Raw genomic sequence first — 70,377 nt, 5'->3', positions numbered from 1 at the left:
GAAGACTATTGAAAAACAGAAAGGAAGACAACTGGAAAGACAAGTCAAGCTCTACAGATCAGTTCTTCCTAAGTTAATTTATAAAGTTAACTTGATGTGAATAAAAAAACAAACAGGAGCAGCCGGATGGCTCAGTTGGTTAGAGCTCGAGTTCTCAACAACAGGGTTGCCGGTTCAATTCCCTCCTGGGATGGTGGGCTGAGCCCCCTGCAACTAAGACTGAAAACGACAACTGGACTTGGAGCTGAGCTGCGCCCTCTACAACTAGCCTGAAGGACAACAACTTGGAGCTGACACTGTTCCCCAATATTCCCCAACAACAACAAAAAATACAGACGGCCTTTTTTCCTTTGACTAGACAAGGCAATGCTAAAATTCATATGGAATAATAAATAAGATAGCCAGGGAAATCCCAAAAAAGAAGAGGAACAAAGACAGGGATTATCCTGAAGGATATTAAAACATATTATAAAGCATCAATCATTAACAGTGTGGGGCCAGAAATAGACAAAGACACAGTAGAGAAGGTCCAGATAGACTCAGAACACATACGTGCGTTTAGTGTAGGAAGGAGAAGACTTGTCAATCAATGGAGAGAAAATGGCCAACAAGTGGGGCAGGAGACAAGTGGGCAGCTCGTTGCATATGCCAGGATGAACTCAAACTGAATCACAGATTCAAATCAGAAAAGAAAAAAAAGTCATAAAAGTGATAGAAGAAAACATGGAAGGATTCTTTTATAACCATTCAATAGGGAAGGCCTTTTCGTTGTGGCTGAAAATATAAAGGGAGCAAAAAAAATAAAATTTCAACTGTATAAAAATTTTTAAAAACTCTAAGAAAAATCAAAAGGCAAGACTAATTGGGGGGGGGTTAAAAGTTTTACAAGTTACAACTTATGAAGTCTTGGATGTGGTTACCTAACTTTCTAGAAATGGTATGGATTTTGGCAGTGGAGAATTAAAAGTGTGTTAGGAAGAGAGAAGAGAAAATGAGGGGTCGGTATGCATGCAAACATCTCATGAAGTAATGACTGGAAAGACGCCGCCATGTTTGCTTTGCACATTCAGACCTCATCTCTTCTTCTGATAGAGGAGGGTAAGGTTCACCTAGAGTTATCTACCCCCCACCTCCTGATACAATCAAATTAGAATTTAATTCCCTTTATGAGATACATTTTTAACTAAAAGATTGTCATTAGATTGTGACAGGCTCTTGGAATTTTAGAACTAGAAGAATCATTAGAGGTCACCTGAGGGGACCTCATCAAATTACACTGATGGGAAGTGTGATGGACTGAACTGTGTCCCCCCCTCAAAAAAATTATTCTATTTTGAGGTCCTGGTCCACAGTGCCTCAGTATGTGATTGTATTTAGAGAAAGGGTCTTTAAAAGAGGTAGCGAGGTAAAAGGAGGTCACTAGGATGGGCCCTTATCCACTGTGACTGGGGTCCTTATAAGAAAAAGAGATCAGGACACAGACAGACACTGAGGGACGACCGTGTAGGGACACGGGGAGGAGATGGCTGTCCACACACCGAGGAGAGAGGCCTCAGAACCAGCCCTGCCGACACCTGGCTCTCGGGCTCCAGCCTCCAGGACTCGGGACAGCGAGTGTCTGTTGTCTAAGCCGCCCAGTCTGTGGGGCTTTGTTATGGCGGACACAGGAAATGAATACAGAGGTATCTTGGTGACCAGGAGTAACTTGCTGCAGGGGAGTATCTTGCTTACTAAACCCAGCAGGCTTTCCCGTAAGTCTCCCCCTGCAGGCCCACAGGAAATTGTTGTGGGCCCTGCCCTGGCCTCTGCCCAGCTCCTGCCCCTTCTCCTTGCCCCTGCGTTCTGGACTCTTCCCTCCCAACTCCGACACCTCCTGCCTTCACAGAACCTTCACACCTGGAAATCGTTTGGGCTCCCTTTTGGCCACTTGACCGGCTGACTTCATCAGCCACTCTTAGCCCCCTTGGTGCCCTAACTTTGATGGCCCAGCACCCTCCCCAACACCCTCTGTCTGCCCTGACATGTCCCCAAGCAGCCTTCCCCCCTCAGCGATCCTGAGTGTCTCTGAGTGAGGAGCCGATGCTGGCTCGCTAAGGAAGAACACAGTGAAGGGGTCGGGGGAGGGCTGCAGAGGCGGGGGGCTTCCTGTGGAGGGGCCAGGACTGGCCCCGAAGACTGATGTGATTCCCATCCGTGAGCAGAAGGAAAGGAAAGAAGCACGCCCCTTTGAGCCACTGTCTTGTTGACCTAAACGCTGGGAACCACCTGATCTCGGGGTGCTTTAACCGGCCACAGTTTCCCGTGAAAATTCCTCCAGTGTTCTTCACAGTCCCTTCCCGTCTTTTACCATTGTAGATGCTCCAGTATTTTGAGAGACATTTAATCCTTACGTTCCAGATTTATTTATACTGGAATCATCAAAATGCTGTCTAAGGGGATGTAGGTGTTCTTTTTATAAACCCATTAAACCATTTTTGCTTTGAATCACTGTTTTGGCAGCTATAAATGAATTCAGACACAATCCCCATGACCTGCCCCTAACTCCAGTTCTTTCATCCGAAGGCTCAAAAGTGAGGAAAGTGCTAGATTTGGCCAAACGATTTCCCTCTTGTCACTTGAGATTGATTGTGTCACACAAGCAGGGGACTTTGGGGGGCCCATGTCCACGTCCACCACTCTCATTCTGGAGGGGCTCAACTGGCCTGATGCTGCTTCTTAATCACACCGTGTGCATGGGGTCCCCTCATCTGGATTATAAACTCCAAAGGCAGGGACCTGAACGTAGGCGGCCCTCGCATCTCCCTGCTGCCGGGGGGCCCTTCTCTCTCAATGCACGCCCCTCTCACACTTTTCAGAAACTATCAGGAGTCCTAGTTTAAGAAACTCTGCCTGAACCCTTGTGTTCAGTGCAGCATTATTTACAATTGCCAAGATATGGAAGCAACCTAAGTGTCCATCAGTAAATAAATGGATAAAGAAGAAGTGGTACATGTATACAATGGAATATTACTCAGCCATAAAAAAGAATGAAATCATGTCATTTGTGACAGCGTGGATGGGCCCACGGGGATTATGTTCAGTGAAATAAATCAGACAGAGAAAGACAAATACCACATGATTTCACTTATATGTGGAATCTAAAACATAAAATGAGCAAACAAAATAGAAGATACAGAGAACCAATTGATGGTCACCAACCAGATGGGAGGGGTGTGGGAGGGCTGGATAAAGAGGGAGACGGGATTAAGAAGCGCACGTTGCCAGTTATGAAAATAGTAAGGGGGGTGTAAACCACAGCATAAGGAATATAGTCAATAATATTGTAAGAACTATGCATGGCATCAGAGGGTACAAGACTATTGGGGAGATCACTTTGTAAGTTATATCTATGTCTAATCACTATGCTGTACACCTGACACTAACATAATGTTACATGTCAACTGTAATTGAAAAAAATAAATTAAAAAAGGTTTTAAATAAAATTACGTATGTCAAAAAGAAGAAAGCACCACCAGAAAAAACTCCCCATGCCGTCTGGCCCAGGGCTGCTCCAACGTGGCGAGGCTGGCCAGCAGGAGAAGCCCTTGATGTACCAGCAGTGAAGGAAGTGTGGTCTTTGTGAAGGCTTATCCTTGCCTATGACAATGCCCGGGTGGAATGAGCAATGGGGGACAGCAGAGGGAGGAAGCTTGGGAACGGGCCGAGGCCGGAATCTCTGCATCTCTGCCTGCAGCATGTCTTCTTGAAAGGAACCCACTCTGGGCAGGGCAGTAGGCTGAGTCATAGGCACCGAGATACCAGGTCCTCCCCTCTGGAACCTCTCAATGTTACCTTCTAAGGAAAACGGGACTCTGCATATGGGATTACATTGAGGATCTTTGTGGGAAGACCCTTCTGGATTATTCAGGTCTTCAATGCACCCACAAGTGTCCTTCTAAGAGGGAGATGAGACACACACGGATGAGCAGGAGGCCAGGTGACCCGAGAAGCAGATTGGACTGATGCAGCCACAAGCCAAGGAATGCCGGCATCTGGAAGAGGCGGGAAGGGGCTCTTAGAGCCTCTGTAAGGAGACCAGCCCCGCCCACACCTTGCCATTGGTAAGGATGCTGGTCTCGCACTTCTGGCCTCCAGAATGGTGAGAGAATGTGTTTCTGTCACGAAGCCGCCCCGTGTGGGGTAATTTTTTATCGCAGTCTTAGGAAGTGCAATGTTAGAGTGGAAACGAGTTGAAGAAGAATCTAGAAGCAGATTCCGGAGGGACTGCCCCAAAGCCCGGGATACAGTGAAAGTGGCCGCTTGTCTATCTGTGTAGGTGAAAAAGGACAAACCGGGACCTGAGGGATATTGGTCCACCGCTTCTCTAACTCAGTTTCTGAGCCTCCGTGTCACTGTGTGTAAAACAGCGTGGACGCAGGTGGCGTCCACACCTGGGGTATGCTGCGAGGACCCAGTGAGCTGGCATCATTCCTTGCCCCGTCTATGTGGGTTGTGAACAGCATGCCGGTGACAGCCCACGAGGCCAGGACATGTGTGACAGAGAGATCTCAGCGTCCCAGGGCTGCCAGCCTCCTGTGTCACCTGTGTGTGAGCACACCTGAGCTGCCCTTCTCACAAGAGGTGAGGAAAGACACTCAGGCGGAGCCCAGGATGCGGAGACGTGGTCTGTGTGCCGACAGCCCTTCCGCACTTTACCTCAAGCGCTAGGGGCACCCGAGCTGGTTCTTACATCACTCCCAGAATGCGTAATGACTCTGCGCTGGACTGGATTGTGTCCCCAAACTCATATGGTGAAGCCCGAACCCCTGGGCGACTGTATTTGGAGATGGGGCCTTTAGGGAAATGGTTAAGGTTACATTGGGTCCTAAGGGCGGGACCTGATCCAACAGGACTGGCCTTATGAGAAGAGAGGTCTCTCTCCCTGTCCCTTGATCTTGCCAGCCTCCAGAAAATACCTTTCTGTTGTTTAAAGGACGCAGTCTTTCGTATTTCATGCTGGCAGCCCTGGAGGCTTAGATGTCCTGTTTTAATAATAATAATAATAATCTTTTACATGTAAACAAGGATTCAGGCGGTCAGAAAGCTTTCCTCTCCTTACCTCGTGGCCCTCACACTCTCTCTGTCTCACCGTATGGACAACTGGGGTGCTGTGGGTCCAGGCCCAGGGCCCAGTCTCAGACCCCTGGCTTAGCGCTATTCCTGATACACCAGTGTAGGGACAGAGTCCCAGAGAGCAGTTTCCGGGTTCTCGGCCTCACGTGGAAAGGTGCTGGCTCGGGTAGTAGATGGCCATCAGCTGTGACTAGTTGGCCATCAGCTGTAGCCATTGAGCCATTAACCACTGATATAACTGCCATAGCTGAGCTAGCAAGTGCGGATTGCAGTTAGCAAGTGGGGTCGGTTGGCAGAGAAGCGGACGGCAGGTTGCGGATTGTGTGTCTCCTGCTTCCTGTGTCTCCAACCCAGCCGCCAGCGAGAATATAGTGGCATGACTCCCCTATTCATGGCTCCGTGGGTGTTCCTTTTTGGCCCCACTATATATCCTGCATTCTGGTGCAGGGAGCGGGAGTTGAGACCCTGCATGACACCCTGCATAACAACCAACGTTATTTTTTTATAGCCATTTGTTACCCACATGCTGGCTTGTTCCACCTAAGAAGGAATCCCATTTCCCAGAGTTGACAACTGAGAACAGGGCAGTTCAATGAATGTCCCAAAGCTGGAGGCAGAGGCCAGGCCTGTTCCAGGTGGAACCCCCAGGTGCTCCTGGCCTCTTAACATAGTGGAAAGGAGCCCGGAGTAAGTGGGAGGCAGAGCTGCCTCTGATCCCTGACACGTCACTCCTTAGGTATACAGAGCTCTGGCTGCCCCTGCCTGGCCTCAGTTTCCCTCAACCGTAGGCTCCGTGACAGAGGAAGCTGGTAAGTCCGAAGCACCCATCCTGCAGCCTGCTCCTCCGAAGCACCCATCCTGCAGCCTGGGTCCGTGCCCCTCTGTGCAGTGTACAGGGGCAGCACATGAACTCAGTGAGATGGAGGAAAGGGGCGGGAGATGCAGAGATTGCAGGCTCCCCTCACCTTGCACAGCCTGCAGTATCTGAGAAACCTCTAGGGTGTTCTTGGGCGGCCGCCATGCCCAGGCTATTAGCGGCCACGGGCCTCTCCCTTGGAGTTCCCAGCCCTCCACATACCTCTGTCCTGTGAAACCAGATCCCACAGGACACTAAGGCTTCGGATGCCTGCAATTCCTCGGCTGATGCTTAGCTTAATTAAGACACCGACTTTAATGGCATTCTCACCGATTACTTTAAGAAATGGCAGGTCTGTAAGACGATATTTCCTGGTGTGCAAGGATATCATGATGAAATCTCCAAGTCATCATTTCAACACAGGAAGTTATCGGCTACCTGGGGCAGCCCTGGCCTTCCTGCACAATTGGCCCGCTGTTCCGAGCGTTATTTAAGAGGCCGCGGCATCCACGTTCCCCAGCAGTCGGTCAGGGGGGAAAAAAGGATCAATTGAGTATGTTAGCTCTGCATATAGACCTTCTCAATGTTTGGTTTGCTTTGATGCAAACGAAAAGTAAGCTCTATACATTTGAACCCGTCGCTTTATCTTTTCCAGACTTCTGTCGTGCCTCAAAGTCAGCTAAAAAAATAGTCAGCTCGAGTTAAATTAGCATTTCTCCATTTCCTCCTTTGTCTGTCCTTACGTCCTTTGGTTTTAAAAATGAGCCTCATATTTTTATAAAATGAAGAGACCGGGATGTTTGCCGTTCAGCCGTCCCTCATGGGACGACGTGGCCACCAAGCACTTGCCCCCACCCCCACCCCAGGTTGCACGTGGAGCTGAGCTCTGCCTTAGATCTACAGACACACTTGCCATCCATCTGGTTGTCAGGGTCATGGGGGAAGGGGGAAAGGAAAAGCTATTTCTATAAGGAATTGAATAAGTAGTTCCTCAAAAGAACTCTTCTCTCTAACATCAGGGCATCTACCCCTGTGTAGGATATTGTCCCTTTTTATACCATGCTTCTCTGTTTTCTAAGGAACTGTCTGATATGAGCAGAACCTGAAAACTTCCCGAAGCTGCCTACTGAGTGGGTGCAAGGGGGCTTTTCCAGGATCTTTCTCCATCATCAAAATAGGGCAGCACCCCCCCACACACACTCTCCATCTTCAAAGCTCTGTGAGGATTCAGTGGGATGATGAGTGGATGCTTCTAGTTTCCTCCCTTCACCAACTCGCCCTCTGGTGCCCTAAAGAGCTGTGCCAGCCAGTGTCCAGGGTGGGAAGGAGTGCTGGGAAGTGGGCTCCTAACCTGCGCATATGTCTCATGAAGCATTAAACAATGTCGACATGGGCACGGGTGTTTCCTAACATGCAGACAGTGCCAAGCTCAGATGTGGAGAGACTCATCCGTGCTTGGGAGATTCGAGTGCATTATCATTTTCCAGCATGGAGTAATGGTAAGGGAACTGGGAAGCCTGCTCTCAAACCAACAATGGCTGGAGCCAACCGTGCGGGTGTAGACAGGACCACCACCTAGGGAAGGAGACAAACCCAACTAACATGTGTCATTCTTTCTCTCCCTGAATACCCAGAACGTCCCTCCCTTGTCTCCCTCAGGAAGCAAGAGCCTGTACCGGCTTTGGCTCAGAGATCACCCTCCTCCCCCAGGCCCAGCCTGTCCTCTCCCCGCCTTGGCTGGTGGGCAGGCTCGCCTGTCTGCAGAGATACATGGATCCGTTTATTTATTCAATCCACTTGATTTATTCATCAGATTTAAATCACCTCTTTTTGATAAAAGCCCAGAGAGTGGGGGTGGAAGCGGCTCTTTGGATACAGAGGCTGGTCCACGGCTGGTCCACACATGCTTCCTGTTAACCCCTCTTATAGGGTCCCTGTCACGTGCCAGGCCTCTGGGCAGGGGCAGCAGGGCAGCGAGGCTGTGGAAGCCAAGCACTGGCACCCCTGGGTTTTGCAGGCCAGCCTGGCCAGGGGAAGCCCTGGAGTGGGGACCGGATGCTTCCTGTTCCCTCCTCGGCTGGTGTGGGCGAACCCATGTGTTCATGGCAAGGGCAGCAGACATAGGACCAGACAACGCAGGTCATTCGGAAACTCCCCTCTTACAGCTCAAGTCGGGATTCCTGGCTTGGCGTTCGAGTTTCTCCAGATCAACCACTTTCCAGAAGATCTGCCTGCCCCCCACTCTGCCATTTCAGGCCCCTGGGGTCAAACCACCAGAACAGCTACCCTCTCACCCCCAAGCTCACTGTGACTCTGGGAAGCTGTGGGGACCCTCTCAATCCCCTTATTGACTTGGCCACTCTAGGCACCCGGATGTAGGCTGCTAGGGACAGGCTCACAGCCATCGCCTTGTCCAGAAAGCTGCACGAGAGTCCCTGGTCGGGAACATCACACTGCAGCCACCCTGCCTTGGAGAGCCACAGCCCATGTCTCACTGACCCCGGGGGTATAAAAGGCCCCCATGCCTCAAGATGGGGCAGCTGTGTGGTCCGATGCGGGGCTCCCTGTGGGATCAGGCTGAGGCCACTGCGTTGGCCTCCGTTCCATCCTGCCTCCTTCTTTTCCATTCTCTTAAGAGCTGTCCCTGAATAAATCACATAGACTCAAACCCTTGCCTCAAGCTCTATATCCAGGAAAGTTGACCCAAGACCCTGCCCTTTTGTATCTCTAGCTTTGCTGCCTTCCTTCCTCAGTGGATAGACCTCCTTCTCCCTTGTTACAAGCTAAACTGTGTCCCCAAATATTCATATGTTGAAGTTCTAACCCCCAGAACCTCAGAATATGACTATTTGGAGATAGGGTCTTTCAAGAGACAATTAAGGTGAGATGAGTCATGAGGGTGGGTCTTAATTCCACATGACTGTGGACTTTATAAAAAGGGAAATTAGGACAGGCACACACAGAGAAGACCACGCAGAGACACAAAGAGAAAACGGCCAAGGGCAGAGACCTCAGAAAGAGCCAGCCCGGTGACACCTGGCTCTCGGACTTCCAGCCTCCAGGCCCTGCAGACAGTGAGTGTCTGTTGTGTAAGCCCCCGGGCTGTGGGACTTTGCTATGGCCGCCAAGCAAACTCGCACGGCCCTCCTCTCATGAACGTCACGTTTATCCTTCAGAATCCAGCTGGAACAGCATCCCAGGGTTTCTGAGACAAAATGAATCATTCATCTGGAACATTCTTGTGCCTCTCTTAATATGTATATATCGCCCTCACTTGCCTTCCATTAGTCACATACATTTCTGTCCCATGCAAAGATTGTGTTTTTAACTTATTCATCCTTTGCATTCCACACAGGACCTAGTCAACGATCAGTCAATGTTTGTCGAGTTAAAAGCGGGCTTGGATTGAATTCCTCGACTCCCCAAGGCAGGCCACCTTCCTCTTCCCCAACAGACCAAGTTCACTGGCAACCCAGATGCTATCACAAACTGGCACGGCGCAGAACAGGGTCCTGGCCAGGTCTCAAACACGGGCTCTATTCAGATGGCCCTAGGGACAGAGGCTGGGAACTTAAATTTCTTTCCATGCGGCTGACGGCTTCCTAGGAAGTCGCTGACTGAACACACCTCGCCGAATACAGACGAAACCGAGCACCGAATCCGTCTGGGTTCCCTGGGGGGTCCTCGCCTACAGGGCTGGCGTGCCCTGAGAACCCCCATCAGGAGCAAGGCTGCTATGGCTTCTCTCACCCAAGGGCAATCTTCCGATAGCGCCAGGCCGGACCTACTATCTGTTCGGTAGACAACATATCTACGTGTCAGAATCAGCAACCATCATCCAAGATGCTGGGTTTTTTTTTTCCTCGTTGAAATGGATCTTTTGAGAGTCGGTCAAGAGGAAAGAATGTGGAAGGATGGAGTGCCGTGGGGTACCTCGGTGAATGAGGCCCTTGATTATACAGGACCATTAAAAACAGGGAATTCACTCTCACCGCACACTTCCTTCGGTTACCTATAAATCTCACTGTCAGAGAAACTAGCCATTTGTTTTCCTGCAGAAGGGGGGAGAAAATATCCAGGGCTCGGCGTATCTACTGCAGCATTCTCCATTGTCAAGAGCGAGTTTTTGAAGTGAATGGATGTAGAGGCGCTCTCCCTGCCCCCACCCTCCATCAGAATACCGAGAGCTGCTTTGCATAAGCTGCCTGTTGGGCAGAAGTGAAGCGAATGCAAATGTCATAGGATGGATTATGATCCCCGGCCCTTGCCGTGTGGACAATAGACTTCTCGCCAGACCCAACATTAGCTACAGCCAGGTTGCATTTTTAAAAGGACTTTTGTGCATTTCCCTCCCTCTTAGGACTTACGAGTCCCTTAAAAGACATCAAACGTGTTTAGTGCGGATATTCAGAATAAACGAGACCTTTTTTTATTTTTTTTCCCCAGTGTGGTTGCCTTTGTAATAACAGTCTTCTTATGTGCTGGATACTTATGTAACTTAAGATGAAAAGACATTTTATAGCCTCCTGGCAGAATGATGGGAAATTAGCAGCATACCTGAGGCTCCTGCACGCCTGGGGGAGTCCGTTTCAGGCCATGGGAAAGGGGCACTTTTGCACGGCTCCTTGGGACCGGCCTCCTGCTTTTCCGTATTTCCATGCAACGACTTTTCCTGCAGGCATGTAAAAAATACCTTGGTTAATTGCTTGTGATGAAAGAACATGATAGGGCACTCGGTCTCAGAGACCCGTAGAGGGTCTGCCCAAGAATTCGTTAAGTCACTGGTTTCTGAGTAGGTTTGTTTAAATTCTCGCATCCCTCTCTGATTTGGAGACATTAAAACAAACCGGGCAAGCTGGAGTTGAAGACAGGGAAGTCAGAATCAAAGGCTCTACGCAAGTCGGCTTGTCTTAACGGGCCTTGCATGACCCGGCTAAGAAATGGGTCCAATTGTACCCACTGCCTCAGACTGTTTTGAAGTTTAATTAATGCTTGTTACGTTTTGAGATCCTCAGATGAAAACAGACCACAAACGCAGAGGGTTATTATAGGGTCCAACCAAATGCCATGGGCATTGTCTGAACTTTGTCCCTTCTAGCAATAGCGATTGCTATCATGTCCACAACACCTGCTTTGGAACCCACCTCCAACCCTTTGATTCTTACAGGCCTCTTAACATGTCCCAAGCCATAATCATTCGATCTGAACACACTCTTAGCACCACGATTTCCAGGAAAAAAAGTGTTATCTTTGCCATCTCCTGTGGATTCTTGTCCTTTTCTCCATCATCAACAGTGTCATTTGGGAATGACTGTGGTACCCACCACACGTGGCTGAGATTGCTCAAACTCGCCATGGTCTTTCCTAATGAGCAGCCAAGGAAAGAAAAGGTCTTGGGTTCATCGTCTTGTGTTTCTTCTTTTGTACCATAATGAAGTAGAGAGACTTCACTGATTTCAACCACATTTGGTTTCTAAGAAAGGGATTTGAGATGCACGTAGCTTTCTTTTACCTTTTGATCTGCCATTTCTGAGACATCGGTTTGTTTGTTGTTTGTTGTTATTTTGCCCAGATCGTGTCTGCTGGGCAAGAAAAATGGATGAAGGATCGTGTGTGATCTGAAGCTCCCAGGCTCACCAGTACGTAAAGTTGTTGTATAATCCTGCTAAGCCACTTTCTCAGGAGTATTATGTGAAGTTGAATAATTTTTATTTCTAAACACTGAATGGGCTGGAATGAAAGTGACACTCACGTCCCTGATGTGGTCTCTGGCTGTTCCCCCTGCCCAGGATGCTTTACCCCTGATGGTCATCTGGTTCCCTCCTGTCTCACTCAGAGCTCCATCCATACAGATGTCCCCCTGTTCCTCTGGCCACTCTCAGTCTCCTGCGTGGCAGCATTTCCTTGCATGATTATTCACTCAGTCATGTCACGATCTGCCTCCCACTCTAGAGTGTAGTGTCCACGGGGGAGGGGTGGGCTTTTCTGTCGGACTCATTGCTTTATGTCCAGCCTTGCAATACTACCTTGCACATAGTGAGAACTTGAGAAATATTGTCAAAGCAAAGGCATTGGCTCCCAGGGGCACGGAGCACATTCCGTGTCTTTTTAGCTCGGGGTCCCCAGGAAGTGGACACTGAAACACAGGCTTATATGTGAGTCTCTTGTGGAGGAGTGTGATCTAGGGGCCGGAAAGGAGAGGGAGCCCACACAGATGTGGTCCTGGGTCTCCTGTTGCTGTGGTCACCAAGCTGCTCCACCCAAGGCGGTCCCGAGTGAAATGCGTTCTAGAACTTCCTCTGGAGAAGGGGAAGCAGCAGGCCCACCTTTGTCTGTCAGCCATCACCCTCCACTGGACAGAGTCAGCCCACAAGATGTTGACTGTCTAGCACTTCCAGATCCAGGTGCACGAGTGCCAAGCACATACCCACGGTGTCCTCAGGAAGCACAGAGGCAGGCAACTGGATGTACAGGTGGGCATGACGATGAGAAGTGTCACCCTACTTCCAGCCTTTGCTCTTGAATCCATGCATTCCAACCTCAGGGGCGTTGGGTACCCTCACCACACAGGGTGACTGGAAGGAAGACAAGTCGCCAATTCCACTGGGGGTCCCCTGAGTTGCCCCCTTGGCTGAGTCTTTACGAGGATGCCCCAGCATTCTCTCAGCTCTGGCTGCTGGGACTACATCATAGGACCAGTAGATCTCAAGGTCACGTGCTCAGTGTGGTATCTCCCCACCTGCCCGGCTATGGTGAGTCCTTGATCCAAGGCACGTGGCAAGATCTTGGTGATGGCTTCTGTAAGCCCTTTGATGGATGCTGGCGGAGCACTCTAAGCAGCGGAGCAAACCCATAGCTAAAGCAGTGTCAATTCCAGCAAAGGACAAACTGCTCTCCCCTCCAGGTTAGAAGGGGTCCAATGCCTTGGTGGTTAGCTGGTACCCCACAAGGAATGGGACCTTGTTAAAGGTTCTTTGTTTATCTCTGCTGCTGGAAGTTTACACATCCAGCATGAGTGTTGGAGTGGCTGGGAAAAAACCAGCTGTCATCCCCAGGGTATCCCACCCACCTGGTCATTCAGAGCCTCCTTTATGGGACAGGACCTCTGGTGGGCATCAAAGGTCCACAGGCTTTGTGCCCACTCTTATAGGTCTATCTGCACACCTTTTCTCCAGACTAACTTGTCCCCGATCTTCCCATTTTGTCCCTTCCAGGCTCTTGTGCAACCAGCCAGCCATCTTCCCATGTCTAGGAGTCTATGTATGTCTTTACTCCAGGCCACTCCGCTCTCCATGCAAAGCAGAAGGCCAGGTGTGCTGCATGAAGATTTCCCCACGCCCCTGTCATTCAGGGCTGCTCCTCAGGGGGGATATGCATAAAAGAAGTCCATTTTCAGGTAGCACCACTGTACTGCGCCAACCCTTCTGTAAGCCATGCTTCAGTACTTTCCTTGTCCATCATTTGATTGCAGAGCACATTCTCTTAAGATCATGCTGTGAGTTGATGGAGAGGGATAGGCAGCAACTTGGGAGTCTAGGTACCTGTTCCTGTCACTTACTCATCCTTCCAGACCTGCTTACCCCCAATCTCCATCACACAGCTGCTGTGCCTATGTGAACCTACGACATGGGGAGCTCTAGCTAGCTAACCCATATGGACAGTTCCAGTGGCGGTCAGTTGGTAGCCCATGACCCGGCACTTGACCTTGACTGGAGCCCATAGCCTTCCATGAGCTATTCAAATTCAAGTTCTTCGAATGGCAGGTAGTTCCTATTGTGCAAAGCAGGCCTGTGGTGCAGAACTCTGCAGGTCCCTGTTGAGGCTCTCCTAGAAAGACTTTCTGTATGCTCCACCCAGGTGCTGGTAGATGCCTGCAGCACCATCGTGTCTGCTGAGTCACGTGTCCCTACTGGCAGGAAGCTTGGACGGCAGCCTCCACCTGCTGCAGAACTCTTCATTCCACAGGGTCCCACTTGAAAGCCACAGCCTTTCAAACCACTCAAAAAAACCAGTTAAAACAGAATTTCCAACTATGGTATACGTTGGCCCCAAATTCACTGACTTTACATGTTGTACTTCTCTCTTCATAGTAGGAGATTCAAGATGAGCAACAAATTGTTCCTTTTTATTTTTTATTTATTAAATTTATCGGGGTGACATTGGTTAGTAAAATTATATAGGCTTCAAGTGGATAATTCCATAATACATCATCTGTATATTGCATTGTCTGTTCACCACCCAGAGTCAGTTCTCCTTCCATCACCATATATTTGACCCAAATTGTTTCTTGTTAAAGGAGTTATCCCAACACACCCCAGACACTGAGTCCCTAATCATTTCATTGGTATGCAGACCCTTACATTTTCATGAGTTTGCCTCCTACTTTCTGGGCATGCATGCATCTTATCAGGACTTCTAGGGTACTTGCCACTCCCTGCTCACCACGTCCAGTGAGCATATGTTATCAATTTAGCAGACCAGCATGTTCTGTCGAATATCAAGATGACTCTGGTTCCTGTGAGGTATCTTGTTTAGAGAACAGGAGAGTTACTGCAGGTCTGGAGCATGGCAGTAAATGTGTACTGCTATCCTTGCCATATAAGGACAAATTGCTTTTGACCCTCACTGGCGGGGATGGAGACGAACACATTCTCTCTGTCAATAGTTGTCTATCATCCAACTTCCATTTCTGCCTCCAAGATGGAGAGGCAACTACCAGAGTAACCTCCCTGACAGAAACAACTATAAAAATGGGGGGAAATATGAAGCAGCTGTATTTGGCATTGGACAACAGGCAGCAAAGACTGAGAGGAAGAAAAACTCATGAGGTAATTCCACTGATTGGCCTGCCTCTCTGCCTGGGGAACACTTCCTCACTGTAGGGCAGGAGGCTGGAGCAGAGCAGAGCATGGCAATCTCACTGAGCTGAAAAGGCTGCCAAAGTAACTCAAATCTATGGGTCAGGGCACCAGAGTGAAGGAATCTGTTCCAAGCAAGGAAGCCCAGACACTTGTGCAGAGGTCCCTGCAAGTCCTTGGTCAAAAGAGGGGCTGTGCATGTGCAGGGAAAGACCACACAAGGATTACCTGAGAACAGCTGCTGTGAGCTTGGGAGGCCCAACTGTGCTGAAACACACTGGAGTTCCAGGCCAGCGAGAAGGGAGTAAGTTAATATATACCCAACTTAAAAGACATTGCAAAAGCCTTAGGAGTAAAGACTATACCCTAGAGTAAGATCTAGTCTACACTCTCTCTAACAGAGCCTTAACCCAAGTTTCAACAAGGGCCTTTCATGTGGCTGGAAGGCAGAATTTGGAGGATGGGCCAAATCAACTTAGAGAGGCACAAGAAACACCAGATCCAAGTCTATGCAAGTTTAAGTGATCAGCCAAGAAAACAATTGCCTACTAGAACAAAAATCAACTCAGAGGCAAAGATCAGAATCCCAAGTCTTTATAATGTGTCATGTACCATGTCATACATCATATGAAGCTCCATATAATAGAAAGAATTCCAGACATGCAAGGCAACAGAAAAATATGACACACATTCAAGAAAAAAGCAGTTGATTGAAACTGACCCTGAGATGGCCCAGACATTGGACTTAGCAGATATAGACTTTAAAGCTATTATTATAAATAAGTCCAAGGACTTAAGGGAAAATATAGCCCTAATTATGGAAAGAATAGGGAATCTCAGCAGAGAAACTAGAACTTGAGCACTAAATGGAAATTCTGGAATGCAAAGGCACAATAACAAAGACCTACAAAATCACATGGACCAGTATACGCGTAATTGCAGTCCTAGAAGGAAAGGAGAGTGAAAATGAGGCAGGAAAAATGTGAAGAAATAAAGTAAAGAATTACCCCAGTTGATGATTTTCATATAATAAAAACAAACAAACAAATTACAGACCCAAGAAACTCAGTGAACTCCAAACAGAATAATTACAAAACAAAAAAAAAAAACGCTCAAACCACACCTAGGCACATCATAGCAAAACTACTGAAAACCTTGAACGCAGCTAGAGGAAAAAGCACATTACATACAAGGGAACAACCCAAAACTGATGGCTAGTGTCTCATCAGAAACAATGGAGATTCAGAAGTTAGTGGAAAGACATAGAGTGTTGAAAGAAAAGAATCTTCAATTTGGAATGCTACCTGCAGCGAAAATGCCCTTCAAAAACAAGAGAATTGAAATAAAGACATTTCCAGATCAACAAAACCAATAAAATTTATGACCAGTAGATCTACACTCCCAGGATATTCTTCAGGCTGGAGGCAAATTATACCAGGTGAAGACAAGAATCTACAGGAGGGGGGCGGCCCGGTGGCGCAGGCGGTTGGAGCTCCGTGCGCCTAACTCCGAAGGCTGCCGGTTGGATTCCCACATGGGCCAGTGGGCTCTCAGCCACAAGGCTGCCGGTTCAATTCCTCGAGTCCCGCAAGGGACGGTGGGCTGTGCCCCCTGCAACTAGGAACGGCAACTGGACCTGGAGCTGAGCTGCGCCCTCCACAACTAAGACTGAAAGGACACAACTTGAAGCTGAACGGCACCCTCCACAACTAAGATTGAAAGGACAACTTGACTTGGACAAAAGTCCTGGAAGTACACACTGTTCCCCAATAAAGTCCTGTGCCCCTTCCCCAATAAAATCTTTAAAAAAATAAAATAAAATAATCTACAGGAGGGAATGAAGAGAGTCTGACCCGGTCAGTAGGTGGGTAGAGAGCCACGGCCAGTGTCAGCTCGGCTGCAGTAAATACGCAGTGGGTTAAGGTTATGACAGGCTCATGCACTGTGCCCACCTGATTTCTGCTGGGCCTCAGAGGGAACTGAGTGGGGATGTGATGAGGCCAGTTCCCCTGCACCTGTAAGCTTTTGTGGGGAACTCACCCCGCTGTTCTTCCAGGTGGCGATGCTCTGACTCGCGATCTCAGTCAGGAGGGGGCAGTTTCACGTTTCCCCTTGGCTCCTCCCACTGAATGGCTCGCTCCTTGGTTCTGCTCTGCACTGGCCCAGAGGGGACGCTGACCACCACAGGACATGAGTGAAGGCAGAGAGAAGCCTTGTTTGGCCGGAGAAGCCCTTGGCTGAAGGGCTCATGCATGGAAAGGAACCCACAGACAGGCTGCTCCTAACAACCTGCCCAGACATGGGGGCTATGGGGGTGTGGGAGCTTCGTGGGAGGGGGCCTGGGGAGCTGCAGGGGGTTTGGGGCACCACTTTTTACTGAGAGGGAAAACAGGGTCTGGGGGACTGCAGGGGTGTGGGGGACCCCAGGAGGTCTGGGGGCACAGGACTTGTTCCCAGATTTGGTTCACGTGCTTGCTCAGAGTCGTATACCAACACTTCACACTCAGATTGAAACCCCAACGTCACCAGCTCAGGGATGGTGAGCAAGGCCCGGGGGGCCAGGCAATGCCCCCCAAGAGGGAGGTGGTGGCAATGCCGCCTGGGAAGTGGAGCACTTTTCACTTTTCCACGCTTGTGGAGCCTCTGTTTCCCATCTTGTTTCCCATCTCAGTGAGCCCCAGAGACCCCCCAGTGACGTGGCTGACAACCGTTGCACGGCTGACAATAGCAATCATTTTCCAAACATTTCACCGAGATGCTCCTGCTCCTTGCCAACCGAGAAGTGGGCACTGGGGCCGCAAGCTGGGCCCCTTCCTCCAGGTTTCCTGTCACCCTCAGGGAGGCTACATGGTTTCAGCAGGGCCAGCAATGAAGTCAGCGGGCCCCATGTAAGAGATGAGGTCCTCTGGCATCACTTCATCACGGGTGTGTGGGCCTGGGCAGTGAGCATGGGTGGCCATGGCCTCCACTGGTCCAGGCAGGCTTCCTGGAGGAGGTGAGGCCCAGCAGAGCTTTAAAGGATATGAAAGATCTGAATAGGTGGGAGTGGGGTGTGGCGTGCAGTGGACAAAGTCCAGAGCTGAGGAAGACCAGGTGAGGCCTGTGCAGTCAGCTGGGAACAGATGGCCTGGGGTGTATTCTTGGAGGCCACGATTTCTCCATGAGGTTTTTAAATTTTGCTTTCATTCCAGTGACTATGCCCTCCACACACCACACCCACATGGAATCCTTTGGAATGCTTCTGGCTTCAGGGCTCAGGTCTGCATTTCTCATTCTTCGGGAGTAAAAAGATAACCGGGTGTGGGGGGTGAGGGCTCTGAGTCTTTGCTGTGAGGTGGACTTTCTAGCAACTATTAAATTCTGTGGCCCCCTTCTCAGAATACTTATAAATACAAAACATAAAATGGTTTGGATTACAAAAGATATAAAATGGTTTGGATTACAAAAGATACAAATTGCACCAAAATCAGTCAACTCAATATTTAAAAAATAATAAATTTGTGATACAGAAACTGCCCGTCTTCATGACACATTAAATAAACTCCCAGCAGTAGGTCTAAAAACTTCCATGATTTTGAAGGGCAGATATTTTAGGATCTCTGCAACAACTGTGATGTGGTTTGAAAATTTCTATTGGTGACAAAGCCACTTGCTCAGCCACTGCCACCGTGGTTTGTTGCCGACCATCAATATGCCCGATTATACTTAACGGCTGGTAAAAATAAAGTTGCAACTTTTTTCCCCTCCAAGTTCCGCGGCCCCCAGGGTCAGAATCCCTGACTTCTTAGGACTGTGCCACTCTTCATGTGTCAGGAAACAGATGTCTGGCTGCCATCAGATTAGCAGATTGTGGTGCCAACATGCTCATCAACCTTCCAGCACACGACTTGGTACTCAGGATAAACTTCTCTACCAGCTGGAAAGATGATGAAAATAGAAAGGTAGGTTCACAGGACAGAGCTTTAATTCAGTTTAGCATCATGAGAATGGCACGGCGTGTTGGAATGTGGGGTCCCTTTAACTGACAGTGGCCAATGGAGGCCAACTTGACCCATAGAGGACGTTAGCTCCTAGGGAAGGACACGAATGAAATGCCGCCTCCTTAAGAAGCTTCTTGGTTTTCTGTTTAAGAGGTGTGATCTTTCCAGGTGAATGAGAGGAGGAGCCCAGCTGTTGTTTTGTCATTTGTATAGGAGTTGAGCCCCCACCTGGCTGGAAGCTCCAGGTGGAACAAGGGAGGCTGGTACCCCACCCAGCCCAGCTCAGGATGCTGGAAGATGCTTAGTAGTTCTCAGGGGAGTGGCTGGCTCGAGTTGCTGGAGAACTGTGGTAGAATGCACAGAAGAGAGAGGAGAGGGACAGGGAGCCTCAGAAGGGCCCCTGAGCAAGGCAGGAGAGGAGAAAAGACACACACCCACTCCTCTGAGGTCTCAGACCCAGAAGTAGGGGGTTCCAAGGATGGACCTGTCATCCTCCGGCAAGCCTCCTTACCTTGAAACCTTCAAAGCTGTAAAATCCATGAGATACAACAAAAAAGAAGCTTGGTGTGTCCATGCTCTCCTCTCCACTGAATACACTCTCAACCAATGAAAAAATAAAGGCTATATTCACCCTCCCAGAGGACAGTGTGATAGTATAAGCAGGCCGGGCCCAGCTGCCAACGGAAACCTTGCAGAGGCGAGAAATGCTGTGGTCTGTTGACCAAAACGAGCCCATTTGCAAATGGCAGGTGGAATTTGCCCTGTGAAGATAAAAGACTTGATCTGGGACTTTGAAAAATTGTTTAGATGTTTTATTGAGTGCAAAAACAAGAGAAGGGAAAAATAATGAACTTAATAAAAATTTTACTGAATTCAGTTAGAAACAATGGTAGTATTGGAAAGCAACGACATCCATTGAGGTTTTTACAACAGACTTTTATGAGCTGTTTTTTCATTCTTTTTTTCCTTTTAAAAGACTGCACAGTGAAGAGCCTTTTCAAATGCTATTAACCACGTTATTTTCAATTCCTCAACCATGATTTCCCCTATGTGGAGAGGCTCCATCTTCCAATTTACAGACGGGCAGGTCAGTTTCCCAAAGGGTGGCTTCTGCAGTTCAACTCTCAGATTCGTTCACGCAAGTCTGCAAAAGCCACTCAATGGTCACCAAAGCCCCAAGGGATCCAGAAGTTCTCTGACGGAAGCCCTAACACTGTTAGCCCTTCTAATTAGTCAGTGGCCATCTCCATGTCTCTCCACCATCCTTCACCCAAACACGTGGAGGTGGGGGGAGAAAAATCCCATTTGCAGCAATGAGACGTTTGAGACTAAAAGGAGTGCAATGGTCTGAATGTTTGTGTGCCCCCCCTCCCAAATACATATGTGATGTTGTGAGGAGGTGGGGCCTTTGGCAGGGGCTTAGGTCATGAGGGTGGGGACCTCAGGAATGGGATTAGACAGACAAGAAAAGTGACAGGAGGTGCCGAGGACGCGACAAGGTCTAGACCAGTTGGCACTTGCTAGCGACTGGACCTGAGGTGTGAGGGGACAACGTGAGTCAAGGATGATTACAAGGTCTGGGGCTTGAACAACTGGAGAAATGGGGCTCCCATCTCCCAGGACGGGGAGCCCACAGGTGAGGAGGTGGGGAGGTCGGGGAGAAGGTCGGGAGTTGAGGACGCCTTTGAGACATTTCAGAAATGTTAAGTCTGGAACATGTGCTAGTGGCTGGACCAGATGTCAAATAGCAGCCCCGCAAATGAATGTGGGGACCAGGGAGGTGTGCTGGCTGCACAGACCAACCTGGGGTGGCCAGCTTCGGGCTGGCACTTACAGCCCTGAGCCTGGGTGGGCATCGACAGAAGAAAGACGCGATTCAAGGACGCTCTGGGGGAGTGTGAGTTAGCATTATCTATGTTGCATGAGAGAGATTTGGGGAGGTTTACACAATTCTGGGATGGGAGAGAGGCCACTGGTCTTTGGTCCATCAGAGTCATCGGCGAGCTGCCCTCGCTGGCCATTTGAAGGTGGAGCTCCGTCCTTCCATACCAGGTATAGCACAGAGCTCCATTGACACGAGTCCCACCCCAAAACTCCTTTCCTCCATCTCCTACCCTGGAGTTCAGGTGCCACCCTGTCAGAGGACCTGCCACTTTTCTGGGTGCTGTGAGGGAACAGAGCATGGGCCTTCCCCACTCTCAGAATGCCCCTACCTTTAAATACAGCCCCAATCTTGCCTACCAGACCCAGCCACCCCCAGACCTGGCCTCATTCAGGCCCCCAATGTAAACCAGATCCTTGAGCCATTTCAACACTTTTCTAAAACCAGAGTGAATTATCTTCACCCCAATGGATCCAGGAAGCCCTGTCTCAAGGATTTGCTTCCTTACCTCTCTTACCTCTGGAAAGAGAGGTAAGGAAGGGAAAGATGGCGCTCATTCCATTAGGTTCTTCTAGAACAGTAAGAATGCAGATTATTTTCTCAATACATTAACCTTCCACATATGTTTGTTCACCTGCGCGAATCAGGGAAAGTGTATCCTTCAAGGAATAATTCTTCCACTTAATAAACTGTGACAAAATATATAGATAGAAGTAGGACGCAAAGAGAATTTGGAATCAAACTGGAAAGAGCAGTGAAAATGAGTAGGTTAGTCTTAATCATAAACACAAATCTGAAATGCAAGCAAAATCAGGTGAAGCCTGGGATTCAGTTAACAGCAGCGTTCCGAGGTCACTCTGTTAGATTTGACAAACCTGCAGTGTTTATGCAAGATATTAAAATCGGGAAACTGCGGGAAGTGTATGGGCACTCTCCGCACTATCCAACATTCGTCCTCAACAAAATGTCTATTTAAAAAAATTTAAATACAAGCAGAGACTCTCAGCACTTAAAAACATGCGTCTATAGCAACCCAATAGGATTTTTCCCAAGAATAAGTTGGTGGCAATAAGCAGGGAAAATGACTATTAGCATGACAATGAGTAAAAGGAGGTTATTTAATTGTCTTAATAGACGTGGAGGAGGCTGAAAAACATTCACTATTTAAAAATTCGTAGGACAGGTTTTATTCGAAACATGATGAAAATTGTGGATTTAAAACCAAAAGCCAATGTTACTTAAGTAATCAGTCATTAGCATTAAAAATCGAAGTCACCTGCCATGTGCCCCGTCCAGTGACCACTCCTATTTTAATTAAAAAAACTAGAAATACTGCTGAAAGCATTTAATAAGAAAAGGAAATAACATGCAAATGTAGGACGAGAAGGCATAAAAATATCAATTTTGTGGTAGTCATGATTATAAATCTAGGAAAGCCACCAAAGGTGCTAACAAATTAATTCTGGAAGATATGGTACATAGAAAAAAAATGTTTATCAGCAGCATCTTAGATGAATATCACGCAACTAGAAAAACCACGAAAAATTAGAAATTTTAATCACAATTTAAAAATCAAACAATTGAGTATCCATTTTCTTGGGGACACAAAACACCTACTCAAAGGCCATGCTAAGACCCTGATAGGAGAAAAAAGGAAGACAAAAAACAGAACAATGATGACCAGCCGGTCATGGCCAGTAGGCAAGAGCCCAGTGTTAAATAGTCAAAAAAATCTGCAATCCATTTGTTAAATCATAAAAAGCCTGCCATCAGCCACGTGGGCGTTTTCACACCATAGAAACCAGGGAAGTCCACACGAGAATCAAGAATGAGGGCTTTTCTTTCCAGAGAACGGGTTTTCCTGCACACCATCATATTTAGTAAAGGCCAAGAGCTTCTGAAGGGTACTTTTAGGAATGCGACCCATTGGGAAAACCCAAAATTCCCGTTGAAGAACGTGTATGGGCTTGTGTGTGTGTGTGTCTGTGCACACGTATGCACGTGTGCACACAGTACAAGGAGGTGCCTACTCTAAAAAGTAAAGTCAAAAACTGTTCAAATAAAAAAAAATTTAATTTAAACATTTTGTAAAAACTTCAAGTGAAAATAAGAGTATATAAACACTGAGAAAAGTCTGAAAAGGTCTACAAAAGACAGTGCCAGCTGAGTGGTGGTATTGCAGGGGCTTGCTTTCCTCATGTTTTTGCTCGTTTTTATTTTCCATAATAAACCCGTATTACTTGCATGATGAGAAAACGCACATTGTGTATTTTTTCAGATTTATTTTAATGAGATAGAAGAAAACAGAATAACATTTTCCCCCATCCGTGTAAAGGCAACAAATTCTAACTAAAGAAATGAAACATCTCATTGGAGACAAGATGGAGGGTGTTGAGTATGTAAAAAGAAAAAATTAAACCTCTTTCATAATCATACACATGATAAAATACAAAAGAGTGACATCATTGGGAAAATGTGTAATAAACGTAAATAAAACGCCAACTCCCCATGTATATGAAGTATTGCTATAAAATATACAAGATCAGTGTCCAGTCCATTTAATAAGTGATCGAGAAGAAGAAAATATAATTGACACACCAGAGAATTCACATAACGAGTCATCGCATGGAAATGCAAAGTTTCTTCACTGGAGATTAAAGAAATAAACTCTAAATAATTCAAAAACATCATATACCACTGGGAATCCAGCTGAGAGAAACAAAATGGGAAGACCCTGTGTGGGAAGAAATGGAGGGGGAAAAGTTCCTTTCACATGGCTGCTGTGACCTGCCATAAGCTGGTTCTGTCTGGCAAGTGTTCTGACAGCTTTTTTTATCTCGTTGAGGGAAAAGTATATATACCTTTTTTGTATCACATGAGGAAAATATGTTCTAACGCAATGTTTCCCAAGTAGTAATATTTCTGGAACCCTGACATAGGATGTCAAGAGGTGACATAAAAAGTGTTCTGGTCACAAACAAGCATGTTTCTAGACTGCAGGACTTGTCAGTGCCTTTGCAAATGTGCCTTGTGAATGTAGTCTTTACTCAGTGAATTTAATCTCAGAATCTCTTTTTGTGATAACATTAGTAATATCTCACAGAGCACTAGGCTACTGGAAATCACATTGAGATTAAGAGAAGTATTTTGTATAAGGATGTTATTTATAAAAGTGAAAAATGGAACAATCTGAGTGTCCCCCAGCCTAGAAAAGGGGGCTGGGGGACATCAGCTGTATTTAGTAAGACTCCTTTGAGGGTAAGTCCTTCTCATCTGCCAGTTAGATAAGCAGGCTTTTTGGACTTCTTATTGAAGTGACTGCATGAAGAGTCGAACAGGAGTGGAGCCCTGTGGCTTGCTGCTCGAGACCCATTTCCTTGGTTGCCATTACTCAGGGGTCCCTGTTTAATTGAGAAAACCAACCGGACTGCTTTATCATGTAGCCCAGAGACGTTATCTGAAGTCACATGCCCTGCTGAAGCCAAGCCGGAAAGCATACTTACCACTCAATGTTCGCGTATCGTTGTTACCCTTTAGAAATGGGAAGGGACGGGAGCCTGGTGCCCCACTGATGGTGTCAGCTCAACTAACTGACCCCTGATTAGATCTCCATTCGAGTTAAGATGGGAAATGTGCCCTGTATAAGCTCATTCATGTCTTATTCCGTCTCATAGTCTGCTGATTGATTGGCCTTCTCGCAAGCATTCCTCTTCGAGAATTTCCAATCTCCCCCCAGCCAAATGGAGGGGAAGAGGGACTCATCCCACTTTGGCCACATTGAGGGCGAAAGTTGAACCAAAGAAACGTAAGTATAAAACCAGAACATCAAACACTATCTAGACACCAATGTGTGGCATCTGTGCACGAGGGCCCGGGGGACCCTGAAGGAAGACAGAGGGTGGGAACCCACGGCTGTGGTATTGTTTCCCCCGCCCCACCCCCACCCCACCCATCACTCCCACCCCTCCCTCATGCCATCCAATCACGTCCACCCCATCTTCCTTATTTCCCACAACATTAAACACACACAATTTGTCTGTCTTCTCCGTTAGCCTGATCTTTGTGTACTAACGTGGTCACTAGCCGAAAAGAACCCATGTGTTCCTGGTGACATTCAAACGAGCCTGCCATCAGGAAGATCTCTTGGGACAGAGAATGGAATGGCCTGTAGGCCATCACTCTTCAAGCCAAAAACACATGTTTTAATCCATTGTTCCATGTATTCCTTGCTCCAACGTATCTGTGCAAAGCCCCTACAGAGTACAAGGCCCCAGGGTAGGGTAAGGATGGCCCCCTCCTGCCTCACAAAGTTCACAGTCTAGGACCTGGACAATTTCAAACACCGATGTCTAACAAAAACAAAACTCGATAGCAGTGTGCATTTAGAACTGGATGGCAAGTAAGACCAATGATTTGTATTTCCAGATTTCCAAAGCCAGCCAAAGGGCTCGTCTCAACAGCCCTGGAGGCTGACTTCTGGCCGGTCCCTGGCCTCAAAAGTCAAGCGTTTGCCACGCCAGCTTGGTGGCTGCCTGTGGGGGCCATCCTCCACGTCTGGTCACAGGGGAGGTTTGTAAGTTTATCACATTAACTGTGCCCGATCCCTTGAATCCAAATTATAGACCAAAGCCACAAAATTGTCTCCCAATCAGAGGCCTCTTGCTGAACGCCCCCACAAACACCAATTCCCCTTAATCAGCATGGAGGGGATGGGCCAACACTCTGCCATGGGGAGCACACTCATTTTTCCGATGTTGCAACGTTCCCCGGCAGTCTCCCTCTAATTGTCCGGTTCATATTCTTTTGAGGAGGTTTTGCGCATTGCGAGTCAGAGTTCTATGGCAAACAGAACAAAAGCGGCAACAACAACAAAGCAATGGGGTCTGTCAGCTGAGACTCCATCTCCCAGGGTCCCCCCGCCCCACATGAGTCTGGTTTTCACACAGCCTTTGTGATTTGGGGAGAGGCACTTTATCAGGAAGATCTTGAAGGCCAGGATTCTCGGAGTTTTCATGGATCGCAAAGAGCTGCCTTTGCAGACAGGTCCCCTTGCCCCCCAACCTTCAGGCATCCCAGCTGTGAGTCAGAACTCTGAGCAAGTTTTCCAAACTCCAAACACTTCCAAAGAGAAGTCTTCCCTGGGATCCCTCCCTTCCGTGATCTTCTGGGAAGGCCGGGATGGTGGTGGGAAAGGGCAAAGTGGTCATTCTATAAGAAACTACTCTTCCATAAAGCAATGTGTGTGGCACCAGTGGAGTGAGAGGACGGTGTGTACAGCTGAGTGCAGAGCAGGATTTGTGAAGGATGGGGACGTCATTTGGGTCTTGCATTGAAGGCCAAGGTATGACGCACTTAAGGGAAGGGAACTCTATTGCAAAGGGTGGCAGAAATAGGGGAGTGGGTGTGGGTGTGAAGGTGTGAGGGGGAATTTTATAGGGAGGAGTGAGAGATAAGGGAGGAGAAGTCAACTTGGGCAAAGAGGGTCTTGGAACATTAGACAAGTGGTTGGTGTTAGAAGGTCTTCGGGGACCCTCGGGAAGCCACTGAGGGTACCTGAGCATGGAGTGGCATCATGAGATAGAATCCTCAAGTGTGGCAGGCGAGGTGGGTGGGAAAGGAGATCAGTTGCAGACAGAGCAGTGTAAGAACCCTAACTTCAAGCCTGGTGATCGTTATGACAACAGATAACACCTTATTCACAATGGTGTCTACTTTATAACGTAGCTTTATAGTAAGTCTTAATGTTAGGTAATGTCCATCTTCCAATTTCGTTCTCCTTCAATATTGTGTTGGCTATTCTGGGTCTTTCGCCTCTCCGTATAACCATAGAATCAGTTTGTCAATATCCTCAAAATAACTTGCTGAGATTTTTATCAGGAATGCATTGAATCAACTTGAGAAGAGCTGACATCTTGACAATATTGACTCTTCCTATCCATGAACATGGAATATCTCTCCATTTATTTAGTTCTTTGATTTCGTTCATCAGAGTTTGTAATTTTCCTCATATGGATCTTATACCTATTTTGTTAGATTTATACCTAAGTATTTTGTATTTTGGGGTGTTAACGTAAATGGTATTGTGTTTTTCATTTCAAATTCCACTTGTTCATTGCTGGTGTATAGAAAAGGGATTGACTACCATATATTAACTTTGATTCCTGTAACTCTGTTCTATGTCCCAGCCATTTAGTGACCCAACCCAGAAGTTTCACTCATCACTTCCACTCACACCGATTGGTTAGTCTCATTGCAAGGGAGGCTGGGAAATGTAGTCTTTAGTTGAGTAGTAAGAGCCCAGTTAAAAATTCTGTATCTGTGGAAAAGGGGGAATGGATATCAGAGGACACAGAGTGATACCTGCCACACAACGTCCTCCCCACGTATCTCTCTCTACGTGGGTCAGTCTATACAATGCCCCTGCTAGGGACGTCTAAGATGGGAGACTTAGGTCTAGCGTCCCTCAAAGTGTCCTTATTTGTCCTGGTAGATAGCACTAACCAGTGGATCAAGCCCACACACCTGTCTCCCAAAGAGCACATGACTTCTCAGAGATAACAAAGTCCATATTAAAGAAAAGACAGCTGCCCTCATTGCTTCTCATTCAGAGCCAGCCCAGCTGGCCACAGAAGGGAGAGCATTTTACCTTTTAGGCCACATCGGTTGGTTCCGCGATGCAGCTCCTACCTATGAATGTGCCTCCTCTGAGCCATGGCCTTAGTCTGGGTCTTTTCTGCTCCTAAGTGGTCGCCATTCAGTGATGCGAAGGCCTGGTTTTGCGTTTACAAGCAGCGTCTACCTGGGGACTGATTAAACTCTACCTAAAATACCAGCCTTTTACTATTTTGTCTGCTGGAAAGGAGGTCGTGTGAGAATTTGGGATGCCCCTGAGCTGGTCACTGGGGTTGGGCCCAGGCTGCTTCTCCATGATGGAGACAATCCCATGTGGGTACCGCCTGATGAATCACAGGGGTCTGGTTCAAGTGTCCCAAGGACAGCCCGGGGGTCTGGGTTGTGGAAAATGTCTGGATATGGTTAGAGTTGCTCCTGATTAGATTCTCTTTTCTGGTTATAAAATAATATTTGTTCATAAGAGAATACAGAATTTGTTCATAAGAAAATAGGGAAAGCACATAATAGACTATAGATGGAAGGAAAAAAGTAATTCCCATCACCCCCAAAGTCGCAGCTTCTTCCATGTTGTCACATGTCCTTCGCATCAGCTGTCTGTCCTGCAGTTGCGCTAATGATGTGCATATACGTTTGGATCTTGCTTTCTTCACTTAATGTTCTCCTATCCTCTGAATGCACCGTAATCCACTATTCCCATTATTAAACATGAGATTCTTTCAAGGGCAACTCCTGTAAGTATATTGGGTGGCGAGGTGGTAATACCTGCTGCCAGTTGCAAACTGCCTGCCTCATCCTGGTTTGGGGTGCAAGAGAAAAACAAAACAAAACAAAAAAACCAGCATCGGTGGACTTCAGCAGCAAAGGAAAACCAGATGGAGACAGGAGGCAGGACCAAAGGAGGTAAGGCAGCACAAAACACAACCAAATCACGCCCCAGATCCTGGCCCACACCGCCACCCAGGCCCTGCAGCATGACTGCTGTGGCTCTGACCCTGTCACTGGACCCTTTGACCTCAGCTGTTGCTGGCCCTGAAAATGGACACCCTGTCAGTGCTACACCAGAAGGAACGTTCTCCCTTCTCTGATTCTGTGCAAGACTGGCTTTCAATTCAAAATCCTGGGTAACGGCGGGAGCGGGGAGACAAAATGTATAAAAGATACTATTTATTATGGCATCAAAAATCAAATAGGAAGAAATCTAATGAAAGATGTGAGACACACACACACATACACACACAATGAAATTAAAGAAGATCTAAATAAACAGAGGGTCGTATCCTGCTCATGGATGGGTAACTTAAATGGTTTGATTTCTAAAGATATGAATTCTCCCCACGTTGATCTTTAGATACAGGGCAATCCGAATTCCAACCCCAGCATCTCGTGTGTGTGTGTGGGGGGGGGGGGGTTGTGTGTGAATTGATTGTGATATGTACCTGGAAATGCAAAGGGCCAAGAATAGCCATGGCCTTCATAAAGAAGAAAAGAAAACTTAGACTACCTGGGCAGGCCTGGTGGCTCAGGTGGTTGGAGCCCCGTGCTCCTAATGCCAAGGTTGCCGGTTCGATTCCCACATGGGCCAGCGAGCTGTGCCCTCCACAACTAGAATCAAGTCAATGAGCTGCCGCTGAGCTCCCGGATGGCTCAGTTGGTTGGAGCGTGGGCTCTCAACCACAAGGTTGCCAGTCCGACTCCCTGTGGGATGGTGGGCTGCACCCCTTGCAACTAATAACGACAACTGGACCTGGAGCTGAGCTGCGCCCTCCACAACTAAGACTGAAAGGACAACTTGACTTGGAAAAAAGGCCTGGAAGTGCACACTGTTCCCCAGTAAAGTCCTGTTCCCCTTCCCCAATAAAAAAAAGAAAGAAAGAAAGAAAATATCAAGAGTCAGTGGAGGGCTACAATCATTAAGACAGTGTGATGTGGGACAAGGACTAAAAAATAGACCCATGGAACCGGGCAGTAAGTCCATACACAAGCCCACACCTGTCCATCTACCTGATTTAGGACTAAGGACCGTTGTCATGTTGTAGAGCCAGGACAGGCCTTTCTGTAAGTGGGTTGACGGGATATCCATGTGGGGGAAAAATAAACCTTACCTTCACCTCAGACCAGACGCAATTCAGTTCCAGGTGGACGGTAAACCTGGAAGTGAACAGAAACAATGGAGCCTGGCTCTGGCTCTGCCCCGCGTCCACCACACTCTCCACTATTGTGCCTGTGTTTCCTCAGCCTGGAAGCCCCACCGGGTTCCATGGTCCTCCGGGACGGCCTCTAGTGACCCCGACCTGCCATATCCATTAACGTCCTGACATGGGTCTAGGATTGGTCTGTGTGACCTATAGCGTGTGGCAGACTGGTGACATGTCACTTTCATGATAAGGTTATGGAAGACCGCGGCCTCTGCCTTGGGCTGGTTCTCTCTCTCTCTCTGCCAGCCGTCATGTGTATGAGTGCCAAGGAGCTGCGGCAGATTCTCCAGCCCTCAGATGGCTGTAGCCCCACTGACAACTTACTGCAACATCATGAGAGACCCAGAGCCAGACCACCTGACCTGCTTTTCCCTCATTCCTGATCTGTAGGAGATAAACGCTGGTTGTTTGATGTTGCCGATTACGGGATTGCTTGTCAAGCAGCAGTTGCTAACTAATACACCTGTAAATACCCTCAGCCGAGTTCCCTGGAGGATTTCCTGGTCCTGCAGGCCAACTTCCGAGGTCTCTTCCTTCCTGATCCTCAGCTTTCAGCCACTGCCGTTACACGACTTAGCGTCCATGTCCACTCGTCCTGCTAGAACGCACGCCCTTCGGGAGCAGGGATGGTGCCAGTTCCGGGCAGAAGCCCATGGAACTGGAGACACAGAGGCAGATGGCACGCTTGCTCTAATCCTCCCTGATCCTAGGAGTGCTGATCTCGTCCAACACTCCCTGACAAAAGAGGAGACTGAGGTGCCGGCTGGGTAAGGGACACTGGAGATGGGGAGGGGATGGGGTTCCTAAACCAATTGAGGTGTAAGAGTTATTTAGCTTTCTGGTGCTGTGCTCTAGCTCTGGGCAGCTCACGGCTGGGGTGGAGGAGACATCAGAGGGCCAGCCGGGCCAGCCCCAGCGCCCCTCCCCGCTCACTTCCCCTCCCTCCGCAGAGGCTGTGCAGTGGTAAGCACCCTGCCCCTGAGTGAATCTGCTGCCCCGGGGGCTCCAGACCCACGAGGGAGACTAGAAGATGGGAAGGCAAGAGTCTAGAGGCATGTCTAAGGTTGTGTTCTTTTTTCAGGTTGAACCTCTTAGGTTACTTCTGGGATGCTGACTGTGCAGGTTTATGCAGTGAACGTCAGAGTGGACCCCAGATGCCTGTACCAGGGCCGCTAGGAATGCCCCACGCTCACCCTGATTTCCACAGGTGACCTACATAGGCTAATTAGGACAATGTGTCCATTTTATTGAGTTTCTTAACGTCACAGCCAAAAAGCATTTCTTATGCATCATTTCTTACTGTTCTAGACGTTACGACCTCCCCGTGGAAGGAATGGGACAAAAGATGAAAGAAAAAGAGAACAGGAGGAGGAGGGGATAAGAAGGGCAGGGCAGGAGGGGCGAAATGGCTGAGAAGTCCTCTTTGAAAGTGTCCAGGTCTGTCCTGGGTCTCCTGGGTCCCAGCCAGCTAACCTCGCCCCCAGCCCCTGGCCAAGATCTTCCCTTAGCTGGAGTATCTGCTAAAGATGAGCCCTGCTGTGCAAGAGAAACAAATGCAGGTGTCCACACAAGAACGCGCGTGGTTCTGCACCAGCGCACGGGAATAAGCCGGATGTGTGGATGGTTAAAATGTGCTCCGTGCCTACAGCGGAATATTACTCGGCCATAAAAAGGAACAAAGTTCTGATACGCACTACAAAACATAGATGAACCTTGAAAACATTCTGCTAAATGAAACGAGCCAGACTCAAAGGACCCATACTGTAGAATTCCACTTCAATGAAGTACCCCAAAACTGGTAAATCCATAGAGACAGGTTTCCTGGGGCTGGGAGGAAAAGGGGGTGATGGCTAATGGGCACCATTTCTTTGGGGGATGATGAAAGTGTTCTAAAATTAGATTGCGGTGATGGCTGCACAACTCTAAGTCTATTGAAAACCACTGACGTGTACACTTTAGATGGATGAACCTTATGCTGTGTAAATCATATCCCAATACAGCTGTTTCTCTAAAGGTGAACCCTGCAATTTCTAGGTGCTTTGTAACTCGCCTTTGCCTCTGGGTTTTAGAGTGAGATACAGCCAGACACATCCCAGCTCTGCCACAGACAAATGACCCCAGGGGCCTCAGTTTTCCCATCTGTGAAGTGGGGAACAGGTGACTGTCCTCGGAGGTTGCTGGGAAGAGGAGTTACATATAATCTGTGGTGATGCTGTGCAGCTGGGAGAGCTCAGTAAGCAGCGATCCCGTTATCGCTGTCATCAGTGTCGGGGCTACTCTTTGCCCAGGAGCAGCCTGGGTGGACGAAGAAAAGCTGCTTCCCACAGTGAGCATCTAACTTTCCTGGCTCCTCCTGCCTCCCTCGCCTGCCCACTCCCCTGGCCTTTTGACTCCCTGATCTCTCACCCTCCACCTCTGCATGGCAATCACACCTTCCTCACTACCATCCTTATCTTTCATCTCTGCTTTCCAAACAGCCTCTGTCTATCGCCCTGAAACTTGCATGGGAATTCGCTGGTGGGTGGATTCTGAACTTGGCCTCATCAGCCAGTAACCAAAGGGTAGAGGGAAGAGGTGGATGAGGGCCGGGAGAGGCCAGGAGGCCTTCCAGGTCTCCCTCTGGGAAAGCCCAGATTCGTCTTCCCAAGAGCTGCTCTGAGCTCCTCCCCATTGCTCCCCACCCGGCTCTCTGCCCTTCATGACCCTCTGTGGCTTCCTTCTTGCAGCTGTAACTCCAACCTGGGAAGCTACCAAGGGGATTCTGAGACTTATTATTGGTCAATAACTCTTGAATCACAGAAGAAACAGTACATTCACCCAGGACAAGGCAATGAAAGGAAAACCTCTGTTGATATCTTTCCCCTTTGGCTGGAAGTATATCAACTCTGCATAACAACCCTGTTTATTTCATGTTGATCTCATTGGCAGTTACATAAGCCTTTGATTAAAAAGAAATGGAGGGATGAGTTGGTTATGACTTAGTGAAATCACAGTTTCAGCATGTGGGATTTATTGTGGGTCTTGGCTAACAATGGCAGGACTCGCTCTTGATGGACTTATCTACGCCACCTTGTTTAAGACCCTGTGAGGTCAACACTATCATTATCTCTATTTTACAGGTGGGGAAACTGAGGCTCAGAGAGGTGAAGCCATACAAATAGGAGGTGGCAGGTCTGGGGCTAGAGCCTGTTGGTTCCAGAGTCCACACTCTTCACCACTGTGTTTTAATGCTGGAGAAAAACTTGGACATTGTTCAGAGACGCTTCGCTTGTTAGTTATGTCCACCACCTAACCACCTTAGTCTTTGCCGGTTCAGTTTCTACCCTTCCTCCTTGTTTGGTGAAACCTGTCTGTTTACCCCTCCTCTGAATTCTGCTGGTAAATGTACTGCTCATTACTTCTGTCTGCCTCTGGAAAGGAGTGAGCAAGACAGGGGCATGGTTGCCTGCAGAAGGCATCTGCCAATTTGGCCAGGAACGCTCATTAAAAAAAAAAAATTCCATGCATTATTTCTCAGCTCTCTAGTGGGAAACCTCTGGAGGACAGAGACCATAACTCAGTCACGTTTGAGCCCTGCCCCTGTGTCCGTAAACATCTAACAGACATGGCCTGACTCAAACCAAGCCCTTAGCGAATAAAAAGATTTAATTGCCTGCCTATGTAAGGTGCTACAAAGCATGTCCCGTCATTCCCCCTCTCCCTACCTCTAGTGGATCGAATGGTGCCCCCCAAAAATCATATATCCATCTCCTAACCACCAGAGCTTGTGAATACAACCTTATTTGGAAATGAGGTCTTTACAGAGGTAACCAAGTTAAGGATCTTGAGATAAAGTCATCTTGGATTGGCCAGGGGGCCCCACCTCCAGTGACAAGTTGCACTCTAACAAACAGAAGAGAAGACACAAAGAGGAAAAGGCCGAGGGAAAATAGAGGCAGACTGGGGGCATGAGGCCACAAGCCCAGGGACGCCTGGAGCCCCTGGAAGCTGGAAGAGGCAGGAAGGAGCCTCCCGGAGAGATTTGACAGGAACCCAGCCCCGCTGACATCCTGATTTTGGATTCCAGCTTCCAGACTGAGAGAATCAATGTCTGTCATTTTAAGCCCCCAGTTTGTGGTCCTTTGTTATGGCCGCCATGGGACCCACCAGAGCCAAAGAAGGGCGGAGGCTCCCTCCATGCTGAAGGACGACCACTCGGCTCACCCCCCACACCCCCCAGAGCTGACAGAATGTTGACCTGCGTGCCCAGGTGCCAACACTAATGTTACATTTTGCTTGAAGGCTTTCGAGCCGGTGCCTCCAGCTTTGTCTTTGGGTCAAAAGATAACTGGACAGTGGGGCAAAGGACAATGGATGCCCAGAGTCCTAGGGGCACAGACGATGCCCTTCCAGGCTGGTGGGTCCAGGAGCCCGCTCTCCCCAAGAGGCTCCAGCTGTACCTAATATTTAAACCAGCTTCCTGTCCCCTCCGCTGCGTGGTGCTGTGTCCAGACCGGCGGTCAGCTGACACTGCCAGCGGCTTGGGCCTCAGCCTCACGGCTTCCTGACAGTTATGTTGCTTCGCTTCCAGCCATGTCATTGATCCACACCTTTGGCCAACTTCACCTGTGGTTGCCTCCCCTCTTCCACTTTGCCATGGAGTGACAGGCACTGGGCCCCATCCACCCAGAGACCTGGGAGGTGCCTTCACCTTTCCGCCCTCTTTCACCAGCAGAAATCGGCCCTCGGACATCGGTTCCTCATGCTTACATTGACACTTAGCCCCTTAATTACTGTGCTTCCTTTTTTAACCGGCTTTTTTACTCCTTTTTAAACTTCTAAAAGATTTATTTATAAGTACATTCAAGGATTTAATTCTCACGTCCAGACAGCTCAGGATGAAGTCAGCAAATAAAAGTGAGTTTATAGACTATGAAGCCATTTTTTAAATTCTTTCTGAATATAAATCAAAATGTTTAATTCCACACCCAGCATGCATCATTCAGAATAAGAGCACGTATGTGAATGAACATACTGAGCAGACTTTGATATATGCCAGGCCCTCTGCTAAGGGCTTCATACCTGTTACCTTAATTACTCTTCTCCACCGCTTTGGGAGGAGCTCCATCATGCCCCATTTTACAGATAAGGACGCCCAAGGTTGCCCAGCCACTGGAGGATGTAGGTCTGTGTGTGACCGTCTTGTGCTGTTTCACAAATATGGTTGTAAACCTCCTGGCATCTTGAAAAAGAAGTGGCTTGCTTTTGCATGCATTCTTGGAAGAGTAGATTATCCTGATCAGCTTGGAAGGCCCCTGGAATTGTTCTGACAGTGCCCGTGACATGGAGGGAGGTGCAGCCATTGAGGGTGTGGGTCTGCCGGTTGCCAACGCGGTGAAGTTGGATAAGGCACACCTCAGTTTCCTCACTAAGTGTGTGTGGGGGGTGAAGATAAAGTGCACCAGAGACAGGCGTTCTGGGGGAAGGAGGCCACCACCTTGCAGAAGTGAGGAGATGAGGATGGGGACATTAATGAAGGCTTTTTCTCCAAACACTACAGGAGACGTAGTTCAGAGCAAGGGGCCATGCTTCCCTCACGCTGGAGGGACTGGCAGGATGGTGGGGCTAGAGGTGCAGCCTTTCCTGCTCTTATCCCCCATCCCTGCCTCCCTGTGACTGCAGGGCATACTCCGTCCAAGCCGCCATTCCTGGCAGTGTCAGGAGGGTCTTCAGAAATCCTCTGACCCAGCCAAGCCTGGGGTTCATAGGGGCGCCATGAGGCAGAGGCAGGGGTCCTGTTGGTTAAGGTCAGCTGCTCAGGATACAGTGATGTGCTCCATTCTTTATCTTGAACTGACCCTCTGAGAAAAGACCCTTCATGACTTTTTAAAAAATAGTTATAGCTAGCTTATAAATGTTTTCCTATGTGCTGGGCACCTCCCAAGCTGCCACTGGGCTGAGCCACCGGCTGATTTTGAACAATAAAGAAAACAGTCGGACAGCTGCAGCTCCTCAGTGCTGGGAAGTCATAATGGTCACCGGTCCGGTTCGGTCACGTTCCTCAGAGGGACGGACAGTCAACCCTATTACGGATAGCAATGGGGCCTGGGCACGCTTCCTACATGTCTACAAAAACTGAATATGCCATTACACCACCAACACAACTCTCCTTATTACATTACAAACAAACAAACAAAAAACCACCTTTCTCTATATCGGGAGTGGACCGGTAAAGCACGTGGCTGGCTGGACCTGGCGTCCGCGTTGAGTACTCGGGGAGGTCCGCACGTGTTCTGGAGAAGCGAGCGCGCGCCTTCTCCAAGCCTTACGGTAAGCGCGGCGCACAGAGCAACCACGTGGCGGCAGAGCCGAGGCCCGGCGGGAATGCGCGGAATGCGCGGCGCGGCCCCGCGCTGCTTGGGAGCCAGGACCCAGGTTCCCGCGGCGCGCGCTCTCGCCTGCCCTCCTCTGCCCGGCCCGGCCGCACCCCAGTCCCGGCCCCCATTGCCTATGGAGCCCCGCACGAACACCCTAGCGAGACTTGAGGACCGAGCACGGCCCATCGACCCCTCGGACCTCACGTGCCAATAACTCCCCAATGGGTCCAAACCCGTGCCCTGCCACCAGCCCCGACGGCTGGAGACCGAGGGACCCCAGGGAAGGGCGCAGAGAGTTAGGCATGCAACCCTTCTCCTCGCACCTGAAAAACATGTCTTTCCCCCGTCCCTCCTGGCAAGTGTCCACAGCCCCCAAACTGGGAGGATCCCCGTAATCAAGACCCCCCCCAGCCGTCCTTCCATCCACCACCAGGGCAATGGCGAATGACAGGCACTCGGGCGTTTCAAGGGCAGAAGGAAACCGACTGAAAGACAGGAGGCTGCGGGGTCCTCCCTGCAGACAGTGTCCGAAAAGGGGAGGGGATGGGGGCAGAGTGACAAGTCCCCGAGGCGAGGGAAGGGGCCTCACGTCCTTCCCGGGAGTGGGGAGCGGTGGGGGCGCCGCGGGAGTCGACGAGGGCCTTCGAGCTGGCCCTTCTCCCGGAAGTTCCCGCTCCCACAAGCCACGCGTTTCCTAGGCCACGCGAGTCTCCGCCGCGGAGCCCTGCGCCCTCGTTCGGGGCAGGCGTCTGCTCAGCCTCGGGTGAGCCGCGGCCCTGCTTGGGCACGGCCGACGCGGGAAGGACACGGCCTCCGAGGGCACCACCCCCACCTCCCGCCCGAGTGCCTTAGTTGAAGGTGGTTATCTTCTCAATCTGCGCACCCACTCCGCGGAACTTGGTCAACGACCGCCCAGAGACCCGAGCCAAGAGGCCAGGAAATTCCTAGTGGACTTGGGGTTTCATGTTACTCAGGACGGCGAGCGCGGCGTTTTGAGGGGCGGACGTCAAGGAGTTGGAATCTTCTGTCACCCCCAAAAGTGCACGTTTCCCAGAGGCGGGAGCCAGCCCCCCCCACACACACCTGTTGGGGTTGGCTTTTTAACTCCCACGCACACCTCGCCCGAGGTCAGAGCTGGGGGAGGGGTGTCGGGACCCCGCAGACTGCCGACCGACGACTGGGGCTCGGGTCGTCTGTGTGTGGCTGGAATGAATTGACCAGAGGCAGACACGCAGCTCCACGAGCTTGGAGCGGTGGGAGGTGCGGCTGCCTCTGCGCCCAGCGGTGCCTGTGCCCGGTGGGCTCCAGGGCCGGAGGCCGCAGCTTTGGGGCGCCAGGGATCCGCACCACGTAGCCAGGGCGGAGCTACCGCAGCACGTGGGCCGCCATGCGCGCCCCCAAAGCGTGTAGTGTGGGGGCAGGGGAGCCCCAGCGCCCCCGGAACCCCGTGGCCCTCATTCGGAAGTGTTTCCCAGGGCGACTTAAGGGCTTAACAGCGGAAAACTCGAGGAGCTGGAGCCAAGTCCTTTCAAGTCGCCGGCAGGTATGCGGCGGCAGGTGACCCCACCTGGGTGCGTCCGCCCGCCCCCCGCCCCTGTCCTCTCTGGGGAAGGCGGGAGGTCGACACCCGTGGAAGAGCCCCATTGGGCCCTGCACCCCCTCCGCAGAGCCCCCCTCCTCCCGCGGGGCGGCGCGCAGCCGCGGCGCGCGGGTTCCTGAATGAACGCGCTCCCTTCCCCCGCCTTGAATGAAGGTTCCCACAGCCAGGGACGGTGGCAAACGCGCCGGCTGCGGAATTTGCCCTCTCGGGGCCGACGAATCTCCCCAGCCTGGGTCACCCTGGTGGAGGGCCAGGGGCCCAGGAAAGCAAGGAGGTGATTTGGTTACTTTTGGATTTCCTTTCCAACCAACGTGGTTTCCCTCCCGATTGAGCTGCCGGCCCTTTGTCTCTAAATGGTCACCAAGAAATAAACTCCGAGCACTTTAAATGAGCCCAGAATTCGGAGTTCCTGCTTCGTGGTGGGTTTTTTAAAAGCAGCGCAAAATTAAAACTGCAACATAAAAGTTTTCAAAAGTTGCTTTTCTCTTTGGAAAAAAATTAATTATCAAAACGCATCCTCTGTTCTCCGAGAAACAGCGGTCCTCAAGGACCTGGGGCTGTGGGCCCTCTCGCGGGCTCCGGGGAACACAGATCTGGGATCCTGGGTGGGGGCTGGGCAGCCAGCGCTCCCCGCGGGGCCCCAAATTCCAGCGCCTCCCCCGCGGGTTCCTGGACGGCTCTTCACGCTCACTGGCCGGGCTTGCACTTTTGCGCCCGTCCCTGAGCGGGGAAATCAACGAAGTTCCTCGTTGAGATCTGCCCGGTCCGCCTAGTAACAACGCCGGGCCCCCATTGGCTCATGCTAATTCCAGTTTCCTCTGCCTTTCTCCCGGGTTGGGGGGGGAGCTCCCTCCAGGACCCGGAGCCCGTTTTGCCGGAGTGGGCGAGTCTCTTTATGCCCCGCTGCCCCTCGCTGTCGCCTGCCCGCCCCAGCCCGGCAGGGGCGCACGCGGGGCTCGGGCCCCGTAGACCCCCGGGACAGGAGCCGCCGGGTGATAGCGCGAAGCCCCATAAATCATCGGGGCGGCCGCCGGGTCGGGATTTTATGAATGAAAAAGCAACCCGGCGGCCCTCGTGCGCAGGCTGATGCTGCGAGGCTCCGCGTGCACGGGGCCAAAGCGAGCATAGTTGCCCGGGGAGGGGGACACGGCGGTGGGTGCTCCCTACTGGGGCCACCCACGGCTTCCGAGACGTAAACCGAGGGTAATTACCCTCCTGGATCTGGAATATTAGAAACCCTAATTCCCAGCCGGGAATAGAGCACGGGAAGCATCAGCCCTGAAAGTGGGGGTGTCTCGCCTTGGTGCGTGCGCCCTTGAGAAAGGGAGGGGTCTTTTTTGTCCGTTTTCTTGGAGCCTTTACTGTGAGGGGATACGGTGATTTGATGACACCAAACTATTCAGAGGGAAGTATATGAACAAATTTCTTAATTTAGGGAAGGTAGTGTAAAAAAAATGTTACGGTAGCGGAAAAATGTCCTTTTGTTTTTTAAGAAAGCACCAAAAAAGACAATCTAATAAAACAATTTATGTGTTCTTTTATATGTCTCTTAACTTTGCAATAATATTGGGGACCCTGCCGTGTAACCACGAACATATATAGATTTTGCTAAAATCATCAGATCAATACACCCATTTCTTTAACTTAGCAGCTGTTCTAATTTTTGTCACCCCTGCCATCCCCATCAGGCTCACGAATTGCAGCCCCAGGGCAGATTCTTAAGGGGAAAAGATGTCCACACCTCCAACAGAACCAATTAGGAAGCTTCCGGTGGTCTTGTCCCTGGCAGAGGGGCGACTAATAACTTTAAGCGATTTAATGTACTTTTTAATGTTAAAATGAGACAGGACAGAGACCGCTGTCTTGCTGCCTTCCATTCAGGGTGTTTTTCTAGTAAGTAAATTACCGGGAGGGGTGGGTTGGGATTTGGGGACCCCCAGAAGGATGGACTGGCCAAGGTAGGAAGACAGCCTACAGATCCCCAGGCAAGGAGGACAGAATGAAGGAAATGCTGGCCACCATCTTGGGCTGCTGCTGGAATTTTCGGGCATTTATTTTATTTTATTTTTTGAGCGAGCACATGCTAGGCTGAAATCTCTTAAACGTTTAGGGTTACCCCCCTGGGCATTTGCAAGTACCCCACTGTGCGCCCGGAATGAAGCCTCCAGCAGGGTTCTGGGCTCTGCCCGGCGTCCCCGAATGTTCAATGGTTCCTGAAATTTACACGTGTTAATGAAAATGAAAGAAGATGTAGACGCTGATTCCTTGGCCGCCTCTCCGCCCGTGGGTGCCCTCGTGGCGTTCTCGGAAATGCGCCCATTCTCCCGGCTCCGATATAGGGTGCCGCCAAGCCCCACAGTACCCCCTCCATAAGGTCTCCCCCCCGGCTGCGTGTGGCCTGCCCGCCCTCCTAGTTGTCCCCCTCTGCAGAGCCACCTCCACCCCACCCCCCCAAATCCCGGGGGACCCACTCCGGGAAAACAAGCCCCCCTGCACCCCTCTTCTCCGGCGGGGAGAAAGGCTGCCTCGGGGTGATTTGCATTTCTATGAAAACTGGGCTTCGGGGGCAACTCCGCCGCGGGTCCCTGCCCCTCGCGGCTCCCTGGCGCTCGGCGCCCGCGCCCCCTCCTCCTGAGCCCGCCCCCGCCCCCGCCCCCCGCCCCTTCTCTGCCCGGCTTTGATCTCTGCTGAACAACAGTAACGTCACACGGGCTACAGGGGAGTTTTGTTGGAAGTTGCAAAGTCCTGGAGCCTCCAGAGGGCTGTCGGCGCTGTAGCAGCGAACAGCAGCGTCCGCGCGCTCGGGCGAGGAGCAGCAGAGCTCGAGGGAGCGCAAGAGCTAGAGCAGAGCGCGGACCGAGCACCCGACCCTCCGCCAGCCCCAGGCCGCCTAGCAGAGCCTCAGCCATGGCGCACCAGCTCCTGTGCTGCGAGGTGGAGACCATCCGCCGGGCATACCCCGATGCCAACCTCCTGAACGACCGGGTGCTGCGGGCCATGCTCAAGGCGGAGGAGACCTGCGCGCCCTCCGTGTCGTACTTCAAGTGTGTGCAGAAGGAGATCCTGCCGTCCATGCGGAAGATTGTGGCTACCTGGATGCTAGAGGTGCGGGGCTTGGGCGGCTCTCTTAAGACTTGCCTGCAACTCATTACCCACACTCCCATTTCTTTGCGGCTCATCTTGCTCCCTTTTCTCCCACCCTAACTTTGAGGTTTGCCGGGGGTGTAGCTAGGAATCGTATTTTCAAAATATATAGATACCGTGGGTGTTTTTTGAACAAGGACAGAGTGGGGGCATTAGAAATTCCCTTTCCTGGTGGGGGGAGGGGGTCCCTGCGGGGAAAGGCAGTACCAGACGCACCCTAATTGGCTCGAGGGTGCGGGCCGGCGGGCTGGACGCCCTTTTGGGCCCCCGCCTGGGCCGCCACGGCGCAGCCCCCGCCTGCGCCTGAGTCCGCTGCGCCTCCTCTCCCAGCCGCGGAGCCGCCAGCTCCAGAGGGAGGGGGCATATATTTGATTTTTAAATGAATATCCATGGACACGTATGCAAGGGCCGCTCGTGCCAGTATTATGCGCCATCTTTGTTCTTTTATTGCAAAGCAAAAGTGTTTATTAATAATTGGGGGCAGGGTGGGGGCGGGGAGCGCCAGGCGAGGCGCTGGGGCCGCGGCAAGGGGCCGCGCGGACGCCGGGAACCGGCGGGAGGGGCGCGGGGACCGAGCGCGGGCAGTTTGGGGGGACCCCACTCGGGACGTGGGGGCCCTTTGTTCAAACAGCGAGTCCCGGGGCTCCCTGCACCGCCAGGCTTGGCCGGAGAGCACGCCGGGCTGCAAGGTCGCGTGGCCCCCAACACGCTGGTATTGACCCTCGTCTGCAGGGGTCTCGGCTTGGCGGACCTGTCTATATCGAGCCGGGGGCTAGAGTTACATTTTCGGGCTTTCAGTGGGCGCCTGGGGGGCCCGCAAGTATTTTTAAATAATTTTTTTAAAGTGCAGCGTGGTGCCCTTGCGAGAGTGAAACGGCGCCCGCGCCCAAGGGGAAGGGGGGCCCCTGAGTTTGAATTCCTAGGGCTCTCCAACGAGCCTGCAACGGGCTCCCGACCCCCGGCCTGGGTAAAGGGCCGCTCGAGGGTCATTTTCAGGGTTTTTTTATGTACGCAGTTATTTTTTAAATATTTTTAAATATTTTTTGAAAAGATGACGTCTGGGGAAATGCGGCGCGGCGGCCTGGGACGCCACCTTTGTGTCTCGCAGGCGCCGCGAGCGCGGCGCCCAGCCCCGCGTCCCCGCACCCCATTTGGTGCGACCATGGACCAGGCGGACCCCAGAGCACCCACTGGGACCGGGGTCCCCCGGGCCGGCAGCCCGCGCGCGGCGCATGCCGGCCAGCCATGCCCGCTGCCGCCCCCACCGTGCCAGCCGCGCGGGGACTTTCCCTTTCAGTTTCGGGATGGGTGGGTACTGGGCAGACTTAGGGGAGGGGACGCATCTCTGCAAACGTCTGCCACCCCTGCCCGGCCCTCCGTGTTCTGAGACCCGTGGCGCGAGCGGGATGGGGGCGCGGGCGGCGGCGGTCACGACCCGGGTGCCCCGGCAGGTCTGCGAGGAGCAGAAGTGCGAGGAGGAGGTCTTCCCGTTGGCCATGAACTACCTGGACCGCTTCCTCTCGCTGGAGCCGGTGAAAAAGAGCCGCCTGCAGCTGCTGGGGGCCACCTGCATGTTCGTGGCCTCGAAGATGAAAGAGACCGTCCCGCTGACGGCCGAGAAGTTGTGCGTCTACACTGACAACTCCATCCGGCCCGACGAGCTGCTGGTACCCCACTGCCCTCTTAGCCAAAGGACCCCGGAGTGGGGGTGGGGAGGGGGCAGAGGGCAGGGGTCCCCGGACGGCCTGTCACAGACCTTGTGCCCCGAGGGCGGGCGGGAGGCCAAGCTGCCCCGGCCCCTCCCGAGGACCTGGCGGGACCCCCGCCCCACCTCACCCTTAACTTGCGCTGGGATTCCCACTGTGTCTCCGGCCCTAGGACCGCCGAAAAGTGGGCGGCGCGCGCCCTCTAGCGGCCGCGGCGCGGACAAGACTTTGCGTGCGTTCCATGTGCTGGAGGTCTTTTTTTGTCTCCGCTTGTGAAGTGTTAATAATAAGCAGGAACCTTTACAAGCGGCTCCTTCAATTTTTTGATCTGGGATAGCATGTTTTCCCCCACTTGCTGGACCCCCAACATCCCTATCCTTTCTCTCCAGGCCCCTATCCCACTCGAGCCCCTCCAGGAGCTGCCCCTGCTCCTCTCTTTATGTTTGTTCGCCCCATTTCCACAGCAAATGGAGCTGCTGCTGGTGAACAAACTCAAGTGGAACTTGGCCGCCATGACCCCGCACGATTTCATTGAACACTTCCTCTCCAAAATGCCGGTGGCAGAGGAGAACAAACAGATCATCCGCAAACATGCTCAGACCTTCGTTGCCCTCTGTGCCACAGGTAGGGTGACTGGGCCCTGTTGGCCTGGCCTCCCTGGCAGAGCTTCTTGCCTTCTACCTCAGTTTCCCCATCTGAGCAGATGGTCCGCAGACCCCTCCTCCTGTCCGAAGCTCTACTCTTTCCCGGTTCTTTTGCACAGAAATCTCAGGCTGTTGGTTGGGCTGATGGAGGTAGGTGTTGTCTTCCCAGGATCTGGAGCCTGGCCTTTCTGTATCCAGTTGCCGTGGCTACTTCTCCCCACACCAGGCGGGGGCCAGGCTATGGCCACTCCATGTTAACAGGGGCCTCTGGCCAACAGGCCTGCCTCTCCCCCACCCTCCAGCCCTGTCCTTCCTTGTATCCTCAAGGAGCCTGAGCTTTGGGGCCCCCTCCTGGCCTCTCCCGGGCTGGGCCACCTGCCAGGGGCGCCTACAGGGGTGGGGAGTGCAGGCCGGCAGTGTCTGCACCACGTGCTCTGGGCGGCCAGCTTCAGCTTTGGCCCTTCTGCGGGGGCGGCCACCAGAGCAGCCCAGCTGCCTGAGGCCCCACTAGGGGCGCCTCAGCTGAGCCCTGGGAGGGGCTTTGGAGCAGCCTGCTGCTGTGGTTGGCAGCAGGGGGCAACCCTCCCTCCCCTGGCACAGCTCTGGATGGTCCCTAGATGCCTCTCCCTGGCACTGACCTGGCCCCAGCCCCCGGCAGCCAGCCTTTCAAACCCAGTGAAGACACACACACGCACTGTTGTCTCCAGTTTCCCCCAGCCCTCCCCTGACCCTCTGTGACCTCTTCCTTCCTCCCCTGTAAGCATGAGCTGGGCCCAGGAGACCTGGAGACGCTGACCGGGCACCCATGCCCGCATCCCACCCAGCTCTGCTGTGTGCTGCCTCTGCCCCTGGTCAGGCCTCAGCTGTCACATCTGTTTGTGGCTTATTCTGGGCAGCCAGAAGGCCACACTTCGTCAAAGGGGGAAGGTGGCATTTTCTACCCCCGCCCCCCAGAAGGGGTAGAGCCCCCGACCCGGCATCTCATTGAACCCTACTGATGTCTGGGGTCTCCGGGGGCTGGAATTTCTGGGTTAGGCGAGAGTTGGGAAGATTCTGCTGGCCTCCCCACCCTCCTCTCAGCCCTTCCAAGTGAGGCGTGGGGGAAAAGATGGAGAAGCCAAGGACAGCGTTGGCTGGGTGGATCTGAGGGGTGGGGAGGTGCCCCCTCCCCAGGCGGCCCAGCTCTGGCTCTTGGGTGGGGGTGGGGATCCTCCCAGCGGCCATCCCCTCAGCCTCCAGGGCCAGCCCAGCAAGCAAGCAGGCAGGGAGGTTTCCTCTGGCTGGGGCGCCTCCGAGGAGAGAGGCCTCTGGAGACTTCCAGGCAGCCTTTTATGGAGCTGAAAGTGGTTTGGAGAAATGGGCAACGTTTCCTGGAGATAATGCAAGGAATGGCTCTTGTAACACCCTCCCCCTAGGATAGTCGGGGTGGCCTGGAACTGCCCCTCTCCCGGGACCCTGGGAAAGCGGGGGGCGGGGGGGGGGGTAGCCTGCATTGGGTGCTGGCAGTGAGGGAAGCCAGCCTGGTGCAGAGGCTACAAACAGGCTCTGGTGCCAGCTCTCAAGCTGCGGTAGGTCGACGCATGTGAGCCCTGGGCGCACCTGGGGTGACCCAGCTTTTCGCAGACATTGATTCCGAGGGTGGGGCCCTGTGGGGGACCTCAGGCCAGAGGAAGGGCATGGCACCGCCCACCAGGTCCCTTAGAAGATGCTCAGGGTCCTCCTGGTCCTCATCGCCCTTGGTTACAAGGGGACCTCTCTGGAGATGAGAGTGGCATCACTGAAGTTCAAACACAAACGGGTTATGGGAGGTGGGGGCATGAGCAAACGTCCCAGAAGGTGTTTTTGGCCCTCACGTGGCACAGGTCCCATTGAAAGGTGCTGGGCGAGGGGGGTGAGGGGGGCGGGGGGGGCGGTTTCCACTCTCCCTGCACCCCGAAGACCGGGGTTCCTGAGGACCCACCCGTGTGCACAGATCACCCACACAGCACTGGCTTTTGCTTTTCCTATAACATGTAAATGGGAGCTTCTCCTTGTGCTGTGGTGGGTAAGAAGACACTGCCAGGGCTGTTTGACGTGAGCACATAATCTAGCTCAAAGAACAGGTCTTTGCCAGGGTCGGCAGTGTCACAGCTCCAGGAACTGCTTGTTCTCGCCTGGGCCCTTCACAACCAGACAGTGAATAGGAACAACTATTGGAGCTTCTGGATTGCTCCTTATCTAAACATAAGCCCCCCCAACACACACACACACACACACACTTCCGTGGGGGACAGGCTTCGGAAGTGAGCCTGCCCCAATTATTCCATCCCTTTAGACGACGGGGTCTTGAGGTCCAGCCGGTGAGACCTGGCGCTCCAGCTGCGGCGCTGTCTGTGCAGTCCCGACAGGCCTCAATGAAAAGCTTTCCATTCATGGCCCCTGGCTCTCAGACTGGGTGGAATTGCTCCCCTTTAGTGGGGGAGAGAGGTGGCGAGCCTTGTTAGGGATTTCTTTTCTAAGTCACCGCGCCCAGAAGCCGGCTTTGTTGCCCCTTCAGGGTGGCTGCCTTTATTCCCAGTTCCCCGGGCTGGCGCCTGCCCCTTTAACAAGACCAAGTTGTTTATTCTCGGGATGAAGGCTCAGACGGGCTGTGCGCCCCAGCCCGTGGGGGCCCCACTCCCTTTGTGCCCAGTCCCCTCCCATTCAGCTCACCCCAGTCCCCTCCTATTCCTGGACGGTCAGTGGCAAAAGATGAGGCAGTGGGGAGGCAGGGCTCTCACAGGTGCCCAGCTCCAGGCTGAAGGCTCCTTGTCCGGTGCAACAAAAGAGCAGTCCGTGTGTGCGACTGTCACCACTTTAGTGTCCTTTCCATAACAAGTGTGCAAAGAGCCTGCAGGTCAGGTTGCCCTTAGGAAAAGCAGAGGGTCCCACCATCACCTGGCCAGAGGGAGCCGCCCGCACTTCCCGACTGGCCCCTCAGAATTAACAGACCCAGGCCAGCCATTGCTGGGACAGGGCCTGGTTGGTACCTGCCTAGACCACAGGGTCCTGTGGACTGACCCTGCTCATGGCCCCCCTTGCCTCTCTCCCTCTGTCACAGACGTGAAGTTCATTTCCAACCCGCCGTCCATGGTGGCTGCTGGGAGTGTGGTGGCCGCAGTGCAAGGCCTGCACCTGGGGAGTTCCAACGGCTTCCTGTCCTATCACCGCCTCACACGGTTCCTCTCCAAAGTGATTAAGTGTGACCCAGTAAGTGATCACGTGCACTGCTCCCGCGTTGGCACCAAGTACTAGAAACATCCAGTGTCTGGGGCACTGAAGCTGGCGGTCGCCAACGGGAAAGGCTTTGGCTTATGCCACGACCGCCGAATGTGGGGTCCCATGTGGGGGCCGTGTCACAGGCTGACTGTGCACCAGCTTCACCCACCTCTCCTGAGGGCTCCTCTGGAAGGAGAAGCACCTCCTGATGTCCCCCAGGGCTCCCAAGAGCCATAATGGCCTCGTGGTGAGCTGTCCAGGAAGAGGGCCCACAAGGCAGGCCCCTGTCAAATGACCCGTGCCCTGATGGGTGGACCTGGGGCCCGGTTGAGCTTTGTCTGGGCCACAATGTGAATGGCCAATAAAACGATGCTTTAAAAGGGCTCTTGTGAGGTCTCGGGCCATGACAATAGGTCCAGTCCGGACAACCTTGTTTTTTATGGCTGCCTTTGAGAGGCTGCTTCTCTTAAAGCCAGAGTCGATTGTGTCCTCTCAAAAATGCCATTGTTTTATTCCCAATTTTTCTTCCCTCCTTAAAGAAAGAATTAGAATACCAATGACAAGGGTTTGTGGCATTTACCCCATTAGACCAGAGTGGTTGGTGGGTCAGCCATGATCCTGGGAATGACCCCATTCCAGGTCTGGCTCCAGCTGCCTTCCGGTGGCCCACTCTGGAGCACGTGGGAGGCTCCGTGGGCCCACCAGGGGCCACCTCAGCAGTATGACTGCGAAAAGGTAGGGTATGAGACAGACACTTGCCTATCCGGTGGCCAGCGGTGCTTGGTTGCCAGCCTATGTGTGTCCCCAGAGGAGGAAACATTCCTAACCTTAGACGTGGGCAGCTCCTGGAGGGGGCCCCCCCTCTGCCTTGGTGCTTCCATCACTTGTGCCCTCAGGCAGCCACCGGGAGATGGGGCAGCCTCACTAGAAATGCCACAAACAAAAGTGCTGTCCAGACAGTGGTAGGAAATGACTCCATGACCCCTATTTGAATAGAGTCTGTTTTAATTAGATCTGAATCAAAATGCCTCACGGCTGACAGACGGGGAGCAATCCACCCAGGCTGAAAGGTGTTGTCTGGGCACCTGGTGAAAAACGTCGCTTGGCTCAGACACAAACCCCTCAGCAGTGGGGGCCCCGGCTTGTCGGCCCTTCTCCAGAGCCGGCCCTCAGTGGCCAAAGTCAGCTCTTCACAGGATAGGGCTGCAGGTCGAAGTGGGCTGCTGGGAGGAGACAAGGGCCATGGAGCTGGGCTGTGGCAGTCTAGGGGAGTCCCTCCCTGCACCCTCTGCTCTCTGCCCCACCACACAGCCCCCGAGTTACCAGGAGCAAGTAAACCACTGCCCCTAAGAGCTGCCTGTCAAGCTGACCTCGGTCGGTGGATGGGAGCTGTCAGGAGTAGACTGAGGCTGTGCTGGGTGTTGGGTGTGTGGGTCAAAGCCTGAGGTGGCCATCAGTGTTGGGCTCCACACCAGAGTTGGGCCTCAGTTTCCTCAGCAGTAAAATGGGGCTATTTGCACTTGCCCTGTGTTCTAATCTGCCATGATGAATAAACGTTGGTGGAGGGTGGGCGGGGGACAGACCTCCCTGTAAAGGCCCAGAGCTCTGGAAATGTGGGTGGTCCCCAGGGATCACTCCAAAGCCTTCTTGGCCGGGGTCCACTTCTTTTGGGTGAGAAACCCCAGCCCCACTGGTTAAAGTTCAGCAGCACCTTCCCCGTGGCTGGGCCATGGCTGAACCCCGTTCCTGGGGGAAGCCCAGGTTTGGAGACTTCGTTCTAGAATAGAAGTCAGGTATGGCATCCTGGGAGCTGGCCACAGGTGGCTCTGACCCCTGGAGCTGTGAAGCCACCCGGCTGCAAACGTCCCTTCCACACTGCTGGGTTTGTCCCTGGTGAGACAGGAGCGGTCCCTGGGCTCCGGGATTCCTGTCCATTGACAATGCAGGATGGTGGCGCAAGAGGAAGGAAGCTGCAGGTGCGCACTGGGCAAGGCCCATGCATCCCCCAGGGTGCGGGCTGAACAGGAGGATGGAGGTGGACACAGGGGCCCGGGTCCCCAGGCCACCCAAGATTCATTCTCAGTCATGCACGGCCTAACGCTTTGACAACTGTTCATCACAGAAGGCTGGGTTCACCGCGGGGCTGACGTGGCAGGGCTTAGAGGGCCTCCCTGTCCTGGGTCAAATGGCTGAATTTGCCAAGGACAGCGGCGGGGCCACAGGAACCAGATCAGAGCCCAGCAGAGGAATTCCCTGCTGGGAACGAAGGGATAGGCAGGGGCGGGGAGGGAAGATGGCCTGCAGCCTGTGGTCTTCGGTCCTGCGTGGGGCTGTCCCTGCCTGGTGAAGTGTGTGGACCACTCGGGCCAGGGGCAGCTGGGGGCCCGACAAGGCCCATGCAGGTCTATCCTGGGGTCGGGGGCAACCTTAGGTCAGCTCCCTCGAGGGTCGGGGGGATGGGGCCTTCCCGCCGGCCTCCTTCTGAGCCCCCCCACCCCCTGTCTCACCAGGACTGCCTCCGGGCCTGCCAGGAGCAGATCGAAGCCCTGCTGGAGTCGAGCCTGCGCCAGGCCCAGCAGCAGGACCTGGACCCCAAGGCTGCCGAGGAGGAAGAGGAGGAGGAAGAGCTGGACCTGGCCTGCACGCCCACCGACGTGCGGGACGTGAACATTTGAGGGTGCCCACGGCCGGCAAGGGAGGGGCTGGCCCGGGCGCTCCCCGCAGGCCACTCCTCTCCAGGACCGCTCACGGCCAGAACGGGCAGCTTCCTTCTCCTTGCTGTCGGTTCTTTTCCTTTGCTCTTTCCCCCTTCTGTCTCTGACTTAAGCGAAAGAAAAAACAGAGTCCCCAAAAACTGTCTTTTTAAAAAAGAGAGAGAGAAAAAAATAGTGTTTGCATAACCCAGAGCTGGGTGGGGGAGGAGGGTTGTGCTACAAAAATAGGATTTTATAGCCCATAATCAACTAGTTTTCTATTAATGTGTTTGTGTCTCTGTATTGTAAGGATAGGCATTAACACAAAGAAAGTCTGCAGGGGAGGGATAGATTTGATTCTTGATGCGTTTAAAGCAAAAAAAAAAAAAAAAAAAGCATAAAAATGTTTTAAAAAATAGAAAACTTAAACCATTTTTACCGTAGAAGGTTTTTAGGTAGAAATACGTATTCTCGTGCTTTTCCCAAGGAGCAGAGCTTTAAGGCGGTTCTAGGCGTCCTGTATCTTGCTTGCTTACGCATGTAGTCACTTTATAAGTCCTTTGTGCGTGTTTATTTTATTCCGTAGGTAGGTCACCTCTTCACCTTGTCAATGGCGGATGTAACCTGTCGGTTAGAGTAGCGGACAGTTCATGGCTGAGTGCGAGTCCTTTCTGCCTGTGGACCGACCACCCGCGCGGGGTGTCGGGAGCCAGTCGGCGCAGCAGTAACGGAAAGCCAACTGTCCGGCTCCTCGCGGACACTACTCTAAAGAAAAGCCGCATTAGCGACGTAACAGTCTATTTTTTATAATCTTCATCGTTTTGTAGTTAACCTGTTTAGGAGATGCTGGGTGTTCACCCAACAGACGTGCAGCCTGCTCATATTCGGGTGAAATCCACAGCTTTTTTTTTTTCCCCCTTCTCCATATTCTAAAACCATTCCATTTCAAAAGCACTTTCAGTCCAGTAGTTCTTCTAGGAGAGAGCTCTCGTTTATGTTGTATGTGGAGAGGGGGGCAGTTTCTTAGTGGAATGGTTTGGGATATTCACGTACTTGTGTGCAGAGAGGAGTGCAAGGATAGGGCGTGTCAATACGGTGTTAGCGAAAGGGGGTGTGTTTCGGAAGGCTCGGTTCCAAGCGGGAAAGAGAAGAAAACGTGCATTCTCGCATTGCCAGGATGACGTGTCCCTTTTTCCGTAGAGAAGTGGAAGTTTAGGGACCCTTTGGTGCCAACTGGTGTTTGAAAGTAGGGGCCTTAAAGGTTTACCTAGAGGGTGCATAGTTTAAGGGTTAGGAAGGTTTTTAAACACTAAAATATATAATTTATAGTTAAGGCTAAAAAGACTATTTATTGCAGAGGATGTCTGTAAGGCCAGTATGATTTATAAAGTGATGCAATCTCCCCTTGATTTAAACACACAACATGCTGCCTTCGTTGCAGGTTTAATACAGTTTATAAAAGTTAGGTCCTTTCAGAGGAGAGGGGGAAAAAATTCCCAGGAAAAAAACGAAGACATCGATTCGGCCTGTTGGGCATTTCCCAAAGTGAATCCAATCAGACAGGCATCAGAGTTGCAGGAAAATTAGGGTGCTCAAGTGAAGTTCAGTTCTAGTATGTTCTTTCCCTGCCCCTTGTTAAAGCAATGTTAGCAACCAATAGACAATTTGCACATCTTGGCTGTGTACCTTTTTGTAATGATTATGTCGGGAGTGTTGGAGGGAGGTGGCAAGAGCGCCCAGGCTGACATGGTGATGCTGGGAGGGCATGTGAGTGAGGACGTGTGCGGAGAGAAGCTGGTGGGGGACCCCGAGGGACAGGCTGCCGCTCCGCTTTCTGATTCGCTGCTACCGATCCAGGACTTCCCAGCACGGTCTGGAAACAGATTCACAGCGCTTCTCTGTATCTTTCACAATGTTTTGCTGCTATTGGAGGATAAGTTTTTGTTTGTTTGTTTTACAATGTCATATACTGCCATGTTCTCGTTTAATTTTCTCATAGAAAAAATGTATTACGGATGCCTTTTTTTTTTTGTAGTTGGTTTTTTTTTTGTTTTTTTTTTTTATGTGATCAGTTTTGACTTAATGTGATTACTGCTCTATTCCAAAAAGGTTCCCGTTCCATGATACCTCATGCTTCATTTAGCCATGTGGAGACCAGGCAGTTGGGCTCTGTCTGGCCCACAGCCTCCTGCTTCGGCAAACAGACACGCGGACGAGATCCCCAGAGGGGCCTGGTGTGGATGGACTCCGGGCCGCGTGCAGGCGGCCACCCTGGTGTCTCTGAGGACCAGCCTGTGTCCGGTTCCTTTCCCTGCGCCTGTTAATGCTGGACTCCACCTGACCCGGCATTTACCATCCTAGTAGTTTTTACAGCTGTGTTGTTCTTTGCGTGTAGCTATGAAAGTTGCATCATTATTATTATTATTATTATTATTATTGTAACAAGTATGTCTTAATGTGCCCCTGTGGTCACTCGGGATAATTGGAACAGCTTCTGGAGTCGTTCAAGTTTCGGGTTATGTACTAGCGCTGTTGGCTATTCTGCGCATGACAGCAGGATGCTGATTTGAAGACGCTCCAGATGTCACTGCAGCCCGCTCACAGTGCTCTGTGCCCGAGTCACCTCGCGCTGCCAAACCAAAAGGATTTGCACCCTGGGGGGCCCCAGTGGGGTCAGCCTGCGTGCTCCCGGGACCTGCCCCACCCTGCAGGAATGTGGCTTCTGCTTACCTCAACCATTCTGGCTGTGGCATCTGAACCAAACCAGGTCCTGGAGGGGCAGTCCTAGTGGGGGGTGAACACTGCGCTGAAAGGCCAGAGGCGGGTCCCGGGGGGCACAGCGGAGTCTGTCCTACAACAAGCAGATCTGTGAGGGTCTCTGGCGGGGGGGCACTTGGGGTCTGTGTGTGTTGGTTGCACACCCTGGCATTTCCCAGCACAGACAAGTGATGGGCACATTTCCAGCAAAATACAAACGTGAAAAATCTAGAAATAAAATTGGTAAAACCCCAGTGTGGTGCCTGCCTGTTTCCTGGGGGCAGGTAAGAAGCCAGGGGCTGGGGGTGACGGGCAGAGTCCCCCCTCCTGTTGTGGGGGGCTGTGCTGTGCACTGTGGGGTATTTAGCTCATCCTTGGCCTCTACCTACCTGGTGACAGGACGTCCCCAGTTGTGACAACCAAAAATACCTCTGACATTGCCAGATGTCCCCTGGTCCAGGAGCAAATGATGCTCTCACAGCGCTGGGATGAGGGGAGAGGTGCACTTGGGCCAAGCACACGCAGGAGTCACTGCCAGAGGCTCTAACCACCTAAGACAACAGCTGGGGGCGGGGGGGCAGTGACGTGACCGTGCCTGTTGATCAGAACAGAACTGTCTTCCAGCCCATGTTTAGTCCTCCCAGGTTATTTGCAGATAGGAAAATAAAGCCAGCATTTGTTAACCCCTTTTGGCGCAAACTGCTGCTTGCTCTTGGTGAATCATGGTCCCGAGGCACCCAGGCGTGGGGACAGCACAGTGCATGTGTTTGGGCTGCATTCCAGTGGCCTTTCACACAGGCTGGTGACCCGGGAGGTCTGGTGGACACCATGACGTCACGTGTACAGTGGAGGCTGACACCACGAGGGCCTCAACTTATCCTGGGAAGGGGGTCACAGGGGGTGGACTGGGTTCCAGCAAGAATCGGGAGAGGAAGGGCGGGCTCCCTGCACGGGCGTCAACGCACACATGGGAGGCTGGGGCTGCAAGGGAGCAGCCTACGGTTTTTAACGTTTTCCAGATGGAACATCTCAATGCAGGCTGACAGGGTGGGCAGAGTGGAAAGGAGAGAGGCAGGGCCTGGGAGAGCAGAGGGGAGGGGAGGAGGCCCACAGGACAGGCTGCGTAAGCATAAGTGAAGGGTCTGGGCCATTGAGGAGGGTCCCTAGCCCCCTTGGCCCCGTCTCCTGGGAAGCCCCCACAAGAGGCGTCCGGAAGGCTCTTCCTCGGTTATGCCTCCGGCCCTGATCTCTCAAGCCACCCACAGCCCCTCCGGTGTCTGCGTCCCCTTAAGGGATGGCAGTGAAGGCCCCATGCATATGGCGAAAATAAAAACGCCTTTTAGGGACTTCTGAGGCAGCCTTCCAGCCTCACTCCCACTGTGTCCTCTCTGAAGCCCGAGCTCCTGTTCTCCCTCAGCCCCACTGCCCCAGTGAGGGCACACTGGACCCTGGTTAGCCAGGAGGCCGGCCCAGCCTCCCACCCTCTGCCTCCCCTAAGGCCCAACCTTAGGCAGCCCCCCACCCTCTGCCAAACCCTCCTGGGGCTTCTGGCTCTAGCTCTATTCAAGGTCCTGGGACCTGGCCCATCTCCCCACCCCCCCACCCCCCACCGCTATGTCGCCCCCTCTCTCCCCACCTCCATTTCCCCCAGCCTGACTCCTCTAATTCGCCCATAGGACTGCAGGGCACACCAGACTACTTCCTGCCTCCACTTCTGAGCCTGAAACGCTCCCCCCTCCCTCCAGGCTCACATCAGACAGCCCCCACTGCAACCCCCCAGGCCTTCCCCAGCAGGTGGCTCTGGGAGGCCCAGCAAGCACCACACCTGATGTGAGCCCTTAGGACAAGTGTCTTGCTAATCCTCTCTGCCCCCCAATTCCACCTTGGCGAGCAGTGGATGCTGAGAAGTGGGAGCTGAATGGAAGGGGGCGTGAGGCATTCCTGTTCCCACAGGTCACCCAGCTTGCCTTGCCAGTTAGAGGGACAGGGACTGCCCTGCATAACCTGGGGGCGAGGACGGATTCCACGCTGTGAGGAGGTGGGAGGTGGGAGCGGGGTCTTCCCAGGGGCCCAGGCAGCACCTCATCATCCTGGCCAGGGCAGAAAGGCCCAAGGACCTGGCAGTGTGCACCCAGGGGAGTCAGTTCCATGCCAGGACCATGTTGGGGAGAGGTGGGGTCCCAGAGCAGGCGGCTGCAGCTGGAATTACAGAGGTGGGCACCGCCAGGCCCCTGGGGCCCCAGCTGCAGAGCCAGGCTCCCACACGCCTCCCAGACCACCCCGCCTGGGGCCTCCAGGAAGCCAGCTGCCCGCATGTCTTGGCTTCATGTTTGGTGGGGTGACCACACCACAAGGCCAATCCCAGCAGTGGCTGGGCGTGGGCTCGGGAGGGCACGCAAGTGCTGGGCTGTGTGGGGGTGCACCCCGCACGCTGGGCGACCTCTGTGCACACAGGGCTCTGTCATCCCAGGAATGTCTTTGATCAGGAGTTTATGCCGAGGGGAGCCAGCCCAGGGCTTCTAATCCGTTCCCACAGTCCCGGAGGCCTGCCCCCCTGCCCTGAGCCACACCGAGGCCCAGCAGACAATAGCCAGGGGACAGTGGGCGGGTGGCTCTGGGCTTGGGCCTTGAGGCCCACATCCGGGGGCATTGTCACTGCCCCTCACAAGGAGGATGGGGAAGAGAACTACACAGCCAGCCCTCCCCAGAGGGCTGCAGGCCATGAGCCTATCAAAGTCGGCAGCGTCCATTAATCCTTTTAATTCTCAGCTACTGGCAGCTGTGACAACCCTCTCCACTGCAGTCTCCCGGGGGCAGAATGGTCTGACCCGGAGATCGCCCACACTCCGGAGCCCACATCGGGGCAGTTTTCCTCCCCCAGGTTCAATCTCAGGAGAATACAAGCTCACGGTCACTGAGGATGGACTGGGTACCAGGCATGTCCTGAGTGTCAAACATACAGCTGCTCCCTAAATCCTGACACAGACCCTGGGGTAGATGACAAGCGGGGGACACACTGGTGAGTGGGCCCTCCGGAGCCCAGGTTCTTGCAGGTCTAACTTTCCCCACCTCCCAGGTCAAGGGTCAGCAGACTTTCCCACGAGGGCCAGACAGCGAGTGTCTGAAGCTTTGCTGGCCACAGTGTCCGTCCAACCTCCGCCACTGAGCAAAAGCTCGGCGGACGATGGTAAGCGATGGTAACCAAGTGAGCACCGCTGTGGCCAGTCAATCCTTATCCACCAGAACGGGCAGTGTAGTATACGAGTCAACTGGGGCCCAGAGAGGTGAAGTCACTGAGCCAGGTCACACAGCCAGGAACTGTCGGGTGGCCAGATCTCTCTCTGGAACCCACAGTCCTGTCGGGGGTTGGCTGTCTCCCAGGGAAGAAAGGGCTTCAAAAGTGGGCTTCTTGAAAATGCACAAAGCCTTCATTTGACTCTTCACTCAACAGCCAGTGCACGCACGCTGGGCCCTGCTTAGCCAGGAGGCTCGGGGTGAGGTCAGGTCCACCCAGGTCCAAGGCTTCAAGTCAGCTCAGGTCTTGGCCGGCCGGCTAGCCTGGAGAGAGGCAGCAGCCAGGCACATTGGCGGGGGATGTCTGAGCGGCCTGATCCTGTTTTTAAAAACTCTTACACGTGTACACATACATGTTAAACACATGTTTTGGGGCAACAGACCAGGGGGCTGAATCTCAGCTCTGCAACTCTCAGGCTGTGTGGCGTTACCTTTCTGAGCCTCAATTTTCTCACCTGTAAAATGGGAATAATCACATCTATAGAATGGAAGGTCGGGGGAGGACAGGGCGTCTCCGCCACGTCACCCGTCAGCGTATCCTTAGTATCTGTGGTAACACCCAGCACAGAGCTGGGGCTCAGCAAATCTCCACTCAGTAAATGCCTTTTGGGGTGCTGAGAGGGTTGCACGGCTCAATGTGTAAGCCGCAGCGCAGCACCTGGCACACACACCACTCAGTAGATGCCATCGTCATCTCATTTCTCATCCAGCTGTGGGAGGAGGCCCTAAACGCCAGCGCTGTTTCTCCAGCTACACTTCCTTCCTTCCTTCTTTTGGCTCATAAAGTGGACAGTTTGTGGCCTTCATGCTGGCACCAATACCCCTCCCGGTGTTGGCAGCCACCAGATTTTGCTCTGGGGAAGCCCTATTCTCAGCTCTGTAGCTTGGGTGGGACTGACCCCATTCCCAGCTCTAGGACAGGTGTCGATGGGCTCAAACCCATTGCGGGGTGGGCTCCAAAGCCGGCACGTTCAAGGTAGGACGTGAAATCAAATAGCCAACGAGACTCGGGATGACATTTTTTGGGGCTTCTGGAGAAGAGAGCACTGCCCTCTCTTCCTTGGGACTCCTAGGGACTAGCACGGCTCTTTCACTGCCCAGAGCAGGGTCAGTGCTGCTGTGGGTCATGGGGTGGGGCCTAAGTATGAGGCCAGTCCTGCAGGAGAGCAGGGAAGGCACCAGATCTCATCTCCAGACAAGCTGCTGGATCAAGCCTCTCCTGAAGTCACATCCCTTTTGTTTCAGGCAATTACTGTCCTATGGTTTAAGTCCGTTTGATATGGGCTTCCTGTCATTTGGTTTTCAAAGATTCTTAACTATTACAGTGTTTGTGTGTTTTCTGCCTTTCCTAGATTTAAGCCCTATTACTGATATAAACAGTGGGAGTTGGGCCCTTGCAGGGGCTGAGACTAGGGGAGATCTGAACCAGCTTTCGGGCGTAGACGGTCTCGGCCCTTGTGTAGAGCCAGCAGAGACCCCTGAAGGCAGGCCAAGAAGGCTCCTGTACCTTGAGATAACAGCATCTTTCTGGGGTACAGTGACACCTGCTACCTGCTTCTCAGAGCAGCCCAGACCAGGGAGCTGAGAAAAATCCCTTGAGGAATTCCCTTGCATTGCATGTCAGGCCAGGAAGGGTCTAGACTGTGTATGTCCAGTGCCCTCACTCTGCAGATGGGCAAACTGCAGCACAGACACAAAGGGACCTTGTATCAGTGTCCTGAGACTGCCGTAACAAGTGACCGCACTGGGTGGCTTAAGACAGACATCGATTCCCCTACACTTCTGGAGGCTGGAGGTGTGAGCAAGGTGAGGGCAGGGCCGTGCTCTCTCTGCCAGCTTCCGGTGGCTGCTGCAAGCCACTCCTTGGTGATGATGGGCTTATAGCTGCGTCGCTCCCACCTCAGCCTGTACTTACGTGGCCATCTTTCCTGTGTGTGTGTCTCCATGTGGCACTCTCTCTGCAGGCCTTCTCCTCTTCAAGAACGCAGCCATATAAAATGAAGGGCCCGCCTTTCTCTAGTACGACCCACCTTAACTGACACCTGAGTTGCATCTGCAGAGACCCCATGTCCAAATAAGGTCTCATGCACAGGTTCCAGGGGCTAGGACTTCAGCATATTTTTTGTGGGGGCACAATTCAACTCACAACAGATGTGTCTGAGCTTTCAAAGCGAGGGAACAGGTTCAACGAGCTATTTCAGAGGCATACATGCAGTGGGAAACAGCAGCTGCTCAAAAAACCCGTGCTGAAAGGACAGAACCAGCCCTTCACGACCATTTACAGGGGCTCGGGCTCCCCTGGTGTCACGTTCTTGAGTAGACAGAGAATCACATTCAGGTATCACCCGACAGGACCTCCAGCCCAGGACCCAGGGTCTGGCTGATCTGGTGAAGGGCACCACGGAGGCCAAATCCCTGTCTGTCAGACCAGCAAGGGCCTCAAGGCCACACGAGAAGTTCAATCAGCCACTAAGAAAGGGTTACGGAAAAGTTCACAAGCAAGGAGTGACTTTCCTTCTTAGAAAATGAACCTGCCAGCCACTCAGCCATGTGGGTGTGGACAAGCCACAGAACCTTTCAGGGTCTAGTCCCTCAACTGTAGGACTATCGTGTCCTGGGAGAACTGCTCGAGTCAATTGTACCAGCTCAGTGACTCAATCTCCTGGGTCGCAGATGGACCAGTGCCTCGCTTCATTCATTACGAACCTGAATCACAGTGGATGTTAGGTTGACCTCGCCTGTTAATTATAGTGTTGGGCACCTCCAAACTACTCTGGTATTCTCAGGTGGAGTAGAAGAGACAGTGTCCGTGGTGTTGAGGTCAAACAAAAACTCACAAAGCTGGTAGTGTGAAGGTTACCTCCTCCAGGAAGCCTTCCCTGTCCACTTTCTCATTCCCTTATTCCCCAAGCAGAGCTGAACACCCCCACCCCAGCTCTGGACTCCCCAAGTGCCACGTACGACTCTCGGTGGGCCCTGCCTACAAGGGTCAGGATGGCCGATGGCCCTTTATTTGCTGTCTCTCCTACAGCAACTTAGGACAGCTCCTTTCCCACAAATCCACCTGCCTTTGCCTCATTCCACTAGATGCAGGACTGGTTAGAGACAGGCCGCCAATGGTCAGGAAAATGCGGCTCCTTTCCAGCTAAGAGTAATGTAAGCAAACTGCTCAAGCCCCCCTGTGCTGTCAGGCCTGAGGACAGCCGCTTGCTGGGACCACCGGCATGTCACTCAGCTCGACTGGGCAGCCGTGCCTCCATGTGGGAAGTGGGGGGAGCAGTGCCTCACAAGGTTAGTGGCCAATTCAGGGACATGAAGAAGATAAGGGTGGTCACCCGCGGCCACTCAGTAAGACGCTTACCCTTTCTCCAGTGTCTACCTTCTCACCACTGGGAGGAGAAAAACAATGCGGTGAAGGCGAAATAAGTAGGTAACATGTGGCCTTCCTTCTTTGGGGATGGCGGTGTGGCCTATAGTCAGGCACCTCCCTTTGGCCACCATGGTGCCTCTGAGTGCGGCTGCAAAGTGCTCAGTTTAGGTGGAGGGTTGATTAATATGCTTACTCTAATTCCTAACATTCTAGAAAAATAAAATGAAGTATCGTCAACTTTTAAGTGAAAAGTCCCAAGTCCCAAGTCAGGGTGGCAGTTACGGGCTGAGTTGTGTCCCCCCCAAAATTCCTATGCTGCGAGTCCTGACCCCTAGCACCTCAGAATGGGACTGTATTTGGAGTTGTGGTCGTTAGAGGTGATGAAGGTAAACGGAGGTCACTGGGGTGGGCCCTTAAGCCATATGACTGGGGCCCTTATAAGGAGAGATCAGGGGGGCAGCCAGATGGCTCAGTTGGTTAGAGCGCAAGCTCTCACCAAGGCTGCCAGTTCAATTCCCACATGGGATGGTGGGCTGCGCCCCCTGCAACTAAGACTAAAAACGGTGACTGGACTTGGGGCTCAGCTGCGCCCTCCACAACTAGACTGAAGGACAACGACTTGGAGCTGATGGGCCCTGGAGAAACACACTGTTCCCCAGTAATCCCCAATTTAAAAAAAAAACTTTTTTATAGAGAGGAGGACACAGACACACACAGAGGGACAATACAGGGAGAAGACGGCCGTCTGCACGCCGAGGAGAGAGGCCTCAGAACCAGCCCTGCCGACACCTGGCTCTCGGGCTCCAGCCACCAGGACTGGGGACAGCGAGTGTCTGTTGTATAAGCCGCCCGTCTGTGTTATTTGTTATGGCCGCCCGACCTGACTAATAAAGTAGCACAAAATATGCTGGGCGTTTCTGAGCAGGAGGAGGGAGCAGGCCAAAGCCTTGGGAAAACTATGAACCCACCAGAAAGGGACAAAATCCAACCCAAGAGCTCCCGAATTCTTGGCCTATCTGGACAAAGGTTGACACCCAAGAGGACCAGGTAGACAGGATGGGATGGGATGGAACGGGGAGAGGGCAAGCAGGGCGACACGGCACACAAACGATGGAAACCCAACCCCATGGGCTCATTTACACGGAGCCCGTACACCGAGCCGCTCGCAAGGCCCGCAGGGCCAGGTGCGCTCTGACTCTGCTCTGCCATACCCAGGGGTGGCCACACTGGCTGATTACATGTTGCCTCAGTAGTTCCAGATGTCACATCCCCATGGAACACCTTCCAGAACAGATACCCTCTCTCTTGTAAGTGATGTAACTTTTCCCAGAAGCTCTCAGAAGACTTCCACTGTGATCGCATTAGCAGAGGAGCCATGCCCATTCCTGAACCCACCGCTGCGGACGGCGTCACCTGCGATCGCGTGAGTGACTGGTAAGGGGGCCTCCGCTTGGATTAGAATCGAAGGCTGTCTGGGGCGACCAAGGGTTCCTGGAAACTGGGTCTAGGCAGGCACAGCTCAACCCAGTGTCTGGGGACCCTGAAGGTCAATGAGGCAGCCTGGCCCAGCGTGATGGGGACAGAAGTGGCTGGCTGCTGCTCACGCTAACACCTGGTATGGGAGAGGCTGAGGGAGCGAGGGGTGAGGGAGGGAAGGAGGGAGAGATGGGGGGAGAGGGAGAGAGAGAAGCTTGGGGCAGGAGAGACTAATAACTGCTGGCAGGCAGCTGGGCCCAGGTCAGCAGGAACTGACCTACCTGGAAAACGCGGGTACCCTTCTTTCACAGGAACTGTTTCTGTGTTAATGAAACACGTGGATGGAAAGCTACACACCTTCCTTTGTACCTAGACCCCAGGTACCACGGAGGAACGAAGGCATTGGCTGCGTGTCGCATTATGAATGGTCCCAGACGGCCTTTAGCTTTAAAATACGCTATTTATTTTTGTTCTCCAATTACAAAAACAATACATTATCACAACAGGTAACAGAAGACACAAAAACCAGCAAGGGAAATGTGGCGGCCCCTGCCTCTTGCCGCCAGGAGAGAGCCCTGGAGGACCAACATGAGGAAAGCAGTGTTTGAGGGGTGCACCCAGCACACAAGACGCCCCAAACTGAGGGGCTGCGGGTGAGGACAGGCACACTTAGTGCAGCGAGGCCACCAACTGGGGGACAAAACGCCCAGCCCGGCTCCCCAGGAATGCCACTCGGGTCTCCAGCCTCTTCCTTTATTCACCCCTCTCCCTGTTTTTGGACACGCTCCCCCCGACAGGAGTTGGGGAGCAGCATGCCACAGCCCTGGGCACCCTCCGGGGACGTGGGCCCGTGCAGTCACGTATGAAGTAGCTCAGGGAGGGTGACGTGGGGAACCCGCTCCCCTCCACCGGGCCGGCCCTTGCATATACGATGCCCTCTGCGCGTGTGGGCAGACGACAGAAGCCATTAAAAGGGAGAAGGCGTGTGCTCACCGCCAGACTCCCAAAGCTCTGTGTACGGCGTGGTGGCCGCACACTTGGTCTTCAGTCGAACACTTTCCCCTTGAACCGGTTCTGATGCTGGAAGCCCCCCCCACCGCAGTACTGAGCGGGCCGCGGGCCTCTTCTCTCTGCCAGATGCCACAGGTCGGTCTGGCATCTGTAAAAAGGAATAACCTCACCTCGTGGGCTACTGAAGGGATTCAATAAAACAGGGAGGCATGTCACAGTGCTCACGCATCTTAAATGTCAGCGCCTGCTGACACTCACTAACTTCACGTCAACCCTGACGCTCTCCGTTTTTGAAAACCTTGTCCCTCTGAGCACTGAATCCAGGTTTGGGGGGAATCCCCCCCAGAGCCAACCCTAGTCAAGAAGCTGCCAGGCCTGCTGCCCAGCTGGACGGGACCAGTGAGTGCCTCGCCCAGGCTACACAGCAGACAGGGTGGGACACAGGACAGGCCTGTGTGGAGGGCCCCGTGGGGACACCGAGGCCACACAAGCAGATCGGGGAAGGGAACCCTTCCATTGGCCAAACTGGGACCCTCCCTCCAGAACAACGAAGACCAACCCCACCACTGCTCTTCTTCAACCACATTTTTAAACGCCTAACACACAGACATCCGTCCTTGATGTTCTGTCTGTTCATCTGTCGTCCTCAAAACGAAAGTCCAGAACCTTCCACGCTAATTTTAAAGTCCGGCTGAACATTCAGTAATGAACAAAGCTGAAAACACAAAAGAAAAACGACGGTTTTTTTTGTTTGGTTTTTTTTTTTACAATCTCATGGATTCTCCTCACACACTAGAGCCCACCTCTCTCTAGCTGCAGCTTTGCTTATTTATGTCACCACCCTTCCAGAAGCCCTAACACCTCTTCGCTAGACTCTGCAGTCGACACACAAAACGCTTTGCACACGCAGCCCGAGACCATTAGCAGAGTGAGCCCCCAGGGCCCACGGCTCTTCTGAGGAAGGCTCTCCCACCAAAAGAAACACCGCGGACAAACCTGTTTAAATCTTCCCCGAATTCTGTCTAAGTCGTCGTGAAGTTTGGCATAAGTAGGGTCATCGTAAGGGAATTTCTGAATCATTCCAATCAACGATTCTAAGACCTTCATCTTTTTGCTGTAAAGCACAGAAATGAAAGGCTTTTAGTCCTCTGTACACAACAGGCTCAGCGCACGTAACAACCACGGTGACTGCTTGCTCAAGAGCGATGGGCGTGCTGAGCATGGCTAAGTTCAGAGCCGGTGATTCCTTTTCTTATCACGCGAAATAGTATTTATTTACTGAGCAACGTGCTCTCGCCCACACCCATGCCTCCACATCAAGTACGGCCCGAGCAGATGTGCCGTGGAGCCGGGCACAGAGACAACCCACAACAAGCACGCCGACGGCTGCTTCCCTGGGTCGCAGACATGGGAACAGACAAAACTAGACAGGAAAGGGCACGCTGGGCACAACCAAGCCTGCTCTGGGCCTGCGGACTTTCCAGGACTGAGACACGCTGCTCCCAGGCTTGGGGGTTCAGCGGCAGGTGAACCAGCAAGGCCCTTCCCTGCCAAAGGCAGGGCCAGTGTCCCAAGAGTCCAGCCCCCTCCCCAGGGAGAAAAAGGGCTCCGCTGGGTGGGAAGTGGCGGTGCAGAAGGGGCCCAGGCGCCTGGTTATTCAGCCTCGGACCTCGGCATCCTCATCTGTAAAATGGGGTGTTAACGGCGACCCCACAGGCTTCCTAGAGCACACATGCTCGGTGGCAAGTGCAGAATCTAGTAGCACAGGGCAGGCGCTCCATAAATGTTCATCTCCTCGCTTCTACCAGACCCTGAGGGCCAGGGTGCTCTCCTGGGAGCAGGTTAAAAGCAAGCCGATGGGGGGTGGGAGATGAGGGTAAGGGGGATCAAATATATGGTGATGGAAGGAGAACTGACTCTGGGTGGTGAACACACAATGGGATTTATAGATGATGTAATACAGAATTGTACACCTGAAATCTATGTAACTTTACTAACAATTGTCACCCCAATAAATTTAATAATAATAAAAAAAAAGCCGATGTGCCCACATCTGGATAATGTGCCACATCTGATCAGCTGAGTGGCAAGAATATGCTAGATTAATGGGACTTTCAAAGAATGTGTCCTCGAGATGAATCAATAACAATTCAAAGCAACCAAGACCTCCTGAGTACCTGCTATGTTTGCCGGCTTTAGGTACACGAGTGAGTGATACACAGAACGCATGGCTCCCTCTCTGAGAAAGTGAAAAGTCAAAGCAAGTTACCTAAGGCAACAAAGCACTCGGTCTCCAGGGAGATGGCAGGCAGATGCCAACAGATGGGAAAGGGCTGTATTCTAACACCATACGAGAACACCACCCATTTTCAACTTTGCAAGTAGTGACTTATCCTTCTCTGGCCGGTGAAGCCACTCCAAACACACCCAGCAAAGCCAGTGCATGTCAGGAGGGAGTGAACCACTCACGGCTGATGTAACAAAAATGACGTAGGCAGAGTGCCCAACTTCAGCCCTGGCCAAAGGCCGAGCTGCATGAGGCTCTAGCCAGCTGCTCAAAGGGACAAGAAGCACCCCAGAGTTTCTGGAAAAGCCACGTCCCAGCTGCAAAGCACCCTAAGGTCTTAGCTACTGCTCTCTGTGGTCTGCGGGGTCAAAGCCCAATTTTACTGAGCAATGATGCAGATGGCAGGTCCTTACTTGGAACATGAAGCAGAAGATCCTTTATCAGCCTTCTAACATTTTTTTTTAATTGCACTGACTTATAAAACGTAGTCTGCGAACCATGGCTCCAAGGTAAAGGCTTTCAGGCTCAAAGAGCGCCTCAGGCATTGCTGGTGGGTGGTGGGTGCAGGGGAGTGAGCACCCAGGTTGGGGGGACTTCCACCTGCCGAGCCAACCACCGGGGCTCCTACTCCGACAGACTGGAGGCACGGCTTTAAGGAGTTAGGGAACCCCTGCTCTGGGCAAGGGGTGGCAGCCCCTGGATGTGGGACCCCTCGCACACAGTGCCGGCGGGAGAGGGGGGACAGGGAGAACTCCAAGAGGTGTTTCTCCTGGTCCTTTGTGTGGCGGGGTGGAGCGCCAAGCTCAGCTTCCACTGCCATCCAGTGGCGTCACACACAGGCTGCCAGCCACTATTCTAACCGACCACCGGCCATCCTGCACCCTCGCTGAGTCCTCAGAGGACATTCCCCGCAAAGAGATACACCTCAGTCACCTCCCAAGGACTCACGCAAATGGAGTGGCCCAGTGACACGGACAAGTCAGAGACAGGCAACCTCAGAATCACCCACACTCAGCGGCAGGCATCCTGGTCCTGTATCTGAAGGGGGAGGGGGGTAAATTCTAGAAAGCCTAGCTATTTCATGAAGGCAACGAGTCACTCGACAGGGGAATGCCACCTTCCCTGCTCTGTTGCCCACTCTCCTTGCGCCCCTCCCAGGCTAAGCAAAGCCACCAGGCGAGGACACAGCACCAGCGAGGCTGAGTCGGTTCCCATGAGCAGGAGGGCAGAACGGCCAGGCCACGTGCTCCTTCTACTTCAGGGCACGTTCCCGGCTTCGGAATGAGCACAGACGTGACAGGGCCATGGCGCCTTCGTAAGCAGCACAGTGTGTAAGAATAGGTTAAAAATGCTCCAACGGCTCATACGTACCCAGTGCTGCTAAGAACCAGACACGTGCTGAACACATGAAATGTGTTACCTCGTTAACAGACCTAGTTAGCTACACTTTTAAAAACCTGGTGACAACAAGGGCACCATTTCTGAGCCCTATCATACCAAGACTGTTGTACTCTGCTTATGAGAAGTTTAGAGGAAAGATGGAGGAGACGATATCATCAATTTCACCATTACTAACGACAGTCGACCTAAAAGCCACCTGGTGCTCTAATGGCACCAGGAGAAAGCCAGGGGGACCTGAGAACTCGCGAAGTAGTAACGACCGGTGTTCATCCAACACTGAAAACATGCCTGGCACTCCCTGGTTACAGGCCCCCTTATCTGCAGGGGTACATTCTAAGACCCCATGGACAGCACCAAATCCTTACACACTGTTTTAAAGGAAGCACTTTATGGCTTCTCTCCAGCATGTCCAAGTGGCCGACATCACGACTCCTGCGCTTTGTGGCCATTAAGTGACATGAGGGTGACGTGAACACAGCCCTGCAATTCTGAGCTGGTCCCCGAAGCAGCCACTAGCGGGCGGGAGAGTCTGTGGCGTGGAGACGCTGGGCACGGGGAGAGGCGTGTCCTGGGCACACAGGAGCAGGTCCGCGCGAGACTTCCTCACGCTGTTCACAATGGTGCCAAATTGAACACTCGTGAACTGTTTATGTCTGGAATTTTCCATGTAATAGTTTCAGACCCTGGTTGACTGAAACCGCAGATAAGGGGGACGACTGTACTATTTCCTGTGACTCTCTTAACAACATTCAGGTTTGGTGTGATTATTTTCTCCATTTTCCAGATGAGGACACTGAGACATTAACTGCTCAAGGTCACAGCAAGCTAATGGAACCAGAACTCCTGGTCCACGCACGGGAGAAAAAAAAGAAGTCTCAAACTTTACCTGTCCTTCTCAGTGGCCCGGCCGTGCAGGAGACACCTCCAAGCAAAAGCAAAACCTTGGTAGCACCCGATCTGTAAATTTAAAAAACATTTAAGCTAGAAATTAATAAGCCACTGGCTGCCCTTGGTCTAATTACCCTACTCTCAAAACGATAGGTGCGGAGGAGGGCGGTGGGGTCTCCTGTTGCTGTTGTAGAAGTGCGTGTGGAGCATCAGGCAGCAGAAATTAGGTGAAGTCGTCAGTGGGGCAGCCAGCCTCCACGGGGTCCCGCGGGCCATGTCCTGGGCAGCCCCTGATGGTACCAGGGTGGACAGTGTGGCCACAGAAGGCAGGAAGACGGAGCACATGACCTCTGAGGCTAAGCACCACACACAAGGTCACTTCTGCCTTCCTCACCGGCTCCAGTGTCACCAGGGCAGTGAAGCAGCCCCGTGCAGAGGTCCAAGGCGAGAACAAGAGCTGTGTGGGCACCTCACAAGTGGCGCTTCCAGCCCCAGTCACATGCCTGCGGCCCCCGCTGACCTCGACTCCGTCACCGGGAGACCCTGAGCCCCGACCAGCCAGCTCAGCTGCTCGCAGACTCCTGAGCGGCAGGAGCCAGGAGATAACAAGCGTGTGCTGTCTTCGGCCCACACGCTTCGCGGCCGTTCATTCTGCAGCAACAGACGCCTAACACAGTCACGAGCGCCTCCGCCTTTCCGCTTAGGGCCGGCCGTCCGTGGGGGCCACTCTGGGGCAAGGGGCAGCAGGGAAGGCAAATTACAGATGTTCGGGAATTGGGGCGTAAATGAAAACGGAACATTAAGAGCCGAGGCAGCAGCACGACCGCCCCGGGTAAGTGCGGTGACTGAGGGGGGGTTTTGTCCTCCTCCGACCCCCCCACGTCAGTATCCACCCCGTTCCGCACTGAGCCCATTTCCCCGCCAACGCTGTACCTGGCCTGCGGCCTGAGGGCCCGGCTCCCTCGCACCGACCATCACAGTAAGTTGTAAACAGCCCGTGAAAAGGACGCGTTGGGGCGCGGGGTCCCCACTCACCTCGGAGCCGATCTTGGCTCCGTGTACCGCGCCGTGGCGTCGGCCCTCAACGATGCCCAACGTGCTGCCTTCCTCGTAGCCTTCCCGGTAGCCTTCCCCGCGGAACCTGGGCCGAGAGCGGCGAGCGTGGGCCCAGGACGAGGACGGCGGGTCCCCTTCCCGGGCGGGCCGTCCCCCCGCACGGCCCCCCGCACGGCCCGACGAGCCGGGGCCCCACGAGCGGAGGCCCGACGAGCGGAGGCCCCACGAGCGGGGGCCCCACGAGCGGGGGCCCCACGAGCGGGGGCCCCACGAGCGGAGGCCCGACGAGCCGAGGCCCCACGAGCGGAGGCCCCACGAGCGGAGGCCCCACGAGCGGAGGCCCGACGAGCGGAGGCCCGACGAGCGGAGGCCCCACGAGCCGAGGCCCCACGAGCGGAGGCCCCACGAGCGGAGGCCCCACGAGCGGGGGCCCGACGAGCGGGGGCCCCACGAGCGGAGGCCCCACGAGCCGAGGCCCGACGAGCGGAGGCCCCACGAGCGGGGGCCCCACGAGCGGGGGCCCGACGAGCGGGGGCCCCACGAGCGGGGGCCCCACGAGCCGAGGCCCGACGAGCGGAGGCCCCACGAGCGGAGGCCCGACGAGCCGAGACCCGACGAGCCGAGGCCCCACGAGCGGGGGCCCCACGAGCGGGGGCCCCACGAGCGGAGGCCCGACGAGCCGAGGCCCCACGAGCGGAGGCCCGACGAGCGGAGGCCCCACGAGCGGAGGCCCGACGAGCGGAGGCCCCACGAGCGGAGGCCCGACGAGCCGGGGCCCCACGAGCGGAGGCCCCACGAGCGGAGGCCCCACGAGCCGAGGCCCGACGAGCGGAGGCCCCACGAGCCGAGGCCCCACGAGCGGAGGCCCCACGAGCGGAGGCCCCACGAGCGGGGGCCCGACGAGCGGAGGCCCCACGAGCGGAGGCCCCACGAGCCGAGGCCCGACGAGCGGAGGCCCCACGAGCGGGGGCCCCACGAGCGGAGGCCCCACGAGCCGGGGCCCGACGAGCGGGGGCCCCACGAGCGGAGGCCCCACGAGCCGAGGCCCGACGAGCGGGGGCCCCACGAGCGGGGGCCCGACCAGCGGAGGCCCCACGAGCGGGGGCCCGACGAGCGGGGGCCCCACGAGCGGAGGCCCGACGAGCCGAGGCCCGACGAGCGGAGGCCCCACGAGCGGGGGCCCCACGAGCGGGGGCCCCACGAGCGGAGGCCCCACGAGCCGGGGCCCCACGAGCGGAGGCCCCACGAGCGGAGGCCCCACGAGCGGAGGCCCCACGAGCCGAGGCCCCACGAGCCGAGGCCCCACGAGCGGGGGCCCCACGAGCGGAGGCCCCACGAGCCGAGGCCCCACGAGCCGAGGCCCCACGAGCGGAGGCCCGAAGCGGGAACAGCCGGGCCGCCCCCCCCGCCCGCCCGCAGCCCCCCGGCGCCGTGCGTCGTGAAGCCTCGTCCCCAACGAGCGGGCCGAGCTACCCGGGACCCCGCCCGGAGGGACACGCGAAACACGCGGGGAACCTGGAAGCTGTTCCGCGAGCCGGACCCGAGGCCCGAGAACCTGCGCTGCAAACCCCGGGGCCCTCGCGTGCAGCCCGGGGGCCTCCACGCCGAGTCCGGAGGGTCCGCAGGACGCGGCCGCCGGCTTCAAACGCCGTGCAACCCGCGCGGGGCCGTCACATCCCGCGGGCGCGCGGGGCGGACCGCCCCCAGGTCGGCACAGACGGCGAAGGTCTGTCGCGCGCGAAGACGGGGCGTCCCCGGCGGAAGGCAGCCCGCGGCCGCGCAGCCAGCGGGCGGGGGCCGGTCCCAGCTGAGGCTGCCCACTCACCTGTCATCCGCCATCACGATGGCGTCGAACAGGTCCCGATCCCCGGCCATGGCGGCAGGGCGGCCCGCCTTCGGCCCGGAGCTCCGCCACCCGCCAGGCTCGAGCTCACCACCCGCTTCCGAAGAGGCGAAACTCACTTCCGGCGGCGGCGGCGGCGGCGGCGCGGGGCAGGCCGGGTAAGGACGGCGCGCGGCAGGGTCCAGCAGGCGCCGGCGCGGGGTGGAAGCGCGTGCGCGGGGGCGGGGCCTGGCGGGGCGGGGCGGGGCCGGGCGGGGCCGAGCGGGGACGCAGCCCCGCCCCCCGCCCCCCGCCCTCCCGCCTGGGCTCCCTCCAGAGGCCGGGGGGTTCCCACCCTGAGCGTCCACCTGGCAGCGGAGAGGGGGCGTGACCCATGCTTTCAGTGTTACACAACCGAGCACATGGCACCGAATTGCCAAAAGCGGCTCCGAAAGAACCAGGGAAGAAACTGGAAAAGCTATCCAAGAACCAATGCCTCGGGGCCAGGAGGGGCCAGGAGGCTGCCGTGGGAGCTGGGGTGGAAAACGGCCAGGAAGGGCAATTCCTGGGGTGGCGACAGGACACAGAGGAGGGGGCCCGTCGCCCCGCGCTCGCTGACCCCGACCCACAGCCCAGGGCCACCTTCTAGGACCACGTGAGACTCCCGACCGCAGCCTAAAATGCCACCAAGTCCACGTTAACGGTGACCCGGGGGCTGCGGGCCTTGGTTCAGGGAACGCGAGCCGACCGGACCCTCGAGAATCGGCACCTGCAGCAGGTGACAGGGAAGCAGCCTCGCCGCCTTCACACTCGCCCGCGAATGGCAGCAATAAACGTTGGCACCCCCTCTTGAAATCTTAAGAGTTATTTGAAAGCCTGAAATAAAAGTGTGTGTGTGTCTGTGTGTGTCTGTGTGTGTCTTGCTGTTTGTTGTTAAAGCAAAAGCAGGGTGATAACTCTGCAAAGTCAAGAATCCGATAGTACAGAGGGTTTGTAATTAAGAGCAACCGGCGCCCCCACTCCAGCAGGAGGCCTGCCCCCCTTTTGTTTAAGTACTACCTCGCCCTGGTTCTCCCATGTGTCCTTTCCATGAGAGACACTGAGCGAACACTTTTAAAAAGGTGCCTCTAGCTCAGTGACAATGGAACATAGACTTGAAGTAGCAGAAGCAGTCTCCTTAAAATACAACTGAAAAAAATGAAGACATTCTCGGAACTGGACAGAGTTCAGCAAAAAAAAAAAAAAAAAAAAAGCACTTGCTTTCTGTTATTCTGACAATAATTAGTCGTAGCTTGAGCAGGGAGGATTGGGGAAATCCTCTTTCCCATAGTCACAATAAATTGCCTACGAATAAGAAGATTTGAGCAGAATCCATGTGAAGAAAACTGCAGGCGAGGAATGACCCTGGATAGGAACAAAATTCTATGGGATCTGGGGGAAATGTGTCAAAATTCTATATTTCATCTGGATGAATACGAATAACTAAGATGTTTTTGAAAACAAATGATACGGAGAACTTACCATACCAGATATGAAATGATAAAGTTTCAATTAAAATATTGTGATATGTTGGTTCAAGAAGAGACAGATGAATGAAATATAGTAGAATGGCCTGGAAGGGGATTCTAGTACACGTAAAATCTCACACAATAAAAAGAACCACAAATTAATGGGGGAAGGATATTTTAATCAGTCACTATAATGGAAAAATTGGCTTTTGGGGAAAGTCGAGTTCCATTTATATCTCATACCATTCATTAAAATAGTTCCAGATGATTTAAAGATATATATATATATCTATATATATATATTATTTTTAAGAACATTTGATAATTCTGGTGAGTATGGGAAAGCATTTTTAATACATGAAAAGCCATGGAGGGAATCACAAAGGGAAAACCTGTGTATTTTACTACATGAAAATACACACTTGTACATACCAACTGCAGTAATAAAATTAAAAACCAAATAACAACCTGGGTATTCATTCATCATAAGTATTATAACCAAAGGAATATTATTTCTGGTTTATAAAGAACTTAATTGAAATAGGAAAAAAATGGGCCAGGATTTGAATACATAATTCCCAGAAGAGATCAAGCCTGGCTGGCAAAAGAAA

The 70,377-nt window shown here is 53.1% G+C and overlaps 2 protein-coding genes across 2 annotated transcripts; one reads left to right on the top strand and one right to left on the bottom strand.

The window, feature by feature from the left end:
- The first annotated feature begins 40,141 nt into the window (after positions 1-40,141).
- Positions 40,142-51,906, top strand: CCND1 (cyclin D1). Its single transcript, XM_081064406.1, has 5 exons — positions 40,142-40,577; positions 42,068-42,283; positions 42,787-42,946; positions 46,046-46,194; positions 48,714-51,906. Exons 1-5 carry the CDS (start codon positions 40,380-40,382, stop codon positions 48,876-48,878), a joined length of 888 nt encoding a protein of 295 aa, XP_080920532.1. The 5' UTR covers positions 40,142-40,379; the 3' UTR covers positions 48,879-51,906.
- Positions 51,907-60,236: 8,330 nt separating this feature from the next.
- On the bottom strand, positions 60,237-68,405 carry LTO1 (LTO1 maturation factor of ABCE1). Its single transcript, XM_081064405.1, has 5 exons — positions 68,262-68,405; positions 66,416-66,521; positions 65,379-65,449; positions 61,801-61,918; positions 60,237-61,519 (listed from the first exon to the last, which is right to left on the bottom strand). Exons 1-5 carry the CDS (start codon positions 68,309-68,311, stop codon positions 61,451-61,453), a joined length of 414 nt encoding a protein of 137 aa, XP_080920531.1. The 5' UTR covers positions 68,312-68,405; the 3' UTR covers positions 60,237-61,450.
- Positions 68,406-70,377: the final 1,972 nt, after the last annotated feature.

The sequence above is a fragment of the Rhinolophus hipposideros genome (genome assembly GCF_964194185.1).
Source record: "Rhinolophus hipposideros genome assembly, chromosome: 10".
Classification (NCBI taxonomy): Eukaryota; Metazoa; Chordata; class Mammalia; order Chiroptera; family Rhinolophidae; genus Rhinolophus; species Rhinolophus hipposideros.
Note: the sequence above shows the minus strand (reverse complement) of the source record. Positions and strands in the feature narration are given on the sequence as shown.

Coding starts and splice junctions, on each gene's coding strand:
- CCND1 (XM_081064406.1), top strand. CDS start 40,380: ATGGCGCACCAGCTCCTGTGCTGCGAGGTGGAGACCATCCGCCGGGCA. Junction 42,284..42,786: donor TCCGGCCCGACGAGCTGCTG/GTACCCCACTGC, acceptor CCATTTCCACAG/CAAATGGAGCTGCTGCTGGT. Junction 42,947..46,045: donor CGTTGCCCTCTGTGCCACAG/GTAGGGTGACTG, acceptor CCTCTGTCACAG/ACGTGAAGTTCATTTCCAAC.
- LTO1 (XM_081064405.1), bottom strand. CDS start 68,311: ATGGCCGGGGATCGGGACCTGTTCGACGCCATCGTGATGGCGGATGAC. Junction 65,450..66,415: donor GAGCCAAGATCGGCTCCGAG/GTGAGTGGGGAC, acceptor TTAAATTTACAG/ATCGGGTGCTACCAAGGTTT. Junction 61,919..65,378: donor CGGGCCACTGAGAAGGACAG/GTAAAGTTTGAG, acceptor TGTGCTTTACAG/CAAAAAGATGAAGGTCTTAG.